The sequence below is a fragment of the Lissotriton helveticus genome, chromosome 4_1, assembly GCF_964261635.1.
Source record: "Lissotriton helveticus chromosome 4_1, aLisHel1.1, whole genome shotgun sequence".
In the NCBI taxonomy this organism is placed as follows: Eukaryota; Metazoa; Chordata; class Amphibia; order Caudata; family Salamandridae; genus Lissotriton; species Lissotriton helveticus.
Genome location: NC_136063.1, coordinates 38,526,375 through 38,598,463, shown reverse-complemented (window position 1 = coordinate 38,598,463; position 72,089 = coordinate 38,526,375). Strand labels below are relative to the sequence as shown.

Genomic DNA, 72,089 nt, shown 5'->3' with positions numbered 1-72,089 from the left:
CGGGGCGCTGGGGGTGGGAGGATCCACTGTACTACCATTATAGTTTTCTTTTACTACCTATAATGGTTTTTAAGGGACCTCATTTTGATGTTGCCCCATTGTCCGTAAACTTGCAAATGGTGAGTGTTTAAAATGCAGCTAATCTTGTGGACAGGAATGTAAAGCAAGTGGCAGGCAGATTACTACAATTAAATAAATCAGAAGGTCATGCTGCACAAACAAGAACTTTATCTAAGGAAATAAGCAGTTTTGGATCAAACAAAACATGGAGTAGGGGGTACAGGATGAGGGAGAGGACTACCGGCTTTAGAGCTGGGTAACCAGGTTCGGGTCCCAGGGTAGGCTCAATATCCTATGATTGAGGGCAATCTCCCCAGGTCTAAAATGATTCTGTCCTTCTGTAAGGCAAATGGGGCTTACATAATGTCCATTGATTAAATAAAGTATATATAGAATCGTAAAAACACAATGCGCCAGAGCTACGATATGTTTTATTGCAAAAAAAAGCATAGTAGGCAACAACAAGAATTGACAAGCCCAATACGTCTCGGCAATCTGAGATGTATTGGCCTTGGCAGTGGTATTGTCTTTCAGAAGTGTTATGGAGTGGCTATTTTGGGTAGTTGAATTAATTGGTTTAAACATCCATTATTCAACCTGTAATTGCTGCTTACCAGCTATGGGATTGAACTGCTTGTGTTTAGTGACAATGGCACAACCATCAACAATAAAGAATGAATACAAACTAATACTCAAACTAGGACAATACATATATTAAAGCAATTGAAACAACACAAGAATCAATCAGTACAGTCATGAGGCCACAAGCTGTAGATAACGAAGCAGAGCATTTATTGTGGACAATCACTGCATTGTACACCAGTTGGGACATGAGTGGTGCATGGGTCGCTGAGAGGTAAACAAATGTGTTAATATTTATTTAATCTAAACCTTAGTCTGCCCTACGGTGTCCTTCTGGAGCACCAAAGAAGACACGAGAGACACAAATCCCGTTTATAACCTAAATAAAATAAGTTGCATTTTGGCACATTTTAAGAAACCTGTAGCACTGTCCTTATGTCCCACCATGGCAGCCAACTCAGAGGTGCCGTCTTCTGACGGACAAAGTTGGTATCCATCTTAGGCAGAGTTAACAGGAGAGTTATGTGACTGCCCAGTGATAAGAGGATACCTTGAGACAAGGAGCACCCACCCTTCTTTTTATTCCTGTTTGCAACAATGTTATGAGTAAAACTGAGGAACACAAAATGAATAAGCTTGTCAGTGCATTGGTGAAATATTGTTCCCGCCTTTGCGATCATTGTGTAATTTAAAGTACCAGGTCCAGGGCCGGACTGGGAACTGAAAGCAGCCCTGGCACATTTTGCCAGACCAGCCCCCATCCGGCGCGAAGTGAGCAAGCGCAGCGAGCGAGCCTGCCAGCTACTAGGGGGGTGTGATGTTGTGCTGTCATTTCTGGAATCAAGAACACTGGGGTGTTCGGGATTCCAGGGATGACAGTTTAGACCCAGGCTCCAGATGTGGACGTGCTTTATCATCTCTGTGAAATAAATCCTACAATTTCACTTACCACTCGTCTGTACCATCTTTATTATCTTACTGGCGACGATCGGAGAAGAGCCGCGGAGCCTGGAGTCCTGCTTGCTGCAGATCAGGTAGCTGTCCCATGAAGGTTGCTCCCTAGATGTCGGGCAGTATTCCTGATGATCTATTGTGGTTCCCGGTGGCATTCCTTGGAAACCGTGTCTTCCTGTGACACTCGGTGAGTGTTTGGTATATTTTTGAAGATTTGCCAGTATTCGGAGTTGTCCTCTTGCTGTCTGCGCGTGCTTCGTTTGTGAAAAGGTGACGTAGGAACGTCACAGCGTGCAGCGGCCATACTTTGGGAGAAGTATCAAGGCCCTTGCTCACGCGTGACGTCCGTGCACATCACGCATGCGTCAACACGCACGGCGGCCATATTTTGGGATAGAAATAACGTTGTGGCAGCCATTTCAGTACTGGTTTGGCCTAATAAAGGAGCACATAACGCGAAGGACATCATTTATGGCATATTTACGTCGATGGAAGTAATTTTAAAACATACAAGTGTGGCAATCCCTGGAGGCTTGACATAATCTACATCTGTTACTGAAAATAAGTCTAACATTATTAAATATTATTACATTTTTATTTTTGGAGAATATTTAGGCATAAAAAAAAACAATAATAACAATTGAATTTATTCTCCATTCATTAGTGGTGATTAAATAATCACAACAATTTTTATTTTACGTTTTATTATTGTTATTTAATCCATTTCTATTGGAAAAATGTTCTGCTCCCGCACCTTTCTTGGCTTTACCTGTACAACCTATTCTAGAATGGAAAAGATGGAAAGAAGGTTTTCAAGCCTATATTGAAGCAATTGGTGGCGATGACTATATAGATAAACGCAAATTAGCAATATTGAAACATTGTTTAGATGCAGAGGGAAGACATGTTTTAAGACATTTACCTCCTAGTGGTAATAGAGTATCATCATCTGAAGATGAGGTGGATGTTTATGAAGAAGCCATCAAACAATTGGATAAGCAATACATACAAAAAGTTAATGAGGTGGTCTCTCGTCACAAGTTTCTTAGTAGGGGTCCATTGCCTAATGAATCTATGAATTCTTTTATGAACGATTTAAGAATTTTAGCGTCAAAGTGCAACTATTCAACTTTTCATGACAAGATGTTGCGCGATCAAATGGTGCATAAAGTTGCGGATGTCAAGCTTCAAGGGAAGCTGCTTGATACGGAAGATCTAACCTTAGACAAAGCCTTAGACATTGCTCATCGCTTTGAGGATATAAAAATTGGTTTAAAGGAGCTTGCTGAACAAAAGATATCTGAAGTTAATGCTGTCAAAAAAACTAACTATGAAGAAAATGTTTCCAACAAAATGAAAAACAAGAGTCAACAATATTAGGATAAAAAGGAATATATATGTTTTAAATGTGGTATTCCTGGTCATTTAGCAAATGACAGGAAGTGTTCTGTTATCGGGCAAGTATGCAGATATTGCAAATTAAAATTCAAGAATAAGAGTTTTGATCGCAAAGGTCAAAATGATGAAAATGTAAAAGAAGTTAGGAGTGACATTGATGATGATGAATTTCTTTTAGCGGCGTATGAGGTCAATACTTGTGTCAAAGATGGTCCTTATTGTACGGTAGTCATTGGTGGTAAAGATGTAAGTATTATGGCTGATTCTGGCTTAAGACACACACTCATTGGTGAAGAATGGATAAAAAAAAGTTCCAAATTTGAGTTTATCTCCTCCTGACATAAGGTTAGTTGGGTATGGTAGGAAACCCATCGATGTTCTAGGATTTTTTACGACCACCATACGTTTCAAAGGTAAAACTATTTTATTTTAAGGTAATGTAGCAAAAGATGGGTCTTGTCTTTTGGGTTGGCCGCAACAGAGAGATTTAATGATAACTTTAGATCCTAATCTTCCGGAGCAGGTACTTGGATACTCAGATTTGATTTTAAATGTTGAATCTGACTCAGCTTCAGAATGGGAAAAGAGATTTCCTAATGTTTTCTCTGCTTCGAAATTAGGTCTTTTTAAGAAATTTGTACATAAGATCATTCTTAAACAAATGCCAAACCCAGAGTTCATAAGGTAAGAAATGTCCCATTACACCTAAGACAAGTAGTTAAAAGTGAACTCCAAAGACTGTGCAAATAGAATGTCATTGAAGAGATAGAATCCTCGGAGTGGTTATCTCTGGTTGTTGTCGCACATAAACCTAATGGTAAGGTGAGATTATGTGTTGACTTAAGAGATCTCAATAACAACATATGGGTTGACAGGCATCCATTGCCAAATATTAATGAGATGTTCACGAAATTGAAAGGGGGTTCCATATTTTCTACCCTACATTTTTCGAATGCATGCCACCAGATAGAATTACACAAGGATGGTAAACATCTCACTTCCTTCATCACTTCGGTAGGAGCGTTCAGGTTCAAAAGAATGCCGTTTGGTTTAATATCAACATCTTCTGTTTTCCAGAGAGTAATGCATAACTTGTTTAAGGACATTGAAAATGTCCTATATTTTCAGGACGATATTTTGATTTTCGCATCCAATCCATCAGAACATAAAGACATATTACACAAGGTTTTGTGCATTTTGCAAGACAATGGGCTTACACTTACTTAAGAAAAATTTAAGTTTGGTGTGTCATCAGTTGATTATTTAGGTCATTCAATAAGTGAGCACGGCATTTCTCCAAAACAACATCTGATCAGGGCCATTGAATTAGCTCCTGATCCTGAGAATAAGGATCAACTCAGATCTTTTTTTGGGCTTGTCGAATAGTATGCGAAGTTTATTCCATTATTTTCAGATAAAACCTTGAACATGAGATTCTTAATGAAAAAAAATGTATCATTTTTGTGGGATGAAAATTGTATAAATGAATTTAAAGAGTTAAAGAAAAGTATTGCATCTGCACCTGCTTTGGCAACTTTTGACACGGCATATAATTCAATTATCATTACTGATGCAAGTAATGCTGGTATTGGATCAGTTTTGATGCAGAATCAAAGAGGTCAATTAGTTACTATTGGTTTTGCATCTAGACCGTTAAGGGGTGCTGAATGTAAATACACTACTTTGGAAAAAGAAACCCTTGCTTGTTGGTGGGGAATTGAATATTTTCGAAAATGTGTTTATTGTACTGTTTTCAAAGTCAAGTCTGATCATCGACTCTTAGTTGATTTGTTCACAACAAAAGAATGCGGAAAAGCAACTTCAAGAATTGCAAGATGGCAATATAAGTTGCAAACTGCTAAGTATCTGAGGAGATATGCACAGTAAGAACATGATCAAAATGGTGTAACCATTTCTGTTGAGTAACAGTAGTTAAGGTAGGAGGGTTGGAAGACAAAAATGTATGGATTTTAGATGCAACATGGCCAGATCTAAGCCACAATTGTAATAGAGCAACAGTAGGAGAAACTGGATCAAAACGAAGCTTAGCGAGTGCCACTTTAATTTTTAAAAAGGTATGAAAATCTAAATTAGAAAGACAAAATTGTTTTTGTAAAGACGAAAAAGGTAACGGAGCCTTATTCGAATCATAAAGGTGATGAACCAATGTAACTCCTTTATTAGCCCAATAAGTCATTAAGCTAGGATCAATAGTAAGTTTAATTTTAGGATTGCGCCATAAAGAGGACCACCTAGATTTATGAATTGGTATAGAAACGTTCCTGTCAATAGTTTTCACTGCTGCAATGGTGTCCAAAATAATGGAGCGAGAAAACGGAATAGACAATGTGGATGTGGTTAAAAAAGAGGAAAGAGGTAAACGGGAAGAAAGCTCCTGTTCGATGAATACCCACGATGGCGTATGGGGAGTATCTGAGGAGAACCAAAGGGCACCTTGAGAAGCTAAAAAAGACACTTGATATTTCTCCCAGTCAGGGAAATTGCAACCACCCATATCATAAGGTTTCCTCAACGCTCCATAAGCAATTCTAGCCCTTTTTTCGCTCCAAAGGAACTCCGAGGTAAGAGACTAGACCCACATCTATAATATGACTCAGAGTGTCGAGGTGTGAAAAGTACAGCAAATATAATACGTTTGTGCATAGTACATTGAAAGAAGCTTGATGTAGAGAAATAGAAGCCACTATTTGCGATTATCAATAGGGAAGTGAAAAGATGAGAATATTATGCTCCCACTCGATGCCCATCTGTGTCAAAATGATAGACTTGGGCATTTAACCTGATGTGTTTTAAACTTCTTGGTGCTGGGAGAGAATGCTGAAAATATTATGTTCTGCTTCAAAGTGGCACTTCCAATGGTGGCCTTTTGCTGCTCAAAATACTAATGGCTGGTTTTGTAAGAGAAGAGAAAGGCAGGTCTGAACCGGTGCCAACTAACTAAGTCCGTGCTGCCTGTATAGCTTTTGCCATATGATGTAAGTGTCACGCACATGTGACCAACCAAATAGTCAAAACGAGGTTGAGAAAGTGTGTGTTCTATGATGAATAGTAAGTCCTTTTGAGTGAGTCCCAGGATGACTCCTATGTATTCTGCAAAATTGGTACATAGAGAGAGAGCACATGCGTATGAGTAAATATCATTCCTAAAAGGGGATAAGTGCTAATAAGGTCACAGTGTAGCACAAGCCCTAGTGGCAGGTTAATAAACTCCAAATTGGCTCTGGATACAATTGAGAAGAATTTATATAAAGCAAACAGAGTCAAAGACACCATGGATTAGAAGTACATGTCACATGGGCTACAACCGTGTGAGCCTCTAATGTATTCTCGGTACATAAGATATAGAGCTAAAACAGTCAAACTCTTACCAGACAAGGTTATAGTAGGGCAACCATAAGTCAATGTTGGGAATGTGGTTGTGATAAAAGGCAAAATCTGGGAACTTGATAAGTCTCTATCTGGAACAAAGAAAAAGACGTGATAGTCATCTTCATGGCAAGTTAAAAATACCTGTACCCACACACCGAATGTTCGCTGTGTAATACGCTCTACTAGTTCCCAATACACTTGTTAGAAAGCTAACCATACCCATTATTATAGATGTAAGTTCAAGAAATGGTTGTGGTTGTTCATTCAATTTTTAGACATGTGAAGATAAACAGCTAGCCCCCTGTTTTTAACTGCAGCGAGGGACCTCCAGAATAAAGTTCATTCCGGTACCCTTAGCTACATTTTAATATCCCTTTTCACTATCACATACCACCCTGCCCACACACCCACATCTCACCATAAGGCAGTTGGAAAAAGATCTCCGCCAAAGAGCCCCTCTTTGAGGTGAGCCCGTCGGGGATTGCACCGCCTCCCCGACGAGGAGCAACCGCCGATGATGAAGCATGACATCCTTCGGGGTGTGTGAGGCAAATCCATCCAACAAAATGGATGCCCTTGGGTGTTACATTTACACCTTTGGTCACGCCAGTTAGTCTTTCCCTCAGTCACGCTCAGGAACAGTCCAGCAACCCCTTGTTGTAACCATTGATACGGGCACACGCTGCGACTGGACCTTCCACTCCCTTGAGTGGTAAACGGTGTCCGTTGATCAAGTGATCTCCTTCCTCCCTCCTTTTGAAAATATAAGATAAACAATTCACCACAAAAACAATTCGCATTCTATTCAACAGAAAAATGAATTTATTTACATAGGTGAAACATTCATTATATGCTTTTGTGATTCAAAGCATTGTTACTCCATGTATCAACTTTGATATCTCCTTAGTACATGTGACATTTACAGTGCACACAGTGTGACATAGAAGAGGAAGGTTATGGGGAATGGGGGTGAATAGATGAGTGAGGGACAGGGTAAAAGTATAGTGACATAGGCACATTTGCATTAATATACAGTAAAACATTTACAGCCTAGTTTCGGTCCGTAGTTCCCCTATAGTCATAACACATAGGTACAAATTGATCTGTTCCTATGGGTTTGAGGGTGTATGGTAGTCTATGTTTCGACCCCTGTGTGTAGAAGGGTGGTTTGTTCCTCAATGTGGGGTCTTCATCAGGACGGGATTGTGTAGAGAGCACCTGGAAGTAATAGACATGGTTCAGTGCATGTAGTACTATGTGGTGAAAGAATCACGTTGGTAACAATGTAGGAACCTACTTGTAGTCGGATGTACCAATCAATGGATGACCCTTGTGGGCATTCAATAGCTCCTTGATATCTGTGGTGGAATAACATCTCAGTGTTAAGAAGAGGTGGAGATACTCAGGGAGTTCCATATACCTGGTATGTGGTAGCGGAGCTCACTTTACTGAACTTAGGTCCTCTGGGGTAATAAATCTCTGTATGTATGTTGGTCATCTGGGGTAATAAATCTCCCGATGTGTGTTGCATTCAGTCAACCGGACACGGTCTGTGGAGAAGGGACAGGGGTTGTAGATCAGATTATCAACAAAATGGCATGGTGCTTAAAGTTTGCATAGGATGGGGCTGCCAAGACTGCTATGGTGTGGATACTCATGAACACCCTGGCAGTAGTTACAGGGTTGCGCAGTGCATTAGAGCTGCAGTACATTAGAGCCCTGTTCAAAGAAAGTGCAGATGTCAAACAGTGGGAGCCCCGTTGGTTGCGATCCGGGGGGCAGCCTTGGAAGCTGGCAGCCGTCCCCAGGTAGGAACTATAGGAAGAAAAAAACAAGCATTAGCAAAGTCAATAGGGCAGGCTTGCTTTTTGATAAAATCTGCATACGTAGAAGAGCAAGGCCACTGAATGTGCCCTTCAAATGCCCTGACCTGAGTAATCAGTGAGTAATTGCAACAAGAGATCAGCGTGAAAAGGAAGGAAGAGTATGAATTGTATTTTCAGAATGATTGTTTATAGCACAGCAGTAGATTGAATCACGTATATTAACACTCCCGATTGTGTTGACAATGAGACACGTGAAGATAATGTGCCCAGGATCACACAATTTGATGAAGTGGGAAAACACTTTCTAGAACCCAGCTCCCCATAGCCTGCAACTTAAGGCTAGACCACATTTCCAGGAGATACCAAAGGAAAAAGAGGTTGGGTGTCTTTCATTAGGAAATTGTCTGATTTAGAAAACAGCGATGTTTCCGACCAGACGCAAACACATATGGAGAACACTTCATAGCTCTCAAGATGAATAATGCACGTTGAGATGTCTGTCACTCGTTTTACACTGAGAAAATGGTTATTTCAAGCTGTGACTTCATTCTAAAGCATTTCAAGGCAATGTTAACGTCACAGCATCATTTCTACATCGGGGCACCCGTTACATCTTGAGATGTTCAGAGTTACGCAGTTTCCTATAAACAAAGTAAACTTCTGACTTACATTGTTCAATGCTAAACTGAGTGAGAAAAAGGCGTGCTCCAATTGATATAAAAACCTTGAACGGGAAGTACTTGGGACATTTTGTACATTCATAACCCAATTAATGTCTGCCTAGTGGCTACACATTAAAGTGAAGATTTGCTGGTTGTCAAATTATTCTAACCAGCTGTCGCCAGCTTTTCTTTTTCTTTTCTAAAACACACACAGTATAAAAATGCAACGAGTGTATATTTTCAAAACAAAGGGACGCGCAGAACAGCAAGATATTTTCAACATATCTTTGCATTTGTACCTAATGACCTGGTGCAAGGCCACTATAAGCACGGACATCAAACCCTCTGGCACACAGAGACCTAGGCACTGTTCTGCCACGAACACCTTGCGCTCTCTCCATTGGCTGCCGATCAAGCAGAGGATCCAATTTAACGTGCTTTGCATGTCTCATAAGATCCTCAAGGGATCCCCTGTTTAGATTCTTTTGAATCTTCTGTCTTTTTATGCTCCTGCCCGATGCCTGCGCTCTTCCAACCTGGAACTTGCAGTAGTTCCCCGGTTTAAGCGCAGCCATGCTGGTGGCCGTTCATTTCGAGTACGTGCTGCGGTCTTGTGGAACTCCCTTCCTGTAGAGATACGTTCCCTCGCTGATCTGCTCTCGTTTCGTAAGGCGGTTAAGACCTTTTAATTTCCCTAATCTGTTTTCCTTGTTCTCCCTTTTTAGCTGTGTTATGTTGGTACCTTGGTAGGCGCCGGGACGCTCCTTCGCTGGAGCAGCTGTGCGCGTAATAAATGCCCTTAACATAACATAACATAACATAACATGCCTCATTTACCTGTAATATTTTGCCGTTTCTTGACACATTTTATGCGCATTAAATACACAAATATCCATTAATTCCTCAGGGACAAACCTGTTTGGTAATATCGCAGGGAACACCCTACTAGTGGCAATGTCCACCACCTATTGAACCCCCATGACACAAGCAAGCGCTGGGGGCAATAGAAGGAGCTCTTCTTTAACCAGGTGATGCATCTTTCGTATGCCCCCCCCACAAATACAGAAATTCACGGGAAAGCAAACCTCTTGGTTTCCTGAATATTGCCGAATTGCCACTTATTTATTGGAAGTACATTGCCAACAGATGCTTTGAGCAACGTGTGAACTGTACCTTAAGGCTACTGCAGTCTAGCCTTTTTTTTAAGTTTGAAAAGCTTTATTGAGTATATAAAGACAATGTAAAACATCAGTGCAATTGTAAAAAGATGAAATACGATTTAAGAAGAAACAAAAGTAAGCTTTGTGTGTAAATAGAAACCTCAAGGAGGTAATGCATATACCGAGGGAAGATGCTTTTGCAGTCTAGCCTTTTAATTACCTTAGTGTAGCAAGAGGCCCCCAAGAATGTGTTTCAAACTTATAAAGCAGATAAAATGTTTGATCATATACTCCTTTTTGGGAAAAAAACGCTTTCAGACCAAACGAATAAACTGAAAGTGTTTATACCCTGCAGCCTAATAGTTAAGAGATCGCTCAGATTTAAGGTCTTTCTGCGATCTTATGTTGGCAGTGTTGGACTGGCTGATAGGGCAATCTGCTGTTTATTGTTCTGATGACTTGTTCTTCTTTGTTGATTTCCCTGATATTACAAAAACATTGCTTGTAGCAAACGCACATGTATGCGGTCTGCCGTACCCAGGGGACACTAGAATTATGTGATTTTTGAATAATTATGCATTTGCCACATAATCCATCATCTGCTGCATAATCTGCAGATATATAGTGGAAAAAAGCTTGTAGCTCAAATGGTTCAAAAATAAAAACGCAGCGTCACATTTGCAGCGTTGTGGAAGGCCCGCTGCAAAAGTTAACTAGTCACTTTTCTGTTGCATATTAAACTGGTACTAATGAGATTGACTAAATAATGGAGTAATACTATTACAAAATATGCCACATTACTCTGCATAATTTGCTTTTCCTTGACACATAATTTACTGAACTCTGCTACTTAATTTGGTCCTTCCCTGTCACATAATTCCAGGAGCCCTGGCCATACCTTGCAAAACACCTATGAAAGTTTTTCTTTACATATGTAGTCCAGGTTTGCCAGTGGTTCTTTTTAGGGCTTTGTTAATTAAGAAAATTATAGGCACATCATGATCCCGGCCGTCCCTGGGTATCCCCACTCCCCACTATTACCTCTTGTGAAGCCTCTTTTTATCCTCCCATTGTACTCCTTTCCAGAAGAGCCGCCCCTTTCTAAGTCCGTGGACGTACCTTTGAAGACCATGCCTTTATTAAAGAGATGCTTGCTATTTTAAATCACTCCTTTTATTGCTGAAATGTAATTCTTTCACTTATGTTACTACAGTGAAAACAATACAACCTGGCTGACATCTTTAAGATTCTAAAACACCCCAACTGACTTTACTCTTACTTGACTTTCGGAAGACGACAGGAAGTACTCCTGAGGTCGCCCACCCGCCCACTGGTAAAAAAATGGTGGGGAGCCACGGCCAGCTGCCAATTAGTCCAAGGGAGCCACAGGTCAAAAAAGTTTGGGAACCACTGCCTTAGGGCAATGGAGGGGAATGGGTAGTTGGGTTAGTTTGTAGGGCGGGTGGTGAGTCGGGGTAAGTTTCAGGTCAGGGAAGGTGTTGAGGTACTTTAAGGGACAGTGCAGGGGTTGAGGACATAAAGGGGCAGGGTTTTAGGCCTTAGGGCAATGGAGGGGAATGGGTAGATGGGGTAGTGTTTAGGGCTGGGGGTTGGGGTAGGTTTTAGGGCAGTGGAATAGGGTGGGGTAGTTTAAGGGACAGCGCAGGATATGGGGGGCAGGGTAGTGGCACACTGGCATAACGAGACTCGAGGAGGCCTCTCCGTAAGGCACTTAAAGGGGCTCCCTCTGGGCTCAATCAGGAGCTCTGCAGCCCGAGTGCTGTGCTGAGGGGGCCCCCTGGAGCTTGCCCCCCCTGAACTGCGGGGCTACTGGGGCCTGTGTTACACCCCTGCAGTGGCGACCTTAGCCACACATACCCTTTTACCATTCAGGCGAATACCACAAAGATATGCTCCGCAAAGGACTGCGTTAGTAAGACGCATTTGTAATTTGGGCTGTGTGGCAGAGGCGCACATGGTTTACCCATGCGTGCTTCTATCATACAACTGCTAGAAGTAGTATGGTAAGAGACTAGACCCGAATCCATAATGTGACTCAGTGGGTTGAGGTGTGAAAAGTACATTGAATATAGTAAGTTTGTGCATAGTACACTAATAATAATAATAATCCACATTTGTAAAGCTCACAATCACCAGTAAGGATTTCTAGGCGCTGGGGGCCATCGGGAAGATTAAGCGAGCTATTGCCCAGAGTCACATGGTGCTGGGCTACCCTGCCGCCGGAGCCGGGGATCGAACCCTGATCCCCAGATTCCAGCGTCAGTCGCCCTGGCCGCGGCGCCACACCTCTCCCACACTGAAGAAGAGTGATGAGAAATAAGAGCCGCTGTGTGTGATTATCACAATGATAGACTTGGGCATCTAACCTGCGATGCTTTAAAGATCTTGAGCTGGGATAGAATGTCAAACAAATTATGTTCAGTTTCAAAGAGGCAGTTCCAGTGGCGGCCTCGTTCTGCTCAAAATACCAGTTGCTGGTTTTGTAAGAGAAGAGAAAGGGAGGTCTGATGAGTATGAACCAATGCCAACTGACTAAAGCCTCCTGCTGCCTGTACAGCTTTTAGCATATGATGTAAGTTTTACTCAGATGTGAACAACCAAATAGTCAAGTCAAGTCAAGTCAAGAATTCTTTATTCGATGATTAAAAATCACCATAAAAGCACATATATACATACAGCAATTTAAAATTCAATTCAACCAAATAGTCAAAACGAGGCGCTATGAATAGAAGGATGGCGCCTATATATCCTATGAAACTGGTAAATATAGAGAGAGCACATACGTATGCATGAATATCAATCCAAAAAGGGGATAACTGATAATAAGGTGACATTGTGTAGCTAAAGACCTAGTGGCAGGTTAATAAACTCGAAATTGGGCACTGGATACAATTGAGAAGAATGTATATAAAGAAAACAGAAACAAAGTCACTATAGACTAGAAGTACATGTTGCATGGGCTAGAAGTGTGTAAGATTGTATTTTCAGTACAAAATAAATAAAGCTAAAACAAGCAACCTCTCACCAGACACGGATATAGTAGGGCACGCATAAGTCAATGTCGGGGATGTGGTTGTGATAAAAGGAAAAAACTGGGTCCTTGATGAGTCCATATCTGGAATAAAGAGAAAGACCTTATAGCCATCATGGCAGCGAGATAGAAAGTCCAGTGCATACACTCGGAGGGGCAGATTTATGTCGGACTTGCGGCACGTTTACGCCGCCGTTGCGTGATGCAATGGCGCGGAAACGTGGCGCATCCCTGCGACCTATTTACAACGTGACGCATCTAGGCAGATGCGTCACGTTGTAAAGCCCTGCGCCACATGAAACCTGCGTCAGGTTTCATGTGGGCGTTCTGTCGCAGGGTGGGCGTTCCCTCGTAGGAAAGCCCCGTAAAACTGATGCAGCGAAAGGAGCTTGAAGGAGTGACGCACCACGTTATGTATGGGTGGCCTCTGTACATTGCAGGAGTTGCGTCGCACTTGTGACGCTACTCCAGCAATGCGCCGCCCGTACACCACAAGATGCGTCACGCATCTGTCCTTCCTTGCACCATGGTGCGCCACATTGTAAATGCGGCGCATCTGTGGTGCCGCTAGGAGGGAATTGCGTGATGCATCAGTTCTGGCGCATCCCTGCTGATTTGCAGAGATGCGCCAGAACTCATAAATATGCCCCGGAATGTTCAGAATGTAATGTGCTCTGCAGCCTCCTAGGTAATGGATCTCTGCCTTCTCTTCCTATAGCGCCATGAAACCACCCGGTGTATGTGCGCTTTACAAGCCATTTCTAACATTAACATTAACATTACAGTTCCCAATATGCTGGTTATAAACCTAATCGTACCCATTATTATAGTTACCATATAGTCGGCAAATATTGTGTGAATATGAGCCCTGTAAACTAACCTGTATCTAGCGCAAAAACCTCCAGTATGTGAAACGCCAGATTAGCCACACGGACATCAATTCTATGACATCCATTTGGCGAGTCCAGGAAAGAAACAAAGGACAAAAAACTAGTGTTCTGTCGATCCTCCACAGTGGTGGCCATTATTGCGTATGTATCAGGAATAGGTTGAAAGAGAAAATACCGACAGAAGAGCAGTGAATATGCAAGAAATTTTCAGCAGCTTATCAGTGCACTCTTTCTGCATGCCTTGCAGCCATTGCTGCTTTCTTTAGACTGAGCGTCTTTCTCAATGTTCATCTTCTGAAGTAGTCTGAAAGCCATTGATAACTCAAAGACATATCGCTTCTTCATCATCAAATACACTAAACTTGCAGTGTTTAACTAGCAAGGAGGTCTTTCAACATACTCATTCATCGCTTCACTAGCTTTGCTTTGTGCTTGATTCAAAATGTACCTTTCATTGCCGATATTCTGCATCAGATTGAATTTGACTTCCAACGCTTCCTTGATTTGACAGAATGATACTTCGTCCGCTTGCGATATTTTCTTCAGCACTTCTTTTACTCCGTCACCAGAAAGGTACTTAAATATTTTCTTGTCATCTAGCTCTTCTAGGGCATCTATGAAATCATCAAATGCCTAGATCCATGCAGTTCATTTGGCGGAAATATTCTGCTTTTTGGTGGTTGTAATGTTCTGGTCGGGGCCTAACTGTAACAAATGGGAGACCACACGTTGTTTGTTCTGGTGGTCAGTACAATGCCTGCCACGCCCAGGGTCCTGGGACCTTTATTAATTACTCAACGTGCCCTCCGTGCTAACGTCGGGCAAAACCAACTATCCCACGCTTGTGTGGGGGGGCGGAGCACCAAGGCTATCTCGGCTGTGGGCCACAGTGGTTGCGCCCACACACTGCAACACTACATTCCTCCTTTACCCCAAAGTGAAACATCAAAATAAACATAACATGACTTATCAAAATTCAGAACATAGTCTCTGGAAACTGCAAGGATGCAAACGGAACAGTCTTACTTTTACGTAGGCAGAAGTACAGCTCGAACTCCTTCACCGTCTGCATCGGGCCACAAAATCTCGGTACCTCTGGGACGGCTTCGGGCAAGGGTGCAGATTGTACCTGCTTTGGCTGCGCTCGCCTGATGGAGTTTGAACTAGTTCTTCAGAGTCATTTGCCTCGGTAGCTCCTAGGTAGCTTTGGGCCACCTGCGACACGAGTCCACTTCGGGCCGGTGTGGGTGAGTCTGTTCTTGGGTGTTCCTCCTCGCTAGGGATGTCTCCTTCCGCTGCTTCTCTTGGGCCTTGGGTCGGTCCTGGGCAGGGCTCTGCGGGGTCAGGGAACTCGTCACTGTCTCCACTCATGATTTTCTTAAAGAACGATACGTTTCTTGTGACTCTCTCTCTACCTCTTGCCGGCGTGATCATGGTGCCATTGACGTTGATGACAGTCCATGGGTCTAGCTCGAATGGGAGGCGGAACTTCCCGCCTGGATGGCGGTCTTTCACGAGCACCCGGTCGCCTACTTGGATGGGGCTGCATCTCTGTTAGACTTTGTTCGCTGTTCCGTGGATCGGTTGCAAGGAGTTGGAGACGATGGTAAGGGGGACGGTGGCAGCTTCTCCCCACCCCGCTTGGCGACAGTCTCAGAGCTTTCTGCTCTCAATTGTTTTATGCTGTTATGCTGTTTAATCTGAATTTGTGAACAAAGCTTTTTAAAAAAATCACTCGCTAAATATAAATAGCGTTTTAAAAGGGGGGTAGTATTGTTATTGTGCTGTGACTGAATTACTAGCTGCACTGTGACAAAACAATTCACTTACCCACACGCATTTGAGGGACCAGCTTCCGTGTAGCCTGATCTGTGCCTGCCCGCCAAGTCCGACCCTCCAGCCAATCACGGGCGCGGAAGGCGGGCCAGAGCCAGAAACATCCGGGGAGGCGAGCGCTTCGCGCTCTAGCTCTCCCAGGCTCAGGGACTATAAAGACAGCGAGGAGGCGACCGTCTGTGCGGTAAGGGGGACGGTGGCAGCTTCTCCCCACCCCGCTTGGCGACAGTCTCAGAGCTTTCTGCTCTCAATTGTTTTATGCTGTTATGCTGTTTAATCTGAATTTGTGAACAAAGCTTTTTTTAAAAATCACTCGCTAAATATAAATAGCGTTTTAAAAGGGGGGTAGTATTGTTATTGTGCTGTGACTGAATTACTAGCTGCACTGTGACAAAACAATTCACTTACCCACACGCATTTGAGGGACCAGCTTCCGTGTAGCCTGATCTGTGCCTGCCCGCCAAGTCCGACCCTCCAGCCAATCACGGGCGCGGAAGGCGGGCCAGAGCCAGAAACATCCGGGGAGGCGAGGCTCAGGGACTATAAAGACAGCGAGGAGGCGACCGTCTGTGCGGTAAGGGGGTCGGTGGCAGCTTCTCCCCACCCCGCTTGGCGACAGTCTCAGAGCTTTCTGCTCTCAATTGTTTTATGCTGTTATGCTGTTTAATCTGAATTTGTGAACAAAGCTTTTTTTAAAAATCACTCGCTAAATATAAATAGCGTTTTAAAAGGGGGGTAGTATTGTTATTGTGCTGTGACTGAATTACTAGCTGCACTGTGACAAAACAATTCACTTACCCACACGCATTTGAGGGACCAGCTTCCGTGTAGCCTGATCTGTGCCTGCTCGCCAAGTCCGACCCTCCAGCCAATCACGGGCGCGGAAGGCGGGCCAGAGCCAGAAACATCCGGGGAGGCGAGCGCTTCGCGCTCTAGCTCTCCCAGGCTCAGGGACTATAAAGACAGCGAGGAGGCGACCGTCTGTGCGGTAAGGGGGACGGTGGCAGCTTCTCCCCACCCCGCTTGGCGACAGTCTCAGAGCTTTCTGCTCTCAATTGTTTTATGCTGTTATGCTGTTTAATCTGAATTTGTGAACAAAGCTTTTTTTAACAATCACTCGCTAAATATAAATAGCGTTTTAAAAGGGGGGTAGTATTGTTATTGTGCTGTGACTGAATTACTAGCTGCACTGTGACAAAACAATTCACTTACCCACACGCATTTGAGGGACCAGCTTCCGTGTAGCCTGATCTGTGCCTGCCCGCCAAGTCCGACCCTCCAGCCAATCACGGGCGCGGAAGGCGGGCCAGAGCCAGAAACATCCGGGGAGGCGAGCGCTTCGCGCTCTAGCTCTCCCAGGCTCAGGGACTATAAAGTAACTCGTCGGCATCAACGCGCAGTGTTGACGCGCAGTGTGGCGCCACCTCCTGCGCCGAAGACAAGCCTAAGACCAGCCCGTCTGCGCCCGTCCGCGACAGGACGGGGCTAGGGGCAGGGGGCAATGGCGGATTCAATACACACTCTTGAGCCGCGTCCTCGGCATGGTCTTACTTACACCAGTCAATCCCTAGCTGCTTTAAACAGGTACGCTGCCAGCTTATGTTTACATAAGGTATCTGGCACTCTGGAGGGACCGTTTTCTTGCATAATCTGTCACACTCAATTTACTTGTAATGCAGTAATTACACCTCGTCAGCTACAACTTTCTAAATGTCAGCTAACTGTACTTGACAGTTCTAAAGACTTAATTCTGTCTTGCAAGAACTTACTGTGCAATGTTCGCTCTTTGGCTGCCCACGCCACCCAGGTCTGGGATTTGATAACATCAGAAAAGCCTCATCTATGCTTTCTAACAGAGACGTGGCTGAAGCCCCACTCTGTTCCAGCCATTACCATGGGGATACCACAAGGATATAAATTAGTACGGGTGGACAGACCCATTAAAACTGGTGGGGGATTGGCTATTGTTTTTAAACAAGACTTCGAGGTTGTGGTTACTGAGACCATATGTAATTCACAAATGGAGCTCCTCATCTTTACTATAAACCCCAATTCGAAAAATATAAGGAAGGGAGCATTAGCCTATCGACCCCCTGGCTCGCTTGGGAATTTTTCTCTCCAACTTGTTGAAATTCTGGCCCCACACATACAGATTGATTCTGATTTTCTCCTGGTAGGGGATTTTAATGTCCACAGTGAACTTTCTTCTTGTGTGGAGGCGCAGACTCTTTTGGCAGATCTAACCACTTTAGGTCTACACCAAGTTAATCAGGGACCCACGCACTTAGCTGGTCACACTTTGGACCTTGTGCTATATAATTCCGCCTCTATAAAGTGTTTACCTCCCTGCCAAGTGGATTGGACGGATCACTCTATCATTGAGTTTTACACTCAACTTACCTACGTGCCTAAGGTAGCACATAAAATATTGGCCGATGTTAGAAGACCCTGGAATAAACTAACGCCTGAGAGCTTTAGGGATAACTTTATTGAACCCAACTGGCCTGAATATGGGAACAATGTTAATATGGCACTAACAGCTCTCAATGAAGCAGTAGCTATTTCCATTAATCATGCTGTTCCTTTTAAAACATATAAGCCCCGTCCTGCCCCAAGACAAGAAATCTGGTACACAGATGATTTAAGGCAATTAAAAATTGCGGCACGGAAATCGGAAAAATTATGGAGAGCTACTCATAAGGCTGAGGATAAGGTCTTTTATAGGACTGCACAGAAAAATTACCATAAAGCAATTCGCTCTGCTCGCAAACATCACATAGCAGACCAAATAACAGCTGCAGGTAAAAACGTGAAAGTCCTTTATCAGATCCTACAGACCTTCGTTAAACCTGCAGCCTGTGAAACTGAGGACATTGAGTCCCAGGTACTTTGCAACAGTATCTCGCAGTTTTTTGTGAGGAAAATTGAGGGTATTTATGCAAAGATTCTGGCCTCAAACTCTTCTCCTAACATCTTGAGTACTGTGGATAATATGGCTCCACCTCACCCCTGCACAACAGAAGTTAGTGCTAATAAACTGGTTGAATTCCCCCCTATATCTATCGAGGACATTTATACTCTAATCAACCAGACTAAGAGCGGTTGCCCGTCAGATATTGTTCCAGCCCGGATCATGTCTCTCCTAAGGGAAGATCTAGGAGTAGGGATTCAACAGGTGCTTAATTTATCTTTAGCTTCAGGTGATGTTCCCCTTAATTGGAAGCGTGCCTTGGTGAGGCCTCTACGTAAGAACAGCTCCATTCCATGGACTGACCTCACGAACCTGAGACCCATCTCTCTTCTCCCTTTCCTAGGGAAGCTGGCCGAGAAGTTTGTTAATCGGCACTTATCCAACTTTATTGAGAGTGTAGGGGGACTAGATCCCTCTCAATCGGGTTTCAGGCCTAGGCACAGCACCGAGACCGCCTTGCTGTCCGTCACTGACAATCTTCGTATGCTCCAGGATAAGGGGTACTCCGTTATCCTGGTGCTATTAGATTTGTCAGCGGCGTTTGACACGGTGTCACGCGAGATCATGACCACCAGACTAGTTAACATCGGTCTGGGTGGCAAGGCGCTGGATTGGCTGAGGAGTTTTTTCAGCAAGCGCACTCAGAGAGTAATACTGGGTTCCTACCAGTCTGAGGAGGTGGAGATCTCAAAGGGGGTGCCACAGGGCTCCTGCTTGAGCCCTACATTATTTAATATCTACGTGGCACCCCTAGCTAACATCGTGAGATCCCACGGGTTTATCCCTGTATCGTATGCAGACGACACACAACTCCTCTTTCCCTTTAAAATCTTGACTCCCGAAGTGCGCCACTCCTTTGCTCAAGGGATGAAGGAAGTAGCACACTGGATGGCAGCAAATCTCCTTCAGTGCAACGTCTCCAAGACGGAGGTGATGCTTTTTGGGGAAGCAAAACGACTATGGACTCCGGACTGGTGGCCTTGTGATCTTGGCCCAGTCCCAGAGCCAAAAATGGTAGTGAAAGATCTGGGAGTCAAACTGGATCAGGAGCTTACTTTAAAACATCACGCTACCTCTGTAGTTGGCTCCTGTTTTCACGTTATTGGTCTTCTCCGTAGGGTGTTTCCCATGCTACCTGATTCCACCAGAAGAACTTTAGTTCAGTCACTCGTGCTGAGTAGACTGGACTATTGCAATGGTCTGCTGCTAGCCGCCAATGAAGGGGTCATCGCTAGACTTCAAGTTGTGCAGAACACGGCTGCCCGCCTTGTTCTAAACGTCCCGGCCAGAACCCCCTCAAAACCCCTTCTAAAAAAACTCCACTGGCTTACCATAAAACAGAGAGTGCTGTTTAAAACTTGTTGCACTATCCATAAGTGCCTGTCTGGTAGTGGCCCGGAGATCTTAACAGGGAAATTTTCCCCATATATTCCCGTAAGAACTCTGAGATCTGGAGACCATGAACTACTATGTATCCCCAGATTCTGGAAATCACGACAAGGTGGTAGAGCTCTGTCAGTGGCCGGCCCGAAACTCTGGAACGAACTCCCCCTGGAAATCAGAGCTTGCAGGGAACATCTTCCTTTCAGGAAAAAACTAAAAACTTTTTTATTCAACTATTGATACTTGTAGTATTATATTTACACATGACAGGGCTATTTGCTTTCTGATGTTGCCAATGGCGCGGAGATACTCCCTAGGGAGTCGATTCCCAGCGCGGTATAAGCTTGCAAGAAAAGATGCCCACATGGGGTGGTGTGGGATAGTGTCCATAACTGCCCTATTGAAACATAGACGGCTTGGAGGAACCCCCGTGGTGCAGTGGGGTGTTAGCCTGTATTCCCGTAGGAACTGGTAAAGGGCCAGCTCTAGGCTTTGGCCGTCTGTCATTGCAATTTGAATAGTCTTGTTCAAAGTCCTCATCAGCCTCTCAACTTCCCCGTTGGCTTGAGGCCATCTTGGGGTTATCTTACGGTGTTTGATGCGGTGTGATTGTAGGTATTCTGCTAGTTCACAGCTGTTGAAGGGGGGCCCATTGTCTGTGCGTAGTTCCTCCATGAGGCCATGGGTGGCGATTATCTTCTCCAGCTTGGGAATCACCTCGGAGGCTGCGGTGGAGGGCAGGATCTCGATTTCGGGGTATCTTGAGAAGTCATCCACCACCACAAACATGTACTTCCCACCGGGAAGGCTGCCAAAATCTGCACTAGCGCGCACCCATGGGGATGTCGGTCCCTCCTCTGTGATCACAGGCGCTGGGGGGTTGGGCAGGCTGGTCGCTAGGCACACGGGGCATCGCTGGACGACTTCTTCTACTATCTTGTCGAGTCCTGGGAACCAGAGTTTGCTCCAAAGTCGTTTTTTTGATTTTACAATGCCCTGGTGTGCGCCATGGGCCAGGAGGGCTGCTTGCTGTGTGAGGCTGTCAGGCAGCACCAGGCGAGGGCCTCTCAGGAGACATCCTTCCGGAGAGATGGACAGTTCGCCTCGGACTTGGTGGAGTGCTCTCAGTGTCGCTTGGGCATTCAGGGTGCGGAAGGACGCTGGACTCTGGAGTGGCTTCCAGTTTCCCGACTTGATAGCCTGGATGGCGATCTGCAAGCAGTCGTTCTCCTTGGTGGCTTGCGTCACTTCTTCTAGGGAGATCGGCAGGGGTCTAGATCTTTCCACAATCATCCTGACGTATTCCTCAATGGCATCGGCTTCAGCAGCTTCCGATTCAGTGACCGGGCGGGCGTGCCTCGACAGGTAGTCGGCAGGGTTTCGGGTGCCGGGCCGATACTCCACGGTGAATTGGAATTCCTAGAGCTGGAGTACCCACTTCTCAATGCGAGGGGGGGTGCGTGAAGATGACCCTTGTAAGAGTGGGACGAGGGGTTTGTGGTCTGTAATCACTACAAACGGGTGCCCGTATAAGTAGATGTGGAAATGCCGGAACCCCCACAAAATGGCGATGGCCTCCCTCTCGATCTGTGAGTATCGTTTCTCCATTGCCGTGAGGGTTCTACTCGCATACGCCACGGGGGCCCATTCCCCGCATGCTTGTTGTTGAGTCAGGACGGCTCCTAAACCTGTCGGGCTTGCGTCCACCACGAGCTGTGATTCGTTGCGAGGGTCGAAGTAGGCCAGGGTCGTGTCCGCAGAGAGTGCTGCTTTGGTTTTCTGGAAGGATTCTTGCTGTTCTGGCTCCCACTCCCAAGTGGCTGTAGACTTCGTGAGGTCACGGAGAGGGCCGATGAGGTCTGACAGATCTTTGATGAACCTCCCGCAGTATGTGACCATTCCAAGAAAGCTGCGGACAGCGGTCACAGAAGTTGGGGCGGGAGCTTCGTGGATGTCTTTGACCTTGTCAGGGTCCGGTCCTACACCCTGGTCAGAGAATTTGTAGCCAAAGAAGCTAATGTCTTTTCGTAAGAACTCACACTTTTCCCTGTGGAGGGTTAGACCCCGCTCTTGTAGTCTGGCAAAAACGGCTTGGAGGCGCCGGATGTGTTCATCCAGGGTCGGGGCATGGACCAAGATGTCGTTGCTTACATTTAACACGCCGTCCAGCCCTTGCAGGACATTCTGAATGATGTTCTGAAACACCTCTGCTGCGCTTGATATCCCGAAGTTGAGCCCGGTATACCTCCACAGGCCTGCGTGGGTGGAGAAAGTTGTGATCGGGCGTGAGTCTGGGTGTAGTGGAATTTGGTGGTATCCTGACCGCAGGTCCATCTTCAAAAACCACTTTGAGCCTGATAACTCTCCAATGATGTCGTCTATGGTTGGCGTCAGATGGTGCTCTCGCTTGATAGCGAGGTTGGGGATGCGCTTGTCAACGCAGATCCGCACAGCGTCGGGTTGCTTCGGTTTCTTGGCTACCACGATGGGCGACACCCATGGAGTGGGCCCGCTTACCCTTTCGATTATTCCAGCTCTCTCGAGTACCCGGAGTTCCGCTTCCACTTTGGGTCGTAGGTGGAACGCGATATGTCGGTGCTGGAGGGCCACTGGGGCGACTGATTGGTCTATGTGGAGATGGATGGTGGGTCCTTTCAAGCAGCCAATCCCCTCAAACAGTGAGGTGTGTTCTAGCACAAGATGGTCAAGGCTGTGGGCTTGGACTGTGAGTGCGAAGTGTATCAGTCCCAGGTCTTGGGCCGTTCTGCACCCAAGTAGGAATCCGGATCCCTCTTGCGACACATAGACCTTGGTGTGCAGGTGAGTGGAGTCGTGTGACAGTGCTGTCCGGAAGACCCCACACAGGCGTAGTGGGCGACTGGTGCCGTAGGCGTATATCTGTACTCTCGTGGGATGGAGTACTGGTGGAGTTTCTAATGTCCGGTATACGCTGGCCGCCATTAGATTGATCGTCGCTCCGGTGTCAATCAGGGCCGCCACAGCTTGATCTTGCACGTTGACTGTGCACATGGGTTCTGCGGATGGTGTAGCTGCCAGGGTGTTGAGCATTCGCACAACGTGGACGGAGGCTGGGTCGGCATCGTCATCGTCCATGTCGCTGTTGGTGGAGGTGTTTGGCAGTGGTTCTAGCTGTCTCACTCTCCGGGGTGGGCCACGCTGCTTTTTCTTCTGTGTCGATAGGCACACACTTGCAAAGTGGTTGGCTTTTCCACAGGCGCTGCAGATCTTTCCTTGTGCCGGACATGCTCCGTTGTGGGGCGTTGCTCCTCCACACCATGCACAGGCGCGGTCGTGGGAGGAAGGAGGTGGGCCTGGCCTACCTCGCCGGGGTTGTCTTGTGCGTGTCTCGGTGGCACTGGTTTTTTTGGCGCACACTGGTTCCACTTTGACTGCGACTGCGGGTTTTGGCTCCATATGCGCGGCTCTGGCCTTCGATAGTTCTTTGGATTGCCCTAACGCCAGGATGTCGCGCATGGGCATGTTGTCCGTTTCCAGGACTCTTTCGCGCAGTTTTGAGGAAGCGCAGCCTTGAATGAACTGGGCGCGGATCTCATCGTCGATATCCGGGAGGGTGCATGTGCTGGCCAGCTTCTTTAGTCTCGCATAGAAGACGTCCACCGATTCTTCAGGGAGCTGGCGGGCTTGGCGGAGCAGGAATCTCTCATAATCCGCACTGGCGAATGGTTCGAAGTATTCCGTTATGGCGTCGCGTAGCGTGGCGTAGTTCCGGGGCGGGCCTCCTTCCACCACGTCCTTCGAAATGTCGTGGATCGCCTCACCTCCTAGGTGCATGAGCATCGCACACCGTCGTTCAACCGCGATGTCTGCCGCCACGAAGTAGTTCTCCAGGCGTTCCACCCATTTCCTCCACCGAGCCGCCGGCGACGGCAGCATGCCCGTGACTGCGAAGGGCTCTAGCGGGGGCACGGCGGCCATGGCCATTGGGGGAAATGGCAGGAGTCGTCAGCCGGGTTTGCTGGTTCACCAGAGGGCCAGGAGCACAGGAGCACGCTGGGGGTGGCTTCCCGGGGCCTTGGAGTGACCAAACCGCGTTGCACGCGAGATGCGTGAGGAACGGCAGGGTCGCCACACGCGAGATGCGTGGGAACTGGCAGGGGCCGCAGCGTTGCACGCGGGAAGCGTGAGAAAGCGCACGCTCGGCGCACGTGGTAGGCCCAGCTTGGCCGGAGATGGGAGCGGGTGCACGGAGGAGGCGGCGGAGGCGCCGGGGCAGCAAAGCACGCACCTGAGGCCAGCGAGGCCGCTCGCCAGGGTGGAGAGGCGGGGCCAATATGCTGCGGGCCACCGTCGCAGGATGCACCCGCTCGTTGGGGCGCCAAGGAGCGGCAGTGGGTCCCGATGGACGGGGACACAGGTGTTGCGCGGCAGGGCCGCCGTCCGGTAAGGTCGTCTGCCGGGGTGTAGGGCTTTCTCTGCCGGCAGGGGCGTTGGACACGCCGTTAGGGACAAACCGCAGGGGCTGCAGCTGCAGGCTCGGGAGTGACCGAGCGGCGGTGCGTGGCACGCGATGGGGTGGCGAGACCACCTTCGTCGCCAGTGTAATGTTCTGGTCTGGGCCTAACTGTAACAAATGGGAGACCACACGTTGCTTGTTCTGGTGGTCAGTACAATGCCTGCCACGCCCAGGGTCCTGGGCCCTTTATTAATTACTCAACGTGCCCTCCGTGCTAACGTCGGGCAAAACCAACTATCCCACGCTTGTGGGGGGGCGGAGCACCAAGGCTATCTCGGCTGTGGGCCACAATGGTTGCGCCCACACACTGCAACACTACAGTGGTGTCGAATGGCGTTGGTGGTTTCAGAAAAGCAGCTGCATCATACTTTGTGTTTCATTTGGTAATCATTGAGAAATGTCACAATTCCGAAGGCCCTCAATTGTTTCTAAGAGGAACCTGAAATCTTGTGAGCACAAACCCTGTGCTTGCGCTCAAGTAACCTTGTCCGGTTTGGAGGTTGAAAGGCATTTTATCTCTTATTACCAGTGAGTACATTTTAATTTCTCGTATATGGTTGTTGCTGCCTTTTGTCATTGCTTTTCATTGATGATGGCTCTGTTAAGCTGTGGCACAATATCTCTTCTTTTGGCCTTACCAGTGGGTTTCTGGTGGGCTTTCGGATGTGTTCCTTTGAAGACCTTCAACTTCTTCAAGAGCTGTAGGTGGCCTGGAGCAGGGCTTCCATTTCACCCACGCCATCTTCCAACTGCTTCTCATCGAATTATGCACATGTGGTACACATGAGGAGTTTGTGGTAGCGTTGTACACTTCCAGGGAGAGCAGTTTTTTCAGCACACAGATCCCACACCAGTCACCAGTTGTAGTGCCCTCCTCAGCCCGTGAGCATGTAACTGAATATGACACACACAGAGCTCTGGATTGTACGTCTTTATTCCTCTGGGTAAAATCTCACTCTGTTTGCTGATTGCATCAAAACTGTTAATAACCACACCTTAACACCACCCAGCAAGCTTCATACCTCCTCTATTGAGTATGCCCAGAATCACAAGGGTTGTAGTACACCTGTCAGGAAGCAAAAATGCAAATAAGGAATGAATCGAAAAGGGAGTGCAGATGTGGAAGCGACAGACACCTAGGAAAACATTTCTTCGGAGAGACCGTGTAGCAACTGAAAATGCACAAAGAATTAAAATGATGCGCAACATTAGCCTTAAATTGCCAAAGCACATACTGTACTTACAGGAACAATCAAAGGTAGGACTTGATGCATAGAGAGTGCCAAGAATTGTCTCATAGATTTATAAGCTAATCAGAGTTTAGCTCACACACAATGACACAAGATGGCAATTGGAGGAATCTTTGCAGCAACCTCATTGATTACCAATAAAGAAAATTAAACAAATGCAGGTAGGATAAAAACTTTGCATTGTAGTAATAGTAATAAAAACATTTTTTGAGACAAAGATTTCTTGGTTCGGTGATGCACTCGAAACCAGATCCTTGAAGGCAGAAAAGCATTCCTGACCTTGGACCGTTTCTCTTTGCCTAACGCGTTTCGGAGTAATGAACTCCTTGATCACAGGCATACAAGTATCGGAGTAGTTCTGTCGAAAAAGGCATTCTCACCAGCATGTATTTTATTGCATCCTTAATTGAAAACGGGTAAGTTCAGTTAGTACTGCATGCTGGGAAACGTAGTGTATAGTACAAAATTATTTTTTATTTTAGTAATTTTTGCCATGCCTTTTACTCATAGTTTCTTTAGTAAGTCCTGCAAGCATGCTAGCCGATGCTTCTATAATTTTCAGTTCTATTCAGGACACGTGGCAAGGATTATGCTTCTAAATCTTTATTACAAAATAAGCCGCAGCCAATGAAAACACACTATATTCAAAGCTAAATTTCCCATGAGTATTAGAACACTGTCATATGTCTCATGCACCAATCACATATTTACTAGTCCCATCAATATCAGAGACACCATTTTGCTTTCTGTTTCATTGCTCAAAGGAAAATCATGCCATCAACTGCAAACTGAACAGCAAACCACAGTCCATCCACTGTGACTGTCCGGTGGAAACTGCCTTTAACCAACTCACCATCTGGACAGCTGGACTGCTTGTGCTTCAGTCATGTGGGCCCTTCCAATGGTCACCATATCCTAAATAGGATATCACTGTTGTTTGTCCATCAAGCCCGAAGCAGGCACTACTGACCCTTACACCTGTTTGGTATCAGTGCCTGAAATGAAGAAAAACATGGCCATAATACCATCACACCAACCAAATGCAATAAGTTAGTACATGGTGAGAATACATCTAAAATAACATAATGGTAAAACATTGATGCACAGTTTTCTATGCAACTACATTGAGTAAACCTTGGTGTCAAATGTCCTAAGATGGGATTGTCCTCACCTCTATGTCCTTAATACATTTGAAAATTCTTGACCCATCAACTAGAGCAATTTTCATTCTATGTCAGGGCTGGAGGCTCGGATTATGCCTATTCAAAGCTGTCTTCCAAGAGTTAAAAGTCACATCAACAATAGGTCTATCATAGAACGTCTTGAACGTAGATCCTGACAACCAGTTAGCTGCCATAATGATATCCTCTACTCAAACCCCAACTCATTGGTGTTTGCAGTCATTGCTCCTCTTGCAGAATATGCACAAAACCTGGTAGCATCAATTTTTGTCAACAACCAATGTACCTGGCTGTTCAGCATGGTGGCAGACACTAGTCCAAATCAAGTTGAGCGCTCACATATCAGACACTCTTCTACCTGACAAGTATAGAAGCACTTTTAGTTTTGCTGACAGCTTCTTGCAAGAAAAGTCCCCATCATCACTCAGACCAGTTTCCCTGATATCTAAGGACTATATATACATCCCACAGCATTGAATATTGTGGTATGAAAGGCAGACAGACTTTAATACCTCTCATTTTCCACATTAGCGGGTGTTCCTCAGCTGAATAAACATCCAGTGGGGAATAAGCCGCCAACAGGCAGAACGAAAATTGTTTACTGACCTGTAAGAAAGTCTTGAATATGCCACCTGTGACAGAATGTTAAGGACCTTGTTCAGTTCAGCTTCCACGATATTAACACCGTGCTTGATACACCAACCAACCCATCTTCTCTATGCTGAGCCTCATGTTTATGAATATTGGATGTCCAGGCCTGCTGGATATAGCAGTTTGCCTACTGAGAAAGTCCTGGCAAACTGCAACTGAAACCAAGCAGGCCATGAGGATGAGGGTTCCTGTGAAAATCAACGGGTGCATTAGACCTCCCAGGTCTGGGAAAAGGTCCTGGATCACTGACAATCTGATCGAAATTCACACAACATGTCTGGAAGGGCTAGGAACCGTGGAGGGCTTTCCAGATTGGAGTCACTAAAAAGATTTCCGGTTTCTGCCTCCTCACCTGACCGAAGACCCAGGCCATCATCACAAATGGGGGAAAGGCATAGACCCGCCGCTGTGACCAATACTGGTGGAAGTAATCTGTGGCTTGAGCCAGGGGCATTTAGTCACCAGCTGAAGAAAACTGGGAATTGTGTCTGGAGCCAGCATGCAAACAGATCCACTAGACAAGGGCCCCAAATCTGACTGAGAGTCTCAAACACCAATAGATGCAATTCTCAATGGCTGCTGTCCAGCAGGTTGTGAGTGACATTCCAACACATGCCTTTACCACGCATGCCTTTACCACACATGCCTTTACCACACATGCCTTTATCACCCATGCCTTTACCACACCGCTACACTGACATACATTATATGAACTAATATCACGCATATCGTTATGAGGCACAGGATTACCACGCAAACCTTTACAACACAATTTCTAACTAAAAACACATGTTAATATATATGGTTGAATAATTTTAAATACATTTTGAAATAACTGTATCATTAAAAAAATGGATTTTTATTTTAATAAAATGACTTTTGGAAAGCATTTCTCCACGCAGCAGAATGCAAGTCGTTGTAAGTAAACATACATTTGCAAACCTACAAATTTGTTTTACACATGACACTACCACTCAACCTAATGCTAAATCAGAGAACATTAAGTAAAAAAATGTAAATGTAATTACAAATCAATGCAACGCTTCATAAATCAGCATAAAATGTTTTGAATAGTAAAACACCATTGACATGTAAAAGTCCCAACTTTGTTTCATTTCTAAATAAGTGAAAACCCTGTCCCCTACCGAGATACTGAACGAACACTGTGAAGGTCAAATTCAACTTATATTTCAACACAACTATAATCATAAGTTTAGTCACGATTTGACCCATTAATTTACTGAAAATTATGGTACACATGTAAAACACACAAAAACAGGTGTCCACCATTTTCCAGCAGTGGTGCACTGCCTGCCGACGTGACTCCAAAGCACAGGAGAGTCATGCATACTATGAAAGATGGCCATCTATCTTTGAGAGTAAGTACAACTTGGCATAATTAATATATAAACAAACACCAAGAAATAATTTACAGATAATACTTCATAATTTTGACTTACTTTTTCAGGACTATTTTCTCTAGATATTCCAAAAATGATAGCCGCTATGAATGTTTACTTATTAGCCGAGAATGTAACAACATTTTGAAAACAGTTTTGTTCAACTTCCACAACATGCTGAATATTTAAATCTATTGTCTTAAATAGAAAAACATAAAGTGTAGTGTAGTTTCAAGGAAGGAGCTGGACAGTAACTGGTTGGCAAAATAACTATTCTAAGTCCGCCAAGTGCTTACCTCAGGGATGTTGCTGGACAGTAACTGGTGGCAAACTTACTATTCTAACTTTGCCAACAACTTAAGTCAGGAAAGGTGCTGGACCGTGATTTGGGGACAAAATTACCATTCTAACTCAGCCAAGAACTTACCTCAGGGAAGGTGCTGGACATTGACTAGGGTGAAAATTAGTATTTTAACTCCGCCAAGTACTTACCTCAGGCAAGGTGCTCGACAGTGACTGGGGGAAAAATTACGAGTCTATCTACACCAAATGAAGGCACATGCTTGATAAAAGTAAGTGCGGTATTTACATGTGTGTGGTAAAGACTGCATGGTAAGTGTACTGAATGGTAAAGACTGTGCAATAAAGGTTGTTTCCCTTACAATTTGGAGGCACTCTTGATCTGAATATATTAGAGTCTTTATATGGAAATCACACAATTCGTGTTTCCGAGTTGACAAACTGCTCTCTGCATTCAGCCTGCGAGGATGTCTGGATCAATATGTTCAGCAGTATCCTTGGCTGTATAGGCTATTTCCAGGATTTTAGTGTGAAGACCCACCATGTCCAAAGCTTTGTCCTGGCAGTTACTCCAGCCACATTCCAGTCCCTCCTGAGTCCCTGGCATGCTTTATCATAAAAGGGAACATGATAAGGTCCACTTTTGGTGTCCTTCCCTCCTTGCCTAACAGGATGTTCGGGGGAAATTGGTTCACAAAAGGGACAAACATTCCCTCGCAAACCTTTTCTGAATACATGCCTGAACATAGATATGTCATCATGCTGCTGGTCAGAGTGGCTTCTGTAGTCCTTTCGGAGGTGGTCGGACAGTTGCAGGCTAGTCAGAATTCGCGGTCCCATCAGTGGCTTGTGAGTCATGCATTGTGTACTCCGACTGACTGCTGACAGATCGATGACTCCGACAGCCTTACTCTGACTGCCGAGATGGCGGTCGGAGGAAAACAGCAGACATAGGGCAGTTCAGACATCTCTGACTGCCATTCAGATTACGATGTGGGTTTCCGGCAACCCAACCATGGCGGTCCAACTGACTGCCTGGAGTTGTGAGGAATAACAGGTTTGGTTTGCATGCTCACCTAATTCCACTTCTCCCCAGCGGTCTCCAAAGTGGATCCCTTTCTCCAGGTCCCCTCTACACCGGAGCAGCTGAACCCGAATATCTATGACCCTGTGGGAGCAGGAATCCAGGTAAGTCCATCTATGGTATGGATCTCCATTGACTGGACTATGCACCTTCTGCCATACTCCAGCAATGGGGTACATGGAGCACAGGGCATATCCCCACTTATGCATGTGTGTACAACTTACATGTTTTCTGTGATTTTGTACAAACTTGCAGCAACATATTCAGGGATATGTGCATTACCGGAGATGAGACTGCCGTGGCAGCAGCGGTTGCATTGAAACACGGCGGGGGGAACGTGCCCTGCCTAGGGGGTCATAATCAGATCGCAGTGACGGCAGTTGGATGGTTGGACTGACCAACATAGTAATGACTCCTATAGTTTGTCACTTCAGAGAGGGAATCCACTCCAAAGATTGGGGGTGAACGATCTCATCAAGATCAAACACCAGCAATTTTTACTCATTAAGGTCTCATCATCCTGATTGAAAGAGTTGGAGGAAGCGGAATCATCCATATCCAGTTCTTCATTGTCATCTGGGGTTTTAGTGTTAGATGGTGACATGGCCAACCCATATGCAGGCACAGGTACAGGTTTCTTGAGAAGGAGGGATCTGTGCTGGTTCAGTGAGCACCGTGCCCAGGGCATATGTTTATAGCCTTTTCACAAGAGGCTGAAAAGCTAAGGCTTGTGCTTTGTTGACAAAATGTTCCACTCTACTATTAAGTGCATCCACCAATCTGTTCTCTAGTTCCAGCTCTGTTTCTTCCTGATAAGAAAAATATACCTCCTTAGCCGTGAAATATGGATCTCCGCCAGTGGAAGCTAAGTGCCTCCACTCATTAGTATATGTACACACAAATAAGTGGGGAGTGATTCCATGTCAGGATTATCAATTTAGTTCTGATGTGGAGGGGGCTGCTAGACTACTGCTCCTAGGGCGAGCTATTGTGTCATTTTTTACAACCCCTGTCGGGATCTGCCAATGGGGACATTAAAGGGGAGCAGCCCAGGCAATCAAGCAATACATTTGTTTGTTTTGGGTAATCCGAAGTACAACCACATTCTAGCCTGCTACAAATACAACAATAAACACAATACAAAAGACTGCATTCATTGGGCGCCCATGCACAGTCTAAATTTATGGGAATACAAAGAGGATTGTGTCCATCAATGAGACAGATAATGCCTGCGCCACCATATATGAGTCGGTGGAGTGTTTTAAAATAAATCTGCCATGTAAGGAAAGACAGAGTTGTTCTTAAACATTCCCTGAAACAAAGAACTCAAGCTGGTAATTGAATGGAGGCAGAAGGTGCCACTCCAAATACCACAAAAGTGACATGTAACGTTCTACAAACCTCAGTCATCAATTCCATGTCAGTGGTTATGCCCTTATGTCAGTTTTTCATTATCCGTATCTTAGTGGTAGCAGTATTATCTCCATGTCAGTAATCATGAATTAGAAGTAACTAGGCACTGGGGGCGTGGCTAAGGCACCAATCAAGATAGCCGCCTGGGGGATTCCTCAGTCATACCAGGATGTCTTCGAACATTTAATTGCACTTTCCGGCATTTTCTTCGTCGGCTTCCATCTCTACGGTGCATCGGAATGTGAGGAGTTTTTGGTGAGACATTTCTGTCATTTGAAAGTTCCTGCATGCTCGGTTTCTACCCAGCGGTGCTCTCATCTCAGAGCGGCCGCCGCCATTTTCCGACGCAAGTGTTTTTCTCGTTCTGGGATGGCTGTGCTGCTGCCCTCCATCTGCCGCTTTTGACTCCCTTGTCCCGCTACGTTTGTTACTCATTGTAGCAGTGATTAGCGGTGATTTGTGGATGTCATATTACGTGTGCACCGTGCGCTTGTGAGGCTTTGGTCTGCTTTGATGTCGCCTGCAGCTTTTACCTCACAGCGCCACTCCAATTACTGCCGCTAGTGTATGGACACTCTCAATTCTTCTGCCTGAACTCTGCTAACGCCCTCTTCATGCCGCCTCTGATATTCTCATGCCACCGCATCTGTAATGGTGCTTTACTGGACTGCCTATCATTTGTTTAACCCTCATTTATGAAGTTTGTAGCACCTCCAATACAATCTGCAATGTTTACTCACAGTGCCACCATTTTAGGATTTCTTTGCATTTTTCTCACACCTAATACATTCTAAGAGCCAGCTTGTTTGTTTTTTAGCAAATGTTCTTTTTGCTTGACACCTTACGGACTACCTCTACCTACTGCCATCTACTGGAAGTTGTTTTGAGGAATTTTTGTGGAGTGGTTAACTTGAAGTTTGTCAGATCTGCGTCAGCTGGACATGCTGTTCTTCTGAAGTTCTACTGTACATATTGCGAACATTTAATCTTTTATGACATGACCATATGGTTTGTTTCTCCCATACATCTTCAACGTCACTCATCAAATCCGAACATGGACTTTTCAGGATCCTGGAGAACTCAAGAACTTCATTAATCTTCAATCTAATAGTGGCATGGATGCCTCCGCTCCTCCTACTGGTTGAATTATATGCCATTAATACTTGCTGGTTCTTTTGATATCTTTTATTGCAACGTTCTAGGTATTGTTTGATATATTATCGTGTTTCTTACGTTTTCGTAATGCTGTTCTATACATAGATCTGTTTATATTTATTGCATGTTCCTACCGTTACGTCTTTGTTGACAGTTTTTCCTTTTATTCCCTTACATAGAGTTACGCCATTTACCCCATACTTCATGTGATCCCCTCACTGTTGTCTTCAAGTCCTGGTGTGGTCGGAATCCTGCTCTTCGTACGGTTCATCTTGTTAAGTGTCACCACTACCCATTTGCCTCTTGTATCTCCCCATCAGGTATGTTTTCTACAGTCATCCCTTTGGATATGTACCGTCTGTCCTTTTTTCTCCTTTTTCCCCTCCTAACAAACTTTTTTCTGCTCCCCCTTTCTCTACCCTGTCCTCTTTTACTATTGCTACATACTCTTCTCTTGCTATTCCTTTTCTTCTTTCTTTCATTGGCTGCATTTGTCATACATGTTTCATATGTTTTGATCTTCTGATGTATACATATTGTATTGCATTTATTGCTCTCTTTGATTTTTGCTTAGTTACCATGTAGAGTTGGTTGTGTGTTGGATAACGAGTTCAACAACCACGACTTCCTGAACAACGAGGTCGCAACCACGACCTCGTCTAAACCACGACTTTTTTTTTTTAACACATTCCTTTACCACGGAATGCGTTTTTAAGAAAAATGCTTTTCATCTAATACCCCTATCCCCCCACCCTTAAAAAACAATTACACCCACCCTAAAAATACCCTCACACACTTTGGGCTAAGCTTGCTAAATTCTACTTTTTCCTTCTTTAAATTGCGCATCATGCTTTTCGCGCTATCTGGAGCCTCTGCGCTCCCCGAATATTTAGACCCAGTTTCCCTGCATGTGCCCTGCGCTGCTGCAGGGTCATCCGTTCCCGTGGTAGGCAGGGTGTGTGCTTCTGATTGTGTTTTATAGCACCTCCTTCCTTCCCATAACTTGAGAAATGTGCAAGGTATGAAAACCATTCTTAAAGTACAAGCCACCAAAGGAATGAGGTCTTATGACATGCAATAACAGGTGTTATGCTTGGCCAGCTCTTACTTATTTTCTTGACCTTACAAGGATGAAAGACTGAGTCCTTCCTACCAGGATTCAAACTTGTGTCGTGAAGGTTAAACACATGCATGATAGCACGGATACAAACCTGACAGCATGAATGTGTCCCAACCTGATGCTTTGCCTCCATCAAATTCTGTTTTTCATAATCAGTTTTCATAGAGGCAGTTCTATAAGCAGCAACATTCAGTGAGAGCTTCTCCCATTGACAGAAATGTTTTCTCGGTGTAGGATTTTAATGGATCTCGGACTTACGATCATGTTATATTAAATATCTAACGTAAAACTAAAATATTCCTGAGGTTACACAAAAACACATGTGCGCATGAATGCAAGTTTACGAAACCACATTACTGGCAAAAGAACCATCACTTGCAGATGGTTGAGAATAGAAAGGCTCCACCACAGTGAATTACAAACCAACAGTGCCATCTACTTGCATAACAAGGTAAATACATTCTGAACCTTTTTTTAACAACATAAATTAAGATAAGTGACATGCCACTTTGTTGTTAAGGACTTTGTTGTTCCGAAAAGTCGTGGTTCAGGACTTCGTGGTATGAGATTCTTCGTTGTTCAGACTTCGTTGTTCAGGTAAGTCGTTGTTTGATCTTCGTTGTTTAGGATGTTTCCCTTTAGAGTTATCTCTTGGAATGTGAAAAGGTTTTGTTAATCCCATTAAACGGCAGGGAGTTCTCTCTCACTTAGATTCCTATACCCCTGACATTGTCCTTCTTCAAGAGACTCATCTTAATGAACTTGGAACTCTTAAAATAAAACGTGGTTGGGTTGGTACGGTTCTCTTTCCCCCTCTCATAACAAGAAAAATGGAGTTCCCATTGTTCTTCATAAAAAGTTGAAATGTAAGGTCTTGTCTGAAGAGAGGGATGAGGATGGCAGCTGGATATTTGTTAATTTACTAGTTAACTCAATTTCTCTAACTGTTTTCAATGTTTATGGCCCTACCCAGCCTGATTGTACATTTTGGCCTTTAATTACGAGTAAGTGCATTCAATGTAAAAATGACTTGTTCCTTTTAGGTGGAGACTGTAATGAAATTATGGACCCATTTCTTGACTGCAAATCCACAGTTCGATTTACTCCTCACAAACCACATAAACAATTTCTTGATACCATTTCACAAGCTCATCTCATTGACTCATGGAGACTTTCACATCCAGACACTTTGGATTACTCTTTCTTTTCTCCTCCTCACTCATCCTTTTCTCGCCTGGACTATATCTTCCTCTCTCAATCCTTATCTTAGTCCTTATTATCTTTATCAATTGAGCCTATTGTAATTTCTGACCATGCTCCCATTGTCCAGACCTTTAATTGCTCTCACCACATCCCAAATCTTCTCATTGCGCTTCAACTGTTCTCTCCTTTCTGACCCTAACTTCTCATCCTCCTTTCGATCCTTTACTAATGATTTCTTTCAAATTAATTCTGATCCCCATACACCTCCTTATTTACTCTGGGATTCATATAAAGCTACGGCTGGAGGTTTCATTATTGATTTAGTTTCCAAAAAGAAGAAACAATATCTTCAGAAGCAGAAACTTTCTTTAGCACATGTAAAACAATTAGAAAATCAATTTTACACCTCTTCAGACAAATGTATGTCACCAAGTCTTCTTCGGGCAAAAATTGAATTTAACAAATCTACGACTGATAATGCCTCTTCTATTCTTCTTCACAGTAGTGCCCGTTATTATGGTGGTAGGAATAAATCTGGTAAACTTCTGGCTAACTATCTTAAATCTCGTAAAGAACGTACTCTTATAGACTCCATCTACTCTTCTGACAATGTCCTTCTTCATAAAGATAAAGACATACTTGATCAATTCCAATTGTTTTACCAACAGCTATATACTCCTGAATCTCCCCCTTCTTTTTCGCTTATTCAGTCCTATTTTGAGAAACATCCCAAGCCTTCGATTTCACATCTTAACTTTCCCGTTCTTGAATCCGATCTCTCACTAAAATAACTTTCTACTGCTTTGTCTTCCCTCACTGCAGGTAAAACTCCGGGTTCTGATGGTTTTCCTGTTGAGTTTTATTTACATTTTACTGACCTTTTGTTACCCAAACTTCTGTCACTCTTCCAATCATTTTATTCCACTGGAATGGCTGAAGGTTCTTTTCAAGATGCTACCATTTGTTTGATCCCTAAGGATGGTCGTGACCCCCAGCATTGTAAAAATTACCGTCCAATTTCATTGGTTAATGTTGATTATAAACTTTTTGCTAAATTGCTTGCTTTACGTTTAGGCCCCCTTATGCCTCATCTTATTGGTAAAGAACAATGCGGTTTTGTCATAGGTAGACTTACTTCTGACAATTTCCGGCTCTTTCTTAATGTTCTGAATAAAGCCTCTTCCCTTTCCATTCCCCTTGCTGCTATTTCTGTTGATGCTGAGAAAGCCTTTGATAGAGTAGATTGGTCCTTTTTATTTGCTTCATTGCGTTGGCATGGCTTCGGTCCTAAATGTATCTCTCTTTTTTCTTTGTTATATTCTGCCCCCAAAGCCTCAGTCCTCATGAACGGTCAACTCTCCTCTTCCTTCACCCTCCAGAGAGGTGTTCGTCAAGGTTGCCCACTTTCTCCGCTTCTTTTTATTTTGGCCCTTGAACCATTTCTTACCTCTATACGTAATAACAATCCTATCTCGGGCTTCCCTTACGGTGATGATCACTTAAAGCTTTCTGCATATGCAGATGATATCCTTTTGTTTATTTCCAACCCAGAATCTTCTTTTCCCCCTTTACTAGCCGAATTTGATAATTTGTTGTCTGTCTCTGGCTATAAGATCAATTCTGACAAAACCGAAATACTTCCCTTGACCATTTCTTGTCTTCCACATATGTTCTCTTCGACTGGTTTTGCTTGGAACACAACAAAGATCAAATATCTTGGCATTTTGTTCTCTAAGTCCATTTCTTCCTCTATCACATTAAATATGTCTGCAGTTTTATCCCTGATTGAGAAATTATTCTCCTCATGGAATCCTCTTTTTCTTTCCTGGTTGGGGTCGTCTTGATTTTATCAAGATGATGGTTGCTCCTATTCTTATTTATACTTTTTCCATGTTACCTGTTCATATCCCCGCTCTTTATTGTAAACACATTGATTCTTCTCTCTCCAAATTTTTCTGGAAAGGTAAAAAGACTAGAATCTCTTTGTCTATTCTTCGTAAATCCAAATCAAATGGTGGTGTTAATTTTCCGGAATTTCGTCTCTATCATAAATCTTTTTCTCTATGACAAGACTCCAGATGGCTTTCCCCGATACTTCTTTATTTTCTCCCCTTTGGCTTGATATTGAGCGTATTTTGTTACTACCCTTTTCTTTCAAAGAATTTTTGCGATTCTCTACTAAGAATCCCCTTTCTTCACTTCCTCTATTTAAGCATACCTCTTCTCTCTTAAAACCTTTGCTCTCTCCACATGATATTTCACGGGAATCCTTTCTAAATACCCCAATTTGGCATTATTCTCTTATTCCTTTAAATAATAGGCCCATTTACTGGTCTTCTTGGAGATTAAAAGGTATTATGTGGGTCAATCAACTCTTTGATGGTATTTCACCTTGATCTTTTCCCCAGTTTCAGCTTTTGTTCCGTTGCCCTAACTCTTTCCTACATAAATTTACTAGTCTCGTTGAGATAGTTCTTGATCGTTATTATTCTCTCCCCTCTTTCACCCCGTTACTTTCTCAATCTCCTCTTCTTATTATTCTTTCTATTTTTCCTAAAGCTTCTTTAATTTATAAATTATTTTCCTCTCCTAATCCGATACGTTCCAAAACTAAAGTGGAACTTTCTTGGGAACATGACTTTGATTGTATTTGGCCTGTTCAACTTTGGGAAAAGTTCTGGTCTAGATCCTTAAGGATTTCTCGTTCTGCTTCTCTCACCCAATCCTTATTTTTTCTATACCATAGGCTTTTTCGTTCTCTTCTATCTTTATCTCGGTTTTCTTCTTCTACTGATTCTAAGTGCTGGACCTGTGGTTCTCTCAACGCTGATCTTTTCCATCAATTTTTTCTCTGTCCCCCTGTCTCTTCCGTTTGGAATAAAATATGGCCTTGTCTTTCTCGCATTTTCTCACTTTCAACTCCATGCTCGAATATTCATCTCTTTTTGGCCAGCCTCTCAGACTCTTTAGATCTTCCTCCACACTCACATGGTCTTTATGGTCTCATGTTAGCACTTGCATTTCAACATATTTCCTCCAATTGGAAATCTCTTTCGAAAGACTGGTGGAACTCTTTGTGCCATTTTCACAGACTTGATGTGGCTTATGCCTCTTCTTGTAAACCACGTCGTAATGTGGACCTTTGCTGGTTACTCCTTACTACATATTTAGACCAACTAGCTCGTCCATTATCTACTCACATCACTTCAGAGAATATTAAACCTCCTTGAAGGACTTACACTCTCTCCCTGTGTGCTTATTTGATGTTTTTGAGATTCTTCTGTTTTATATTATTTTTCTTTTTTGCATATGTATACTGTTATTTGATCACATGTTTCTTTTTACAATTTGAATTGCCGCCATTATTCTTTTAAATTGGTCTATTGTAGCATTACAAACCTTTTCCCCCCTCTTTACCCCTCCTCCCTTCTAATCTTAAAATCCCATAAAATGCTTTAGTATTCTGTTATGACGTAAGCACTAACATTGTTTTAGATTTTGTTCTTGTATTTTTTTTAACTTTCTGCTGATGTCTCTTGTTGTTTATTAATATATTGCATTTAATAAAGCTTTCAAACATAAAAAAAGAAGTAAATAGGCACTGGGTCCAAACAGCTTGTCAAATTAATCTTTAGGGCTGACCCTGACCTGTGGCCACTGGTGTTGGCTCCCCTCTATAATAAAGTGATCTTTCACCCATATCATCATGGAGGTATAGTAAGGAAGGATTTGCAACCCATCTGTAAGAGAAGCTCACCGAAATATCTCACACATTACTGTTTGGTACTCTAACAGACGTGCCTCGTGCTTGGTAGACGAGCTAGAAGCCTAGGAAGCTGCAGCTCATCTCATGCCACTGAATCGAACTTGAATTAGCAAGGGTCTGTCGACTATTACCAACTTGCTCACTGTGATGCTTCTGGCCAAGTTTGCAATATCAATGAAACACAATCTTTACATATGTTTAATTCCTTTAAATGTGACCTTTGACACTGTCCCCCGGGATTTGCTACGGCTAAAGCTAGCCCCATAGGGTGTCCACCAAAACCTTTGCACTTAATATTACGCTTTTATACAACCACTTTGGTCCCGATAAAGACGGAGGGAAACATCTCTTACTCGGAAAATAGAAACATCAATCAACTTAAAACAGAGGTGGGTCCTTGCCCCCTGTTTATATAATCTGTTAAAGAAATCCTGAATCAACTTGAAGAAGCATCTTATTCTCATCCCCCGTAAGATGTCTAAAATTAAATACTCTCAATATATTTTTACTTAATACAATTCTGAAACGTCACACAGAAGGGGACCCCAGGACTGATACCTAGGCAGGGGTACAGGGAAAAAGTCTACAAACAAACCAAACCCCACTGCCTGAAACTTAACGTGTCAGTTCTATGTTTGAAGCAGAGGGGGATAGGTCCCCTCATCAGCACAGAGCTAAAACAGTGGCACCAAAGGTTTTTAGAAAAAGCTTGGTAACACATAATGTTTTATTTTGTTAGGATATATATATCCTTAGTTTATTGTGCTTGTCAATAAAATGCAATTATATCAATATACATAAATAGCTCATAAATAGTCAATAAAATAGATACAAAACTCAAATATGTATTAAGAATTACAAAGACCCCTATCCTTCAGACGTGTGAATCATAAATGTTATCCACAATAAGCCTTACTTTACCATATATTATTTTCAATACTGCACTCATTCATTTTTACTCATTCAGACACAGAGACTAGACAAAGACAAGACTAGTCAACTCCACAAGAACCAAATAAAAATGACTGGATTGGCTCTGAACCACAATTCGTCAACACTTAAAGTCTGTAAGACAATACATGCATAATTATTGAAGAAATCTGATTTGATACAGAAAATCACTGCTAATGCAAAGTTGTCTTATCTTATTTTTCCTTTTCATTCCATTTTAAACAAAAGCCATCAGCCAGATGTCCAATATGCAAATATGCCCATCGGATGGTTGTTTAGGAGACCGCGTTCTGCTCGGATCCAAGTTGTTCTGGATATTATCCACCATTTTATGTAATTTATTAATTGAACTTACTGGCTTCACATTATTCTATTGCTATAATTATCATGCCATTTGCCTTCGGACACCTCATTATGCACATATTTGGATATTGGATATCTGCATAGCTCTATATCGCTTTCTTTTGGATTACCTGTGTAATACGGCGAACAGAAACCACTTGGTTGTAATAGTCTTCCACATAAGACAGCATCAGTTGCAATTGGACAACAACAGATCAAATTGTTCTGTGGCTGGTCTTTCACTTTGCCTTGAAAAAGTCCTTTGTCAAGAGGAGGAAATGCTTTGGCTGATGACTTTTGTTCAAACTAGAATAAAAAAGAAGAATAAACCTAGATGACTTTGCATTAGCACAGCCTAAGCAGTCTAATAATGATTGGGAAATACAAAATGGAGTCACATGAGCTAAATAAAGCTTACATGCTGCACTGCTAACACAGTGGGTTACATATAGTGAATACAAAATGTCGGCTTTTAGCCACATTTTGCTAACCTAATATAGAATAATCAAGTGAATTAAGGGAAGGGGAATTTCAAAGCTTAACAGCTACCCATGTATGATGCTAGTTTTTCTAGATGGATATGGGGGAGCAGTATCACTGATCTCAAAATGTACCAAATAATCTGAAATGTGTTTATCAGCCCAGTGAAAGTCTTTAATTTTAGCTTTCATGTTGATCCAATTTTGAGGTGAAAGCTTTGGTTTTGAAAGCAATCTATCGACCTTCCAGCACTGCCTGTTATCTGCTGCATTGAAGGGGGGCAACCATTAATATGAGAGTGCTGGGGTCTGCCAATCCTGCTATGGCTACAGCCATGGCATCATAACAGATCGCATGTGTAAGTAAGTATTATGTGTCCTGGGCACCTGCTCCTGGTGAACATCATCAGACAACAAATCCAATATTTTGTACCACCATATTCCATTAAACCCTTTAAAGGTCTGTGAAAGCAGATTGAACCTCAGAAATCAAGCATTTATTTTGACTCCTTGTACCTCTGGCTTGCTGATTTCAGCCCACCAGCTGACTTCACTCTCTCTCAAGCAGCTGCCGGACTGGAGTCAAAAGAGAGTACAATAAGCCCTAAAAAGAAATCCAAAACAGGGTCTTACATCTTTGTCATCCCTGTCGATTTAGGGGGCAAACCATTTTTTTTCTGACAGCACTTCCAGCCACAAGTAATGATGGAAATGCTACTACTTTTAACAAAGCTGACAGCAATGGTTTTTGTGTTTGTGGTCACTTGCGGTTGTCCTTATGCAAGTATTAATGGACCATGCTGTATTCTTTGCCCATGTGAGGTCAGGAAGCCTCTCTCTGCTCAGAGGCGCCTACAATGATGGCCCACCCTGAACGTGTATTGGCTGTCAGTGTAAACATTAACAACCATTCCCTCGCTCAATTCAAAGGCCCTAATGAGGGCAACTAACTCTGAAGCTTGGCACAACTGATATGGAATGCGGGATGTATCAACTACAGTGTGTTACGTGGTGATTGCATAGGCTGCAGTAGTAGTGTCATCCAGCAGTTTGAAACAAGAGCCATCGACATATAGTTCCCCTTGGGGTCAGATAAGGGAACATCAGTCCGGCCTATCCTTTGTTTCTTCCTCAGTCCCAATAAAACAATCAGGGACATCATTGTCCTTTTCTTCCAAAGGGAGGGGTAGTAAACTGGCCGGATTCAAAGTAGCGCATCGTTTGATGGTAATGTGTGGAACACATACGGTCAGCTCAAATCCAGTGAGACTTGCACTAGTAAGGTGCTGCGTCTTCGTCTTGTTTAAAAGCGTGTCCACAGCATAGGGTACCATCACTGTGAGATCAGTATCAAGGACGAACCCTTCTGATTGTCTGATAAGAGACTGCAGCCGCTATTGCAGCTCTTAGACAGCTCAGGAGTGCTCTGGCGACATTGTCAACGATAGCGGAGAAATAGGTTCAGGGTCTCTGCTTACCACCGAAACCCTGTGTAAGAACAGAAATAGCTCAACCGTCCGCCTCATGTACATAGAGCACAAAATATTCTGGTAATCAGGAGTACCAAGCACAGACGCAGAACAAATCGCAACCTTGAATTGAATTGATGCTTAAAAGCTTCCTAGCATGCTGGAGTCCAAGGAAAAGGTACATGCACATCTTTGGTGGTGAAGTAAAGAAAAGGTTTTGTTAGTAAGGAAAAGTTTGGGATCCAATGCCAACAATACAAAGTTAACTCAAGAAACTTGCATACCTCGCGTTGGCTCTGAGGAACAGGCATGTTAGTGATAGCAGCTATGTGCTCAGGTGTTAGTCTGTGTCCCTCCTTCGACAGTAGGTGACCTAAGTAGGTGACCTCCTGGTGACAATATTGAAATTTTGATAAGGACACCTTGTGGCCATACTTTGCCAAATGTAACTACAATTTAACGATGGCTTCTTTACAGCCATTTTCAGTGTCTGAGGCCACAAGGAGATCATCAACATATTTCAGCAACACATTACCAGGGAGAAGTTCCAAAGAAACCAATTGTGTTTTTAAAGCCTGACTATAAATATTGGGGCTTTCAGTATAGCCTTGTGGAGCATGGCAGAATCTCTAGAAACTAGTCACCCGTGGGTTTCTAGAAAACTAGACTCCCAGGGGAATCTAGGATGCTGTGACTTGTCTGGCTCTCATCAGGTTCTGTTACCAAGAATCCCTTGAAAACCTCAACATTTGTAAAAAAAATAAAAACATTTTCCTCACATTTTTGTGGTGGAAAGTTCTCGAATCTGTGTGGATCCAGATAATTCCAGCCACCCCGCATTTCCCAAAGCCTTCTGACAGGCAAGGGCTGGTTTCAACCGAATTGGAGTTTTGCAGGGGATTTTGGGTAGGAAATGACCTATTACAAAACAACCTGGTTTTGCAAGGGGGGGTCACCTAGATTTTTTGCCCCAGGCTCAGTGACCATCCTGGGAAACTACCAAACCCACACATTTCTGAAAACTAAACACCCAGGGGAGTCCAGCGAGTTATGGCTTGCGTGCATCACCCAATGTTTCCATACCCAGAATGCCCTCCAAACCTCAAAATTAGCTGAAAAAATACATTATCCCCATATTTCTTGGTGGAATCACTGTGCCCGCATGAATGTCCTACCCCACAGTGTTCCTCTCCGTGTCCTGAGTAAAATGATACCTCACTTGGGTAGGTGGGGTAAGGGCCTTAAGACTGGAAAGAGCCCAAAACATAGGGATTTAGGGTCTAACACTGACAATAATATGCGCTACATTTTGTTACAAAATAAAATTTGAGCAAATTCTGCATTGGACACCCACACAAGTGAGGTATCATTTTACTCAGGACACTAAGGAGAATGCTGTGGGATAGGTCATTTGTGCCGGTGATACATCAAGCATGACATTAGTTAGTTCTGGGAAATGCTCAATGACGAAGTACACTGAAAGTAAATGAAAATAACTTGTTTATGGCACATGTAGGTTTCCAATAGGTGCGTAAGTCTCTTTCTTTCTACTTGTACCTCCCTCTGCCAACACTGGTCCTCTATGTACCTGCCATGGACCCATCTCTCTCTCAAGCACAGCTCAGAATGTGCTTTGCATGTCCCAGCTCAAGTGCAGTGACATTGTTCTCACTTTCAGGAGCAGCTACTTCCTCCTCTGTAGCTACATGAGTTGTCTGCAACTCCTTCAGTACTAAGATCCCCGGTAACAGGCCATTGGTTACATTCTCAGTAAAAAGAAATTCTTGAAGGTTGATGGTGTACCAACACAGCACACCTGTAGCAGTAGTCAGACTGTTTGCTGACTTGCCAAAATCCTTAATCCTGGCTAAAAGGTGCCACTATATGTGACCTTGTGTCAGAGACTCCTCATAAATAATGCAAGCAAAGGTAGTTCCTGTCTATTGTCTCCCTTTTTTTGATGGTGTAACAGTGACTAATGCCCTTCACTGATGTTTCTACACAGTTCAGTGACCGAGGGCCAGACTGGGAACCGAAAGCAGTCCTAGCAAAAATGCCCAAATCAGACCTACTCCCTCCAGATCCTCACCCCCTCTCTCTCTTTTCATCAGTCCATTTTTTATCTCTCTCTCACTCTCTTTCTCTCCTCTTCGACTCCGATCTCTTAATCTCTACCACACTGCCCCTCCTGCTTTCTCTCCCATTGAAGTTCCTTTGCCTGCTTCAGTTAATCTCAGGAAGCTGGGAAATGTGGCTGTGGCACCAGTAGGGGGCCTGGGCTTTCAAAACTGTCCTTAAATGGCTTCAGCTGAGAAGGAAAATGCCCCGTGGAATAAAAGGCCATTTTGGAACTTCAGGTATACTTCTTTAACCCCTCTACCCTTTTTGTAGCTAAGACCATGCTCAATCCTCAATTTAAGGGACACAGCACTATTTTCATGCTCGTTTAGAGTGAGATGGTATTATATCATCAAATGCAAGACAATACTTGGGCCACCTATACAATAACATCATTATACTTGAGTTTTTGTATTTTAGTTATGTCTACCAAACAACTACATTTTCCTCAATTATTTTCTCCTATGTCATAAATAGCAGAAGTTACTGGTTATTGTACTGGGTATACGCTGGATTTGAAAAACAATGTTTCATCAAACATGCCCCAAATGCCTGTATGGTCGGCTCACCTAGTTGCAAACGTATGGTGTCGGGGTATTACCCTGACCTGAGGCTGTTAGATGTTGTGCAGAAATGTATGTGGTCCTCACTCCAGTCCATGCCTGAGGTGGAAAAGTTGATTCTATCCATTCCTACTTGGGAGTAGTTGGTGACTTACTTGGAGGGACACATCCAGAGTCAACTGCATTATTGCTTTTGATTGCTGGCTTTTATTTGGTACTTGAGTGAATGTCATACAAATGCTTGCAGAATTTGTCAACAGAGCATTATAACATGTCTTCTTGAAGGTTCTTTCCAACGGTAAAAGAGGTGGGAAAAGAACCAGGGGATGCTTGAAGTCCCATAACAATACTTATTTTCCCATATGTGTGTTTCAAAACGATATCTATTCTTCCAAGTACTAGGTGTAAGAAATGTGGTTACTTGTTGAGGTACCGACTCAGGCAGTGACCACAATCCTTGTCAGGGTGTAGGTACAAGAAAACCCTAAGTTAACTTGTGTTCAACAGTTGTGTAGCTTCTCCAGTGCTGCAGGAGGTCTGAGAGGATGAGGGGCATTTGTGGCAGCAATGAGTGCTGTTTCTCCACTGTGATTGGGTCTGAAGCTGAACTGTGTGGTGTCAAGGAGTTAATGGCTGGTTAGGTGCCAGTGGATGAGTTTTTTAAGACCGTTGCCTGGGACGGTAGGGTGGAGATAAGTCTGTGGTGGAAGAGCATGGCTGGGTCATCAAAGACTCGTAATCATTTTAAATACAAAAAGGCTTTAAATATTCAATTCCCCATGAACAGAACAGAGCCTCCATAACAGCTGTCAAATATTTCCGAACCAGATCTTTTAAAGCAGATGAAGAAAATGCTACAAAATGTTTCTAACCATTCACAACTTCAGTAACAAGCATTAGTAAAAGCAATAGGTTTCGCCTACATGATTTTTTACAATTTGAATATTTTGTGCCCACATCCTTCACATTTAGGAAGCTAAACTAAATGCAGAAAGAGCATCAGAAAGTATGTTTAGTACAGTAAGATTATAAACAGAATTACGCTTACTTGATATTTCCGTGATAGGAATAAGCTAGCGGTCTCATGGTGCTGCATTTTCTGAAGGCAATGACCCCCCTCAATGACATCACTGGTTGTGCAGAACAATGCTACTGAGTGGTATGCAGACTTGCTGCTTCAATAATGTGAGCCTTGGTCCTAAAGGCAACGGTAAGCTTTGTACTAAATGGATCAGGAAGAGCAGGCTAAGGAAAAAGACATACAGAGAAAAAATGACTGATTCAAAAAAATGTAATGAAAATTCCTGAGTGTGCGTCATAACTATGCCTCTGCGTGTCCGCCCATTTCATTTAAATATGGGAGTGCTTTATCTATTCTGCGCGGGTTTGAGCAGAAATTAAGGGTGTTCAATTTGACTCTTACACTTGTTTTAAAACTTGTGTTAACTGAGGTTCTGCCTTTGTCTCAGGGAACTGGTGTTGGGCCTCTGCTTTCATGTGTTTTTGAACAGATGAGAGAAATTGTGGAGGTTGGCATTTTACAGGGTGGCAAGAGCTAAAGTGTCTGGTGGGAGAGGGAAGGTCCGGTAGTAATGGAGCTTGTCTATTCCTATGATCTATAACAGGTGTTTCATAGCCCGACCCTCAAGAAAAACATAGATGTGTAAACACAAGCATGAAATAAAATGTAAACTACATCAAAACTGTGTCAAAACAATTAAACGTTTCAATGTTACAGCTCAAAGATTTGCAAGCAAAGAAAAAACAGTTACTTAATTTAGTACCATTAGTATCTTAAAATTCTTTAAGAAAGCATACTGTTCACAGCTGGGCAAGCAGTTCCTGAACAGTGAAAATAACCCTGGAACATATTTACAAGGGCATTGTGCCACCGGAGTGTCACTTTTTTAGACACTTTGGTGGGGCAATATCCCGCGGTGCTGCTAAACTGCTTGCAGCCCCAAGCTGTGTCATTTCCTAGTAAATATATCACCCTGACTTAAGAAGGACATGGTGTTGGTGGACATGGTAGTGGTGGATGTGGTGGTGGTGGATGTGGTGGTGGAGGTGGATGTGTTGGTGGTGGTGGAGGTGGTGGTGGTTGTGGACTTGGTGGTGGTGGTGGAGGACATGGTGGTGGTGGACATGGTGGTAGACATGGAGGTGGTGGTGGTGGATGTGGTGGTGGTGGACATGGTGTTGGTGGAAGTGGTGGTGGTGGACTTGATGGATGTGGTGGCAGTGGACGTGGTGGTGGTGGATGTGGTGGTGGATGTGGTGGTGGTGGATGTGGTGGAGGTAGACGTGGTGGTGGTGGTGGTGGATGTGGTGGTGATAGTGGGCGTGGTGGTGGTGGATGTGGTGATGGTGGACTTGTGGTGGTGGACGTGGTGGTGGACGTTGTGGTGGACATAGTTGTGGACATGGTGGTAGTGGATGTGGACATGGTGGTGGACGTGGTGGTGGACGTGGTGGTGGTGGACATGGATGTGGTGGTGCTGGACAGGGTGGTGGTGGATATGGTGGTGGACATGGTGGTGGATGTGCTGGTGGACTTGGTGGTGGATGTGGTGGTGGTGGATGTGGTGGTGGTGGACATGGTGGTGGTAGACATGGTGGTGGACGTGGTGGTTGTGGAAGTGGTGGACGTGGTGGTGTTGTGGTGGACATGGTGGTTGCAGACTTGGTGGTGGTAGTGGATGTGGTGGTGGTGGTGGTGGACGTGTGCTGGTGGACATGGCAGTGGATGTGGTGGTGGTGGACATTGTGGTGGACATGGTGGTGGATAAGGATGCAGTGGTGGTGGACTTGGATGTGGTAGTGGGGTTGGACGTGGTGGTGGACATGGTGGTGGTTGACATGGTGGTGGACATGATGATGGTGGATGTGGTGGTGGTGCTGGACGTGGTGGTGGTGGTTGTGGTGGTGGTGGACATGGCGTTGGGGAATGTGGTGGTTGTGTATATGGTGGTGGTGGTAGACATGGTGATAGTGGACATGTTGGTGGTGGTAGTGGACATGAAGGACATGGTGGTGGAAGCGGTGGTGGTGGTGGATGTGGTGGGGAACATGGTTGTGGTGGTGGACATGGTTGTGGATGTGGTGGTGGATGTGGTGGTGGTGGATGCTGTGGTGGTGGATGTGGTGGTGGACATGGTGGTAGACATGGTGGTGGTAGATGTGGTGGTGGTGGACATGGTGGTGGTGGTGGTTGTGGATGTGGTGGTGGTGGACGTGGTGGACGTGGTGGTGGTGGACATGGTGGTGGTGGATGTGGTGGTGGATGTGGTATGGTCGACGTAGTGGTGGTGGTGGACATGGTGGTGGACGTGGTGGTGCTGGATGTGGTGGTGGTGGATGTGGTGGTGGTGGAAGACATGGTGGTGGTGGACATGATGATGGTGGTGGACGTTGAGGTGGATATGGTGGTGGACGTGGTGGTGGACATAGTAGTGGAGATGGTGGTAGTGGACATAGACATGGTGGTGGATGTGGTGGTGTTTGTTGACATGGTGATGGTGGATGTGGTGGTGGTGGATGTGGTGATGGATGTTGTAGTGGTGGACGTGGTGGTGGTTGTGGTGGACAGGGTGGTGGTGGATATGGTGGTGGACGTGGTGATGGTTGTGGTGGTGGATGTGGTGGCGGACATGGTGGTGGTGGACGTGGTAATGGATGTGGTAGTGGTGGACGTAGTGGTGTATGTGGTGGTGAACATGGTGGTGGTGGATGTGGTGGTGGACTTGGTGGTGGTGGACATGGTGGACGTGGTGGTGGACATGGTGGTGGTGGACGTGGTGGTAGTGGACGTGGTGGTGGATGTGGTGGTGGTGGATGTGGTGGTGTGGTTGTGGTGATGGTGGACGTGGTAGTGGTGGCAGTGGATGTGGTGGACGTGGTGGTGGTGGTTTACGTGGTGGTGGTGGATGTGGTGATAGTGGAGGTGTGGTGGTGGATCTGGTGGTGGGCATGGTGGTGCAGACAGTAGTGGACATTGTGGTGGACATGGTGGTGTTGGTTGACATGGTGGTGGTGGACGTGGTGTTGGTGGATGTGGTGATGAATGTGGTGGTGGTGGACGTTGTGGTGGTGGACAGGGTCATGGTGGATATGGTGGTGAACTTGGTGGTGGATGTGGTGGTGGACGTGGTGGTGGACATGGTGGTGGTGGACGTGGTAATGGCAAGGTGGTGGATGAGGTAGTGGTGGACATAGTGGTGTATGTGGTGGTGGACGTGGTGGTGGTGGTGGATGTGGTGGTGAACATGGTGGTGGTGGACGTGGTGGTGGACATGGTGGTGGACATGGTGGACTTGGTGGTGGACATGGTGGACTTGGTGGTGGTGGACATGGTGGACGTGGTGGTGGACGTGTTGGGGGTGGACGTGGTGGTGGACGTGGTGGTGGATGTGGTGGTGGATGTAGTGGTGGATGTGGTGGTCGTGGATGTGGTGATAGTGGTGGACGTGGTGGTGGTGGTGGGTGTGGTGGATGCAGTGGACGTGGTGGACATGGTGGTGGTGGACCTGGTGGTGGACATGATGATGGTGGATGTGGTGGTGGTGCTGGACATGGTGGTGGCGGTTGTGGTGGTGGTGGACATGGCGGTGGGGGATGTGGTGGTGGTGGACATGGTGGTGGTGGTGGACATGGTGGTAGTGGACATGTTGGTGGTGGTAGTGGACATGATGGACGTGGTGGTGGATGTGCTGGTGGTGGACGTTGTGCTGGTGGATGTTGTGGTGGATGTGGTGGTGGTGGACATGGTGGTGGTGGATGTGGTGAGAGTGGACATGGTCGGGGTGGTGGTTGTTGAGGTGGATATGGTGGTGGATGTGGTGGTGGACGTGGTGGTGGACATGTTGGTGGTGGCTGTGGTGGTGGTGGATGTGGTGTGGTCGACGTAGTGGTGGTGGTGGACATGGTGGTGGACGTGGTGGTGCTGGATGTGGTGGAGGATGTGGTGGTGGTGGAAGACATGGTGGTGGTGGACATGGTGGTGGTGGATGTTGAGGTGGATATGGTGGTGGACGTGGTGGTGGATGTGGTGGTGGATGTGGTGGTGGACGTGGTGGTGGACATGGTGGTGGTGGACGTGGTAATGGACGTGGTGGTGGATGAGGTAGTGGTGGACATAGTGGTGTATGTGGTGGTAGACGTGGTGGTGCTGGATGTGGTGGTGGACATGGTGGTGGTGGACGTGGTGGTGGATATGGTGGACTTGGTGGTGGTGGACGTGGTGGTGGACGTGGTGGTGGTGTAAGTGGTGGTGGATGTGGTGGTGGTAGACGTGGTGATGGTGGATGTGATGATGATGGTGGTGGGTGAGGTGGATGTGGTAGACGTGGTGGTGGTGGATGTGATGGATTTGGTGGTGGATTTGGTGGTGGTGGCGAACGTGGTTGGGGACATGGTGGTAGTGGTGGACATGGTGCTGGACATGGTGGTGGTTGTGGGCAACTATTGGGTACGAAGGTGCTGACAGAATGCAGAAGGAGAGGAGGATCCCGAAGGGGGTACATGGGAGAGTCTGTTTTTTTGTTATTTACAATAGAATGAATGCTATCACAGAGACGGATAAAGTTGCATCATGTGGATTACAAACCACAACGCTTTGCTCCTGGCAGCTAATTAAGTGCGCACAGTGGATGGTGTTTTAGATATGGTTAACAGATTCATATACCAGACAGCAAACAAAGTACTGGGGGGACGTGTCTGTCCCGTAAGAATTATGTAGGTAGGCATATGTTTACCAGCTGGCACATTTAATATTCTGGAATGTACTAAATTAAAGGTGCCTAAACAGGGTATTATAGCTCCTGCATACACCCAAAAAATGCCTACTGTTTTGACAAAGACAGAGCAGTTAGGAGATTGCATTATGAAAGCAAAGTAGGGAAAACTTTGGCTAAACACTTGTAAGCAGAGGTTTCAGAGAGGAAGAGGAGTTTGTAAACAGCCCGGCCCCAAAATGGAATGAGATATAGCTTTAACAAGGAGAGCGCAGTTATATTGATTGATGTAGATTACAGTTGGAGACGTAAGCGGGATACCACAGCACAGACACTACCCAAAAGCCACACAGCAGCGATCAGCGGTCTGCACTTTTGAAGCACTGCACTTGTGCTTGTGGCGGCATCCACTTTGCGGGAGCGAGCAGCGGTCATATATTTGTAATTAACGTGGCTGCGCTGCTGCTCGCTCCGGCAAGGAGGATGCCGCCACAAGCACGAGTGCAGTGCTTAAAAAGTGAAGACCAATGGCTAAAGGCCCTCCTAGAGCAGCACATGCGCGGCAGAAAACTACGCTACTCCTGCATAGTTTACGCAACTATGCGCTACGCGAATTGCACGTAATACAGTGCGGGTATTTTTTGCTTGCTCGCGGTCCTCAACGTCAAATAGGCGACCGCAAGCGAGCAAAATGACATCCCGGTGAGACTTTTGCCTTGTTCGCGGTTTAGCAACATCAAGTTGCTGATCGCGAGCGTGGAAAATAAGCCTCCCAGCGGGGAGGTCAGGTTTCTCATCGTGAGTGGTCGGGTATGCTCGCGACCGCTCGCAATGAGAAACTACCATTCCGCGTTGGGAAAACTGCCGCTCGAGTACAAATCTACTCGAGCGGCAGAAAAATACTGATTTCACTGTGCCGTTTGCAATGACTGCACAGTGCGCAGAAGCATCCAACACTGTGGAATCATTGCAAACAGCATTTCCTACCGCACTACGCAGTTCGCGTAGTGCTACACGGAGCTCGCGTAGTGCAAAGTGCACTTCCCGTAACTACGCATAGCACTACCACGCGAACTACGCCCAGGGTTACTAAAAACATCATTCCAACAAGCATGATGCCATATGCAGCGGCGCCGTAACTTAGAACTGATCAAGCAGTGCCTCTGCAACAGCTGGTACCTGAGGAAAAGTGGGCACACCGAGTAACTACTGGGCCACAAAACAGACATGCTTTATAGCTATAGCACGGTATATAGGCATTTTGCAGGGTATTAGAGACTGCATGTATCTGTGCTTGCTGCAGGCAATGTTTGTTGAAAAATCAGGGAATCCAGCACTAAAAACAGCTCAGTAGACCACAAAACAATCACTCAAGCAGCCAGAAAACAGGCCCATAAACGGATCTGTAAGACCAGCATTTCTGACGCTGCCAGACTGCCCAATAGGTGGATGGGCGCACTAGGCAGATTTAATTAAAAAGAACTTACCAGTGGGTAGTCCAGGAAGGCTTGTAAGCTTATCGTGACTCACATTAGGTTGGGCTACTGACATGTGCCTTTTTTGAGCACATCTTTTGCTGCAGCATCAGGCCCATATTTGATATGAGCTGCTGTCCATGTCTAAATTATTACTCCCTTCCTTGCAATATCTGTGTTGCTTCTCTGTATTCGAACAGACCTTGGCATCTTTTGATTTCAATCATAAACCATGCTGAGTAATGAAGGTAGGCTCTACCAAACAGGTCTCCTCTGTAACAGCTCCCTGCTCTCAATGCAGTGAATGTCAAGCAGAAAGGTGCATGTCTGTGTTCTCTACTCAGTTGGGAAGATGCCAGCACAATACATGTGGTGCTCTGTTGTCTTACTCACACCCCCACACTGCTGTTTAGGCATCAGGGAGTCATACTGGTGATTGTAAATGTACTAGTTTGTAACTACTTTTTCTGAGGTGCTCCAGGTAGGGAAATAGCACATAGACCATTCATTCAAGAAGCCGGCTATAAAGTGCAGCTTACCTTTGCACACTTATGGTTTGTATAGCACCACATGAATAATACTGTGCAATGTGGTCACGTTTGTGATCAATGAACGGTCATTGTATCAGAGAGAGTAGGCAAAATATATGTGAGATAATAAAAGAGAAGCAGTGCTATGTCCGTACCTTAAAATAAATACATCTTAGCGGTGCTTTTTGTAACATTTTGTTATTAGAGGAACATGTATAAAAAAAGAATATGAAGCATGCTACATGGATGGAGATTACGCTAGTGAAGGACTAAACAGTGCCAACTATTAAATAAATTTCACATCATGCACCTTGTTCCCAGCAAACAGCAGGATGGTATATTTTGTTGAAACAAGTTATGGCCACAAGTGGAGTGAGAAGTTCTAGTGGTAACTACCTCTGCTAATCCTTTGTTTGCCACAGTGGGAATGTGTGGCAATCTGCTTCTGATGCAGCGATCCGGCTGGCTGCATGGTGCTTCACGAGTTGCTCAGACGGGAGCACTAGAGCTAAATGACAGAATTGCAACACTGAGCAACTACTGGACCACTTAAAGTTAAATGGGACACACAGTAGCCATGCCAAACCCTTAGAACTAAATGAAAATGCCTCTGCAACCACTGATCCTAAGAGAAAGCAGACGTAGTGAGCAAGAACAACTCCACTCCAAGCCAAATAAAAGGATTGCATGCAAAGAAAAACTATTTAAAATGTATGAAGGAGCTCACTGCAGACTATATTTGGAAAATCTGCTTCCTGGTCTTTTGCAGTTTAAATTTCCTGACAATGTTGAAATAGATAAAGCTGACAGAATTCCTTCCCATCTAAACCCTCATCACTCCAAGCCAAGACAAATGATCTTTAAGGTTCTTCGACACCATAACTTGGTTTTATTCAGAAAAGCGGCACGAGAAATTCCTTCACTGATGGTTAACGGAAATAAGATTTTTCTTCATTAAGATTTTGCCAAGGAAACTGTCGCATTTCGCAAGGAGTTTTCTGCTTTCCGTTCTCATCTTCGACGTCTTGGCTTCAAGTATGGACTTTTTGACCAATCTACGATGCATATTTGGAAAGATAATTTCTCCAAATCTTTTCAACGTCTGAAGATTTTAAACATTTTATTGAACAACAGTTTCAGCATTCAATGAATACTCATGATTCCAATACTAGAGTTGTAACTGTTCTGCATTTTCAGACAGGATACTAAGATTTTCTTCTGTAGGGCTCCATCGGTTCCGGCCATACTTGTAGACCGTGTGTGCGTTTCACATTTCACATTTATGTATTCCGTTTGTCATTTTTTCCATGGTTTTTCTTTTTTTCTATCCATTGGTTTATTTTGGAGCTACTTTTTTCTTTTCTTTTTTCTCATCCTATATCTCTTCTGCTTTTCTTTCTCTTACGCCTTTCTTCAGGCTTTTGCTTATTTTCCTTTCCTACTATGGCCAATGCTCATAATCTGAAAGTTGTGTCATTTAATGTCAAAGGATTGCGTCATCCAGTTAAGCGTACAAAGATTCTAGATTACTTAGGAAGGTAAAAAGCTGATATTTGTTTTATTCAGGAGACTCATATTGAACAAAAATGTTAGAATATGTGAAAAAGAAATGGGTTGTTATGATTGTCTCTTCTCCTGCTAATGGTAAGAAAAATGGTGTGGCTATCCTGTTTGCAAAAAAATCACACTGTCAAATCTTAAGTAAACATTCAGATGCTGATGGTAGATATGTATTAGCAAAAATTAAAGTACATGATACACTCTTATCTTTATTAAATGTTTATGGTCCTACTGCAGATGATCCTAGGTTCTGGTCTACTCTTGCTACAGAGGTCTTAAAAGTTGGAAATGTTCCTGTAATTGTTGGAGGGGATTTTAATATAATTTCTGATCCTGTATTGGATAGACTTTCTCTTACCAAATTTCATCCTTCTAAAGTGTATTTCACGTTCAAAGCATTTTTTCAAACCACTAAATTAGTAGATATATGGAGATTACATTTCCCCACAGAAAAAAGTTTTACTTTTTTCTCCACCCTCATAGCTCCCATTCTCAAATTGATTGCTTATTAATTTCTAGACACTTAATTAATTCTGTTACAGATGCTCGAATTGGTAACATTGATATCTCTGACCATGCCCCGATGTCATTACTTTTGAATTTAGAATCGACATATACTAAACAATCTAGGTGGCGAATGAACACTGGTATTGTGTTAAATGAAAAGAACAAACCAAAACTTTTGACAGCCATTAAAGATTATTTTTCATTTAATCCAGAAGGTTCTACCTCTTTGATTAACAGATGGGATGCATTTAAAGCTTATTTTAGGGGGGTAACAATTTCTATTATGGCACATCACAACAAAACCTTCAATGCGACCATTAAAGAATTACGAAAACAAATTGCGAAAAGTGAAAGGCTCTTTATTACCTCCAAGGATCTCCAATATAGGTTTACACTCCAAAAATTGTGATATGAATTTAACGCTATCCTTAGTATGAGAGCAGGCATTCAAATTTCCAATGCTAAAGCCAGATTTCGTTTTACCTTCAATCGATCTGGCCAACTTTTAGCTAATTATTTAAGCATAAAAAAGGACAAAACTCAAATCAATTCAATTCAAATGATATTGTTAATCAATTTGTGAAGTTCTATTCCACATTATATAACAAACCTGATGTTCATGATGAATCTTTAATTAACTCCTTTTTAACTTCCTGTGGTTTACCCAAAATTTCCCAATCTGATAAAAATGGACTTGACTCTCCCATCAGTAAAGATGAAATTTTATTAGCCATTAAATCCTTTAAATAAAACAAATCTCCTGGTCCTGATGGGATACCAGCAGAATTTTATAAAGAATTTCAATCACACTTATTACCTTTATTATTTCAACTTTGTACGTGTTTTGGGTCCACAGGACTTCTGGTTCATTCACGGAAGCGTTAATAATTGTACTTCCAAGCCAGATAAAGATCCCACTCTTGTCTCTAACTATCGCCCTATATCTTTAATTAATCAAGACTGTAAATTATATGCAAAAATACTCGCTACTAGATTAGGTACTATTTTAGATTCAGTTATTCATTCCGATCAAACTGGTTTTATGAAAAATAGATTTTCAGCTAATAACACCAGAACTTTACTTCATATTATTAAACAAAGTTCTACTTTTTTCACTCCCCTCAGGTATTCCAGCTTTAGATGCTGAAAAAGTTTTGATAAGATTCATTGGCAATTTTTATTTCATACGTTATCTTCTTTTAATTTTGGAGACTCTTTTATACGTATGGTCTCTGCTCTGTATTATGCTCCTACTGCTCGTTTATATCTCAATAGACACAATCTCAACAATTTTCTCTTTTTAGAGGTACGAGGCAAGGATGTCCGCTTTCTCCTCTTTTATTTTTAATTGGCATCAAACCTTTCCTCTCTTCAATTAGAAAATGTGCTTAGATTAAAGGAATCATTATTAAGGATGTTCTTGTTAAATCCCTTGCATATGCGTATGATGTGCTTTTATTTAGTAATGACCCTGTATCCTCTTTCCCAATTTTATTTAATATTATAGCTAAATACTCTGCAGTTTCTGGTTATAATTTAAACACAAATAAAACAGAATGTTTCCCTTTAAATATATATTGTACTCCTGATATGCTTCATAGGAATGGTATAATTTGGCAAAAAGAAAACTGAAATATCTTGGGATTTTATTTTCTACATCCATAAAATCAACAATTGCTTTAAATTGTGATTTTCTCTTAAATTATATTAAAGACAAAACGTATAAATGGTCTTCCCTACATCTCTCATGGTGGGGCAGAATAGATTCTATAAAACTGACTTTAGCGCTTAAAATCTTTTATACCCTTGCAATGCTCCGACTTAATTCCCATTGAAGTTTTATAAAGATATTGATACATTTTTGTCCAAATTTTTATGGAACAACAAATCGCCTAGTATTGGTTACAAACTATTAAAAATTCCAAAACGTAATGCTGGTTTTAGTATTCCTGATTTTTTTCTTGATCATAAAGCCTTTATTTTAAAATAAAGTTCACTTTGGTTTAATCATTCTTTATCAAATAACCCGCCTGCTTGGTTATCCATTAAGAAATCATTAGTACAGCCTCACCCACTTCCTTCTTTACTAACAATGTCTAATACCACATAATTTTTCCATAAATCAGGCATTATCAAATCTACTAAAATTATGTTTAATGATTTAGATTCATTTTGTCTTTCCCCTATGAATACTACTGAAGACATTTCCCTTTGGTATAGCAATATTATGAAACTGAATAGAAATGTAAATTTTTGGTCTTCATGACTTAAAGCAGGTATTTTTTATCTTAAAGATGTGTATACCAATAATAATTTCATCTTGTTTTAAACTTTGTATCTTAATCCCATGTTACCTAATATCACTACTTATGTAATTAAATTTTAGATTTCTTTCCAGATGATATTCCCTCTAATGTTGCTGTTGATTTAACAATCTACATTCAAACGGTTTCTTCTTCTTCTCATGGTGTTTCTATTTTATATAAAAAGGTATCAGACACTCTTGGTAGCAATATAGATACGCTGTCAACTTTTTGGAATAACGAACTGTATATGGTGTAATGGCATATCTGGTTGGCTTTCCGTTTCTCTCTATCAAACTAACTCATATATTTTACTTAATCGATTATTGACCTCTTTACGGTTATTTTGTGCTGAACTCCTTGCTTCTGCAGATTGCTGGCATTGTAAATTATAATCTGGTACATTACAGCATATCTTATTTGATTGTCCTTTAATTTTTGGTCAGATGTTTGGAATATAATAACTAAGATTTTAAACATTCAAGGAGATATTTTATCACAAAACTTAAATGTTTTAGAATGTAAACTTTTCAATGTTCTTATTTCAGCAGCATTGAAATCTATTACTTATTGTTGGAAAGATAGTTCTTCTTTATCTGTACATGCATGCTTGTTGTGGGTTCATTTTACTAGAAGAAGTGCTCAATTGTCTATGAAGGGGCTCCTTCAATATTCCATTTCTTTTCAGTCGTTTTGGCTACCTATTGATATATATTTAGATATTAAGTAATGTATGAATATTTTTGTCATCTAGGTTGAATTCATTTTCAATTAATGTTGTTTTTCTCTATTATAGTAGCTCCGTTCAATACATGTGCTCTAATTGTATATTTACCCTTTTCCTCCCCTTTTTATATTCATATAATAACATCATTATATTTACCTAATAGTATTTCTTTATATATCTGGCAAGTTTCATTGTAAGGTGCATTAGGTATTTTCGTCCTATGGTAAGATTTACTGTTTTGTCTTTATGTGTTACCCATATGTAAATTTCAATAAAATATTTTGAACTGGAAAACAGTACTTGGGTGATGGGAGGCTGATAAGAAAGAAATATATGAGGAACAACAGGAAATAGTATGCTACAGCCAATGGAAATGGAGGAAAAGTAAGTGGCAAGCACAAATGAAATCAAGGGAGCAGGATTTAAGCCCTTTGTAGGATTAAAATTAACAATAGATTTTACAGCACAACGCTGTGCAGGTGAAGCCAAAAAAACAGATCCAGTCCTGTAAAACTGCACCCACTTTCACTATAGAAAGGAGGTTATCTTTGTGCATTGGTACTGATCTTCCTAACTTCCCATAAAAAGAGATTCCTTAGCTTTGAGTCACTTAAGATTTTGTAACTTACACATTCAAAGCAACTTCTCTCCCTCAATGAAGCATACATTCACAGCTGAAACACGGAGTGCAAAATCAAGTGGCATGAAAAGGTATTCAAAGGGCCCATCAGGGTAACAAATATGGTTAAATATCTATCCTCAGGTTTTAATTAATTTGATGTTCAGCCCCTGGAATATTCAATGTGGAAAAACATTTGAAGCCCCGAAAAACGGAATACAACTCTTGGTTCTTTGGATACAAGTGAGAATTGACCAGAATGCATTTGTTTAAAAGGAAGGATTCCACACATATTCTTATATTTCCAATTTGTTTGTGGGCTATAACAACTGGAGAAAGCTGCTCCTTTGAATTACCTGGTTCACTCACTTCAATCCACGTTCTGCATTTTCTTTACCTTTTGATGAATTCTTCCTGCACAATCAGTCGACACTCATTACCCTCAATTTAACCAAAATGGAAACTGGAACCCTCCTTTAACTAGATTTAATGAGAAAACCCTTTGAAAGTCTCAATTTCAATGTAGAAACATTATGACAAGTAAACTTGCGTAAAGGACTTTCCAATCCTTGATACTTCACATGAACAGTGTACACTAATATTTTTGTAGTCGACTACGTCCAAAGAAATAACTAATCTTTCCAGGTGGTACCGTCCGTCTTGTTGTCCTCTTCATGAAACATAAATTGTATTCAGTATTTTCCAATTTGTAAATAAATTGGCAACAAAAAACATCTGTTACAAGAAGATATTCCCTCCCCGTTTACAAAGATTGTACTATTTTTTTTCTAGTTTCTTCTCATTCCAGCTGCTATAATAACTGCCCAAAATAATTTGAAAATGCAAAGCTGATTCGTCTAGCACCTCCAACATCTTCATCATTGTTGCAAGATCATTGCGTTCTCCAACTGCATATTCAAGTTTAAATTTCAGATTGAAAGATGGACTTATTCATACTCTAAACTGCAGCTTCTGTTGCTTTTTATCATAAATATTGGTAAAGTGCCCCTCGTTATTGCATTTATACCATTCTTTGTCTACAGCACATCAAACCTTGCTTTTGGAAAGGTGCTCTCAGTCCACATTTAAACTATTTGGTTATCATCCGGACATTAATGCTACCTTGTCCTTCATTTTATAGGGATCACTGAAACAATATCGACGTCAAAAAATATCGAATTACAAAAATATCGAGGTAAAAATATAGAATACCAAAATATCGACCTCCTATCTCCAAACAGGTAAGTACAAAAATATTGAATCAAAAATATCGATGTAAAAATATAGTTAATCAAAATATCAATTTTTTAAATGCTTTAAATTAATAAAAAATTAATAAAATAATAAATATAATTAACTTAAACATACTTAAAATACTTAATTAACTATATAATTAATACATAAATAATGTAAGTAAAAATAATAAAAATACAAATTGATTTGTTAATACATATATATATATATATATATATATATATATATATATATATATATATATATATATATATATATATATATATATATATAAACGTAATATTAATAAAAAATTACAATATTTTTACGGTAGGATAGCGGAAAGGGTAAAATGTACTATTACCACTCCAGTGAGTGCAACAGTAGGGAAAGCGTTGGATAGCGTAGGGGTAACAATTACTATTCCCACTCCAGTGAGTGCAACAGTAGGGAAAGTAAAGATTTTATATATTAATACAAATAAATTAAATATCAATACCAAGAAAATATGAATTAAAATAAATTACCAATTTAATATTATATAATAATTAATCAATTAAAAAATTAATTACCTATTAATACAAATTAATTACCAATTAATTTATACATTAAAAATAAATACAAATTAACAAATAAAAAAGATGTACTTAATTACAATTAAATTACTTCCCCCCTATTCCCCTAAAAACCCACAACCCAATACACAAACTAAATTATTAAAATTAACTTAATTATCAAATAATCAATGAATAAATTTAAATTACCAATTAAAAATTACATTATTAATAATTAATTAACAATTCAAACTCAATACCAATACATTAATTAACATATTTAATAAATTACAATTAAATTAGTTCCCACCCTATTCCCCTATAAACCCACAACCCGCTACAGAAAATAAATGAATTAAATTAACATATTATCAATTAATCAATTAATAAAAATACATTACCAATTATTAATTAATTACTAATTAAAAATTAATTAATTACCACTTAAAAATGAATTAACAATTAATTCAAAATAAATACCAATACATAAATTAACATTTTTAATTAATTACAATTAAATTACTTCCCACCCTATTCCCCTATAAACCCACAACCCGCTACAGAATTAGATTACGCAGAAATCAAATAACATAAAAAAAACCTTAAAAAAATTAGATATTATTAACAATTCGATATATTTTAATTTCTATATTATATACTTCGATATTTTATCTTTCTATATTTTAAAAATCGATATTACTTACTTCGATATTTTAACTTTCTTTATTTTAAAATTCAATATTAATTACATGATATTTAGACTTTCTAAATTTTAAAAATCGATATTACTTACCTTCTATCCGATATTTTTAACAACTATATTCTGTCCATTCGATATTATGTCCATTCTATATTTTTTACTCAATATTATGTCCATTCTATATTTTTTACTCAATATTATGTCTGTTTACCATTTTATAGTTTGTTTTTGTGCACTTTACTTGCTGCCCATCAGTGCCTCTTCCAAGTTGAAGTGCTTGTCTTCACCTAATGTCGTGACTTCACTTAATGTATGGGTGAGGGGAATAAACATACATATAAGGAGGGCTTCAGTAAAACTTTGTTTAAGTATATCCAGCGCTACTATGAACTCATTCCCATCCCCTACTGCTTTCGCTGATGAAGACAAATAAGAAGGAGATGTTAAAAAAGTTTGCTCTTCCATCCCTAATAAATCCGAAAGCACTGTTTTCTTCCCCTCAGTATCATTTTGCTTTCCTTTGTCAATATACATTTATTAAGCTGTCATCCGTTTTCAAATTTCCTGTACGATTTTAAAGGGATTGTTATAGGTGGTGTATCTCTGAATGGTCCTTGTGATAATCCACAGTAAAACTATTAGATACATTTGTTGGGCGTGCTAACAAAAGGATCAATTGTGACAAGAAGGGCAAAAATGTGTATCTGAACTTTAACAGCAGTAAAGGAGTAAGACTGTATCACTCTCCAGTTCGATGGTATGATTCGATGCACCGGCTCACACAACACAATTAATGCTGGAGACCACTTTGTTTGTTGGTTTCCGGTCCAGGGAGGATCTGGCTTGGCGTCTCGGGCTGGACTGTTCCCATGGGGAGCAGGGTCAAGACTGGTTTGCATATGGCTGGTTCCAAACTGGGGTGACCTGTCGGGCAAAATAAAGATGGATTAAACCGCGATCTGTGACTGAGGTTGAGCGTTTACAAAGTGTCAACACTCCATCCATCATATTATTTTGTGATGTTGCTGAAGACCACTTTCTCAGCACTACTTTCAGAACAAATCAATCACACGGTGACTTGCAAAATGGCCATCCCTTGTCCTCATGGCAGCACCTTCTTGCTTCCTGCTACCTGTCATGAGGCAGTCAAAATGGCCGCCGCATCCTCTGATGTCATTCTGCTTAAATCCGGGTTGGCTTCTGCATCTCCTGAACGCAGTGTTGAGCGGTGGCCTGCTGCTGTGACTGTCTGTGGTGTTCCTATATGCACATCAGCGGGCTGGGGCGTCTATCTCGGGAGCCCACTTTTTATGGACACTCTACCACCAAGCTGGTGTGAGCTTCAGGGCATGCTATGAAGGCCATGCCCTTGCTATAGAGAAGGTAGATTGTTACTGCATGTATGGACACTTCAGTTTAATACAGACTGTGCTTCTAACATGTTCAACTGAGAGGTACCTGATTAGTTGAACCTTCCTGCAACTAAGCTTTCAAATCAAACTGATGCCACTGCAACTCTTCTCCCGGATTCATCATTTTAGTGAAGGATTTGTGCTCTAAAGCCAGGGATCTGTGAAGTCGAGAAAGTGGCATTCAGTTTTTGCAATTCATTTCTAGATGACAGGATGTGTTCATTTACCAAACAGGAATGGATCTGAACTGCTTTTGTCAAAGTTGATGTTATATTGGGATTCAGTAGCATCAGTGGCAAGTCGTTGGGATTTAGTTCTGGTGCTACCAATTATTCTCGTATTACCTTCGAATGGAGAATTTGTTTTGAGCTTTCATTTAGGGGTTAGTCTCTTACCTAAGATCAATGTCTCTTTGTGTTGAACTCATTTGGAGATGCCTTGCACAATTGTGGGTTGGGCAGGGAACGTGAAGGCGTTAAACTCCCTAGGCATGTTGGTGTAAAGGCAGCCATGTTGTGCCTGCAGCCTAGAAGGTAGCAATCCTTTTCTTATTGTGAAAAAGAGTTTTGGCACAAAAATTAAAGTTACATATTCGTGCAAAACCACAAAATACGTATGGTTAATTCTGTGCACCGAAGGACACTTGGTAGGCTGTTTTGCGTCACTTTTTACAATGAAAACTCTTGTCAGCAGGAATTAACCTTTCTAAGAAAGAAAATACCCCGTGGCTTTGAAATGGGCAAAACACCCCCTTGTTGATGTCTGGTGGCAAAGATTCTTGAAAACTCCTTGCCTTAAAGGCTCAGTGAGGTGGGACAGCGGCCACAAATGTTGGAATGAGAGGAAGGTGTTATTGTTCTGGGAAAAGCTATGACTGTCAATACCATCTTACAGGCAAGACATTCGACCAAGTCCATTTTATCTGTATAATTTCACATAGTTAAAATTGTGAATCACAGTGAATGCAAAGAAATATTAACAAAAGCAAAGTACATAAAGTCCTTGTGCCTATTTATGGAACTGCTCTCAGCTGATAACATTTTTACTCTCCACAGGACAGAGAATGAATTTGGAAGAATATTTCTCAAGAATCCATTACATTGGCTCCTCAGAAAAATGCAATTTTCAAAATTTAAAGGAGATCTTCCAGCATCACATTAGAGCAGTGCCCTTTGAAAATCTCAGCATTCATTGCAAGGAAATGATTCAGGTGGATATAGATGTCATTTACAACAAAATTGTAAAGAAGGGACGTGGAGGTTGGTGCATTGAGCAAAGCCAGCTCTTCAATTGGGTACTAAAGACCATGGGCTATGACGTCACGATACTCAGAGGAAATGTGTACATTCCCATGCAGGAGGTGTATAGTGACATGACATGTCATATGATCCTAAAAGTGGTTGTTGAAGGTAAAACCTACATTATCGATCCCAGCTTTGGTGCCTCCTATCAAACGTGGGAGCCCCTTGAGCTGATATCTGGGAAAGACCAGCTCCAGGTTCCTGGCACCTTTCGCTTGACAGAAGTCAACGGGGCTTGGTACTTTGACAAAATCAAAAGAAAGAAGCTTGTTCCTGATGAAAGATTTTCTAATTCTGATCTACTGGATAAAGGCACACTCACACATGTGTACCAGTTCACTCTTCAGGAGAGAAACATTGAAGACTTCTTGCTTATGAACACGTACCTACAGACATCGCCGGATTCCCTGTTTATAAAAAAATCTATCTGCACTCTTCAACTCACTGATGGTAATAGAGCATTGATTGGCTATACTTTGGCTGAGACAAGATACAACTACAAAGATAATATGGACTTGGTGGAATTCACAACTGTTAATGATGAAGATTTGGAGATTGTTCTAAGAGATAAATTTAATTTGATATTAGAAAAAAGATTTGTACCAGCAAACAGTAAAACGTTCTATACAATATAGCACACAGCTCAAAAATGAATTTGAAAAGAAAATATTATTCCAGTGAACGTTTTTTGTTTCTAAATTGGTTGGCAAGATTCATTTACTGATTTGTTGACTTAACTAAAATCTAATATGATATTTCTCTTCAACAAGAAAGTGGAGAAACCTATCTAATCAACCTACCTTGCATGTCTCATAGTTTCACTAAAAATGACATAAATTATAAACAACGCCCTGTGGAATTCTTCCACTGTTTCGCCACTTCTTTTTTACTCCCTCCTCCCTTTTTAGGCAATCTTTTTTACTGACTTGTCAAGCTCTCCATGCATGTGCCTTTCATTCCCCATCTCCTTTTCTCCTTCCATCCTTTCTTTTGCTCTTTCTTCCTATTCCTCTCCTTCCCCATTCTGATTTCCAGCTTCTTCTTTTCCCCCTAGCTCTTCTGTTTACTGATCTAATTTTTCTTCACTGCAGTTTTCTCCTACAAAGACAAACTTGTATGTTCCTCTTTCTTTCATCCTTGATCGCTATTCTTTAGGTCTTCCCATGTTACTTGTTACTTGTTACTTTCCCTCCGCTACCTTGTTCCTCTCCTCCCTCTTATTCTCATATTCTCACCTTTCTACCTCTTCCACCTCTTTCTCCTTTCTCCCCTTATTTCTCTCCATTTGCTTTACTCTTAAAATCACAAACAAATAATAGAACTCCCATATTTAAGCTCAGATGGAGAAAGCTGGAGACCACGAATCATCCGAGTGTATTAAGAAGGTTGAAATGGTCACAGTGGATACCCTAAAACACATGGTGCAACACATACAAGTGCAAATTTGGTGATCACAAACGGAGGTAAATAAAAAATGGGCTGTACCAGGGTTATAGTCCTCACCTGTTTTGGTGAGGTGTATTTCCTGTGATGTCACAGTCAGTTTAAATGTCATGTGACTTTATTTCTTGTAATGTAAAATGCAATTAAACATGTGCAAATTATCATATTTGAAACCTGAGAGATATTACCACGTTTTACTCAGAAAATGTTGACACATACCACTCCATGAATGTTTTTCATAAGAGAAAGGGTTTAAGGTTATTTTGTCGATCCTTTGGTGAGTTTTCCACCATGGTGCCAGTTGTATTGGGGCTCAACATCCTTTGTTTCTTGAAATATATGTATCCCTTTTTTCCAAGGGCATGCAGTATCACTGCACTCTTCTGCTCAGCCCTCCGACTTTGTTCTCTTGGGAAGTTGGCTATGGTGTCACCTACTTCCTAATATACTGTCTTGATTCAAATCACAGACACTGCTCTTTTTTGAGTGTTTATTAGTGACAGTTACCTGAACACCCTTTTTTATTTTATATTGATGTAGGAAGGTGGAGGATTACGTGGTTATGCTGTTTATGCTACAACATGCAATACTGTCACAAACCACAAAAATGGTCCATGGATTCATAATAATCAATCCTTAGGTCAGTCCAGGTACTGTGGCAAAGAGCAGTCATGCTTTACTATTGTAACATTGTTAAGCATTCAGAGTGCCAACATGGACGATAAGTAATTGAGAAGACTTGAAAGAAATTCAACACCAATTCATAAAAATAAAGCATATTTTTATCTTAATTTAGAGATAAATACAAATTTGATTCGCTACATGTAACCGTAGTTAGAGATTTTAGAAGCAATATAAAATCAGTGACAAATAACAGAGAGTAACTTTACTATGCACAGGATGCGTGGAACCTAAGGAGGGTAAATGTGTCCCAGGAACATGTTATGACAGTCAGTTAAACTTTACTTGGCCTGTGGAGTCCAGGTGCAGATTTGTCCTGAAAGTGCTGAATGGGAGCCGCTGGATAGCTGCTTTTATGTCTTACACAGTGTTGTGGGGGGACACAACGGGGCACCTGCTGAAGTCAGATAAATATTGGATGGAGTTCCCATGATCGAACGGGGATCGGAACACTCCAGTTGCCGGCGCTTAATATGGTGCTGAACTATTTGACATATCTGATATGAATATTTCTTGCTTATTTCCCATGTGGTGTTCTACTTTTTGCTGGTCTACCCACAATTTTGGCCTTTCATATTCCGGAAGGCTATAGACCATGCCCGATACCCAGCATTGGCTTCTCACATGGTGCTGAGTAGTGTTTATTATAGGATCTGATTGATTCATCAACCTTTTTGAATTGTGTTATCTACACCTGGATTAAGGATTTAGTATCTCCTTAGGATGCATTATATCCACCCTGCAACTGTTTTCTGGATATAGCTATTACAACTATTTAAATGATTATCGAAGTGATTGAGTTTTCCAAGTTGTAATATATTCTGGCCACAGGTATATTGGCCCATCGCTTTGAATGTTGTCTCTTTTGCCCTGAAGAAGTCCATCTCTTTGGATGAAACGTGTTGGCTGGTCTACCTTATATGTTGTTTGATACTCCTGATCAACAAAAAAAAAACTTGAAGAACAAAATTCAGGATACAGATTGTTTATTTGTTAAAGTATTACTGTGCTGGTGCACCAATTTCTCTCTATATGGAATATGTTTAGACCAGTCAGACCGCCCTTGACAGTGGGTGCTTGGTTTGAGTGCACACATTTCGGGGTGCATTCCCCCTTGTTCTAAAGGTGATATATTGGAGATATCAGGCTAAGTGCAAGCCAGCATAGGGTTTCACTGTCAAAATTTTTATGAAATTGGATGGAGTTCCCTCAAGGTGCAGCATCGAGAGTCAGTTGCAAGACTGGCCACCAAAAAGCCTTGGCAATGGCAATGGAAACTGGAGCAGATGGTTACTTCGATGTCCGGTGTTCCCTACGTGGTAGCTGGCTGTAAATTTGTGAAAGGCAGGGCTACAGTTCTCACAATGCACTACATAATGTGGAACTGGATGACCCTTTGGAGGGCTTATTATCCAGCAATTCTTCATATCCAGAGTATTGTTTTACCAGCTGTTTGCAGGTAAAGTACAAGTGGCACTAGTTTAGGGTAATTTGAGATTGCTCTGGCTCTCAGAGGGAGCCCTGCTGTCTGGGGGAACCAACATTTTGCAGAGGAAGAGCCCTGATAGAAAAATTCCAGGAGTGTTGCCAGAGGTCCAGAGTTTCCCTCTTTTAGTTTGTGTATAATCATGTTGGTGGTCATCTCGGTACGACACAAGTTGGGTCAGAACTGAGGTTCTGATGTCAGGGGTGGACCTTAAATCCTAGATACTAGCTCAAGAGCAACACCGCCATTGAAGTGACCACATCCGGGGGTGTAGGTCACTTTTTCTACCCCAAACCCTTTTTTCTACCAATTTTAATAATGGCAGAAGTCTCCCTTGGCAGTACCGACCACGCAACCCACCCTAGAAGTGTGACTAGTCCTTTGCCGTTGTATGCCTCCTGAATACCTAATTTTCCTACCTGCCCTGGGTGCAAATGTGCCTGGGGGCAGAGGAGTGGCTGTTATTTTCTATGTGAGGAAGTCTGGATGCATATAAGAGGCGGTGTGGACTTTGAAGATAACCGCATCACCTCGACATGTCACTTCACTAGTGTTGCTTGGGGGAGGAGGTGTGAGCTCCTCCTTGTGCAGGCTTTGCTCCTGACTCCTGGGAGTGTTCACGCTGCCTGGCAAGAGGTGAAAATGAATTCTTTCTTGGTGGCAGCAAGAATAGGCTGCCAGCCGGAGCACATAAAAGCTCAAATAACCAGGTGCGCAAACTCTAAGGTAGCCACCTGGATGTATTCCATGTCACTCCTGGGACAAGATTTGTGTCAGAGGTGAGAAAGCACGTTATTTGATACCAAACATGACATATTTAGGTGGTACCACAATGGAGCTGGTTATCTCGAGTTTGCCTGGGTGCCAGTCCATGTTATCCTATGTAATGTCTAACTCTTACAGTGTTCTTTAATGGTAAAGACCACGAAAGGGTCATATAAGCGTGCACTTATATGGCTTCATCCTTAATATAATGTACCCTGCCTCTTGGGCTAAGAAGCCTTCCTTGGGGTGACTGACAAATATTAAAGATAGTGCTTTGACTTGGCCGTACATGGTGAGGGCAAAGTCGAGTTTACCTTTAATCCTTTTGAGGTTGATATGTTTATGCCAACGAGTTTGGTAACATTAAATATCTGTAATTCAGCACCATAATGCACTGAGACAATAAGGCTTGTATGTTTAAGTCTTTCTTTTTTCTTTGCTTCATTGCACTTTTCCATGTGTCTGTTCCTACTTAGTTCAGCATCCTTTAACCTCATGTTGTTCTTTTTTTCCTTCCTCCCCTTTCCCATCTCATACTCTTCATTCCCCTCTACCTCTGACCCTCCCATCGTTCCTTCATTCTTCTTCCATAGAAGGCAGAGTCTAGTTGCTTAGGCTACTTATTTAACATCATATTATTTAAAACTAATAAACTATTTAGCATGACTCAATATTTATTTTAAAAAGTGCATTTTCCCTTTTTTGGTTGGCATTCTTTCCACAATATTTTTGTCATTTCTATTATAATTAGAAAACTGAATATTTAGGTTATTTATATTTTTGACATGTGTTTGTGTTTACAATATATTGTCATACAACCCATGTAACACTTTTAGGTGCACATCAAAAGATGGGAACAGAATGATGGGATTATTCTTGTATATCCACTGCCTGGTTGGTGATAAACACTGTTTTATTCACCCAGATTTCTTTTTCCAGGTTTACTGGGGATACAGTGCATTTATTGGACAACATCACCATCAGAGTTGTGCGAGGCTGACTCCTCGCGATCCATCTGGATATGTTGGCCTAAGTCCTGCTAGCTCACAGTGCACTACCTGTACCTTTAACCTGACGAGGTAACAAATGGATGTGCTACCTCAGAACATGACAAACCTGACTCCAAAGGAAATTGTGGTAACAGATCTAGAACCCTTTTGCTTTGCTACTTGTGCATACCCAAAGAGATACACAAGAAAAGCACAGCAAAGCATTTCAATATCTATTGATTCATTGTGACTCTTGCACAAAATACGGGTGCTGCATTAATCAATAGACAGAAACAGAATAATGTGATTAATATTACTAAAATGAAGAAAAAGATAAAAAAAGTTCAACCATTTTCCATGTTACAGAGAATATATGCTTGCACACAAGTCCTGTAATATATTGTACTCCTACCTAGCGCATTCTAACCTATCATGTCTAGGGTGAGTGAATCTGTCAAATCTATGTAGGGTGATCTATCTCCCTGTTACCTGTAGGTAAGTATTATCAAGCTGCCTGTCTTAGTGGAGAGCTGGGCAGTAACACTCGTATGAGATAAATAGGACTCAGCTGGATTGGAATTTTCACATCAGTTGACTTCTCAGCACGAGCATAATGCTCCTCAGTTTAAAAAAAGGCTTCATAGCATATATATCATCCATACTACCATGCCAAAGTCCCAGTCAGGCTGCTACTACTTATTCTATTGAGATAGCTCTTTTTCCGAGTGGCCAAAACAAATTACAACATGTTGGGTGATAACCTTAGCCTTTGTACAGAATGTTCAAGGTCTTTTGATAGAGTGTCAACGAAGCTGTAGTGTAAGCAAAACTGCGCTCGAAAAATAGTATACTGTATATGCATGCAAATTAATGTTTGTCAAATGTCATAGTGTTTAGGGAGAAATCAGAGACTTCCTTGATTGGGAGAATTTAGAAACTTTACCAGAAACTAGAACCAGGAGCTAAGCTGAACAAGACGCACTCTGTGTGAAGATTAACAGACAGTGCCATTGGTTCATGCACGCTTTGCAGAAAATAATTCCACACTAGTTCAATTCCAAATCAGGAGACTAAAAGGTTTATAGAAAATAATTGTACATGTTTATGCACAAAAGCTATCATTTCTCATACAGACCAAGACATTGATTGTGGGCACATTCTCAATCTACATCTCCGCTCCACAGTATCCTCCATAAAATCGCTCCCCTCATCTTCCCATCTCCGGTGAGATAACAACTCAGAGTCTGTGATGCTGGAAGGTGTGCATATTGAGGGTACTAATCATGAAGACAAAATGTAGACCCCTAGGGCAACTCAAATATTATACAAAATTAACATGGTATAATTTTACATGAACATAGAAGGACAACAACATCATATTACAAACCAATACAAAAATAATTTTATTCAAAGAAGTCTGTATGAATATATGATTCACATTCACACAGCACTCATATCTATATTAATTCTTTATTCATTCTGTACTTTAAAAACAGGTGCAAAGAAAGGTACAAGAGAAAGACAAAAACAACACAGTTCTAATGAGCTGATAAATCTCTTGTCGTTTATAAAGATCCATAAATGTTGGTCTAATGTAATCAAAACATGATACAATGCTCCCAATAAAAAACTTTTGAACACAAAAAAACATGATACAATTGAATGGCAATCAGTGACTATCAATCAATCAATCAATCAGGGGTTTGTAAAGCGTACTACTCACCCGTGAGGGTCTCAAGGCACTGGGGGGTGCCCGGTCATTAGGTCCTTCCTGAAAGTGTGCAGGGTCGGGCGCGTCTGATGTTCACAAGGGGATCATTCCAAGTCCTGTCCGCAATGCTGGAGAATGTTCTTCCCCAGTTCTGTTTCTGCAGATCCGTGGCACCTCTGCCAGGGCAAGTTCGGCAGAGCAGAGGTTCCTCTTGGTTACGTGGAAGAATACTCTCTCTTTGAGGTATTTGGGCCTGATGTTGTTGCGGGATTTGTTGGCGTGGGTGAGTAGTTTGAAGGTGACCCACTTCTCCACGGGGAGCCAGTGGAGGTCTCATAGGTGTTGGGTCATGTGTTTGTGGCACGGAGTACTAAGGATGAGTCTGGCTGCAATGTTCTGGATGGTTTGGAATCTGTGTAGGAGGGTTCTGTTGAATCTGGCGTATAGGGTGTTGCCGCAGTTGAGTCTGCTGGTTATGAGTGCGTGTGTGACGGTCCTTCTGCCGTCGGGGGGGGGGGTCCATGTGAATGCCTTGAGGATGCGTAAGCAGTTGAAGCTGGTGGAGGCAACGGCGTTGATCTGGCGGTTCATTGAGAGGGTGGAGCTGAGGATGATGCCAAGGCTTCGTGCATGGTCTGTGGGGGTGGGTGGGTTGCTGATGTCAGAGGGCCACCAGGTGTTGTTCCATGCAAAGTTGTAGGGTCTGAGGATGAGGAATTCGGTCTTCTCTGAGTAGAGCTTCAGACATCCGTGTTTCATCCAGGCTGCAACATTCTTCATTTCTTCCTGGAAACAGAGTCAGGTGTCTCAGGGCTTTTTCGTGAGTGAGAGGATGAGCTGGGTGTCGTCGGCGTAGGATACAATGCTGAGTCCATGCTGTCTGACGATGACGGCGAGGGTGACCATGTAGATGTTGAAGTGCATGGGGCTGAGCGATGATCCTTGGGGTTCTCCGCAGTTGACATCTGTGGGTTCGGGGAGGAAGGGAGGGAGTCTGATCCTCTGGGTTCAGCCAGAGAGAAAGGTTTGGATCCAGTTGAGTTCAGTTCCTTGTATCTACGCATTGTGAAGTCTGGCTGTGAGAAGGGCCGGAGTGGGAATTGAAAGCAGCCCTGGGAAATTTTAGCAGACCGGCCCCCATCCGGCACAAAGTGAGCGAGCACAGCGAGCGAGCCCGACCGCTACTAGGAAGGCTTCGGGGGGTTCCTCCCCCAAGAAAATTTTGAAAAACGACATACCAAAATGGTGAATTTTACA

The 72,089-nt window shown here is 42.8% G+C and overlaps 1 protein-coding gene across 1 annotated transcript; it reads left to right on the top strand.

The window, feature by feature from the left end:
- Positions 1–33,397: 33,397 nt before the first annotated feature.
- LOC144826933 (arylamine N-acetyltransferase, pineal gland isozyme NAT-10-like) lies at positions 33,398–64,565 on the top strand. Its single transcript, XM_078685395.1, has 2 exons — positions 33,398–33,413; positions 63,512–64,565. Exon 2 carries the CDS (start codon positions 63,520–63,522, stop codon positions 64,390–64,392), a length of 873 nt encoding a protein of 290 aa, XP_078541521.1. The 5' UTR covers positions 33,398–33,413; positions 63,512–63,519; the 3' UTR covers positions 64,393–64,565.
- The last annotated feature ends 7,524 nt before the right edge of the window (positions 64,566–72,089 follow it).

Coding starts and splice junctions, on each gene's coding strand:
- LOC144826933 (XM_078685395.1), top strand. CDS start 63,520: ATGAATTTGGAAGAATATTTCTCAAGAATCCATTACATTGGCTCCTCA.